The sequence below is a fragment of the Indicator indicator genome, chromosome 25, assembly GCF_027791375.1.
Source record: "Indicator indicator isolate 239-I01 chromosome 25, UM_Iind_1.1, whole genome shotgun sequence".
Taxonomy (NCBI): domain Eukaryota; kingdom Metazoa; phylum Chordata; class Aves; order Piciformes; family Indicatoridae; genus Indicator; species Indicator indicator.
In genome coordinates this window covers 8,566,510-8,638,598 of record NC_072034.1, presented here as the reverse complement: position 1 = coordinate 8,638,598, position 72,089 = coordinate 8,566,510, and the positions used below count along the sequence as shown (strand labels likewise).

The window sequence follows — 72,089 nt, the reverse complement described above, 5'->3', positions numbered from 1 at the left end:
GTAGTTTCATTCATGAGCTTCAGACAATTTAATCCTGCAATCTGTGCAGCTGCCATTACAGACCTTCTCTCAGCATCAGTAAAGAAACTGGGTACCTGTTTCCAAAAAATAATTGCATAGGATATTATGAAATATGGACTTGAAAAAAAAAGTAGCCTGACTTACCGATGAAGCAATTCCATAAATTTAAATACCACAAGGAACTGTTATAAGTTAACTTCAGATGATTAAAGCAGTCTGAATAAAACAGCTAGGTAATTTTTAGTGCATATTTGGATTAAAATTTCAAGATATGACAAAACTGAAGTGACATCTAGAGTTGTTTTAAACAGAGTTAGGTTTATGCATCAAAAGATATCTGAAAATGTTTTCTCATACAGTCATTGATCTTAGAATTGTCACCAGTTTCTGAAAACATTTGTGCAGCATGAAGTCAGCACAGTTAACATTCAGACACAGCTCCAAAATAAACAACTGCAGAAGCACTGGAGTGGTGCTGGAACTATACTTTGTGTTACAACTGAACCTGCAAATCCGTGTTTCAGTTATCACCTCTACCACAGTGCCAGCTCAGTCTGCTATATATTCAGTTGCACCAAAAAAAGCTAAAGCACAATCAGAGCCCACTTAGACACTAGCTGCAATCAGCTGGCACATCTTCAGCCTCAGTCAAGCTTAAGACACAGAACTACATTGATAGTGGATTTCATTAGCTATCACTGTGGCATATTACCAAGGATCCTTGTTTGTGTGGGAGGTATTCTCTGCAAGTGTCTTTGTATACCATAAGGAAGCAAGGGAAAAGATGAAAGGGGATTTCTAACAGCTAAAGCATACAGCTTTCCTATTTCCATGTCTGTCTGACAGAGAGAGGATAACCACAATACTTCATGCCCAGACTTCTCACCACAGCTAGAGCAGAATTGAGTAGTAAACAAAGTCTATGTGAAAAGCAGGCATTTAGAATTTTGCATCAGGAACAAAATCTCATGTTCCAAGATTTCCCCCATACTCTCTCACCATGGGGACAGACAATAGCTAAGAACACCCAACACAAGCAAAACAGCCAAATAAAAAGAACTTTCTAAAGATGCAGATAGTTTGGGCTTTTCAAATTTCTGGTATAAGCCTCAGTGCTGTAAAGCTCAGGCAACCCTCAACTACACCACAACCCAACAGTGTTCAACCATGAAGACATTTGGGAAGGTTGTTTGGAACTGAGGAAAATAACACTCACACACAGGACAGTTCCCATTTCTAACAGAAACTGCAGTAATCAGGGTTACTATACCCAGCACTTGGAGTAAGCCACTTGGGATCACCTCAAGAAGTACTTTCTTTCTGAAAACATTCTTGATTTCACCTATATCCCATCTTCTTGCACAGGATTACAGAAGTATTCTCATTTGTAAAACCCTATAATAAAGGCCCATTTTGGGGAGGTGTGATTTCTCTCTACTACTTGTTATCTCTTACCACTGCATTAAGACATAAATGGTACCAGTTTACATAGTTATCTATAGAAAACTGCAATCAATACATTTCAACTCACTGAAATCACACAGTCTGCCACTGGTTTCTTCAAAGCACTTTCTGAAGTCTCTTTAAGCTTGGCCAGTAACATTCCTGTGATCTGTTCAATTGCAAACTGTCTCTCTTCATCTAGGTATCGCACCTGGAACAGAATTACAGGGAAGAAATTTTTCTTCATCTCTTGGTAACAGCACATTTATTACAGTCAGTTGTATTGGAGGCGCATTAAACAAACTTACCCCTTTTTGAAGTGAGGGCTATTAACATTTTATAGCGTAGGAGACAATGCTTTTATACGCCATGTTATTATTAGATGATATGAGTGTGTAATGCAGAGCATGTACTCTAGATCTTGGACACTTAAAGGGATTGAATTACAAGGAGAAACAAAAAACATAGGCAACTATGCTATGGCAGGTTCTGTGAAAAATAAGGTGTTACTCTGCTGCTTATCACCTGACATGTCTTGTAAAAATGAGTAAGAATACACTTAAGAGTTTTCTTAAAGAAAGTCAGTCAGTTCAAGTAGGAATTTAGGTGACAAAGGTCCAGAGTGCCCATCTCTACCACTAATGATATTCTGCACAGAGCTTTAACTCACCTTTACTCCTACAGAGCCATTCGGCATCTTCTGAAGTTCATAGGGAAGTTTGGCCCTTTCAGCTTGTATGTAAGGATCTTCAAATGCTCTTCCATGCAGTTTTTTGAAGCCATGTAATGTATTTTTTACATTTGTGACAATCTGCAAAAAAGATTATTTTAATGTTTAATTACCCATGACATGCAGACTATAGAGGATCATCCAGAAAGGAACTCTTTGTTATTTTGGGCTTAATGCACATACTGAAGAGCCATGTCAAGCCCCACACATTTACTGGCAATCTGAGAGTAGGGTGAGAGAGGTCTCTTCCAACCAGATACACTCTGTAATTATTTCAGTTTATGGTCTCCAATAGGAAAGAAAAAAAACAACAAACGATTGAAATTTCTCTCACCTTTTACTATCCATTAGATTGCTGCCAAAATTTCACTGCATTTTTTATTTTAGAGGAGCATTCTGATACAGTATGCAATATTTGAGATAATACTGCCTACTGCTGCAATGGCCAGCTGCAGGAACAAATTAAGTTATTATCTACATCAACCTCAGCTGAAGCTTCTACAAATTAACAAATGTTACTTTAAAATTTTTCTCTAATTCCGATCCCATCTGGGCATAAAGCCTCCCCCCATCTATTCTCTTATCAGTGTTTCAACTTAATTACTTGAAGGACAGACGTTAAGTAAAGAACAAATACCAACACATACAATATTTAAGCTACCGAAGAAATGGCTCCAGAGTGATCTTTTCCAAGATAACCCGGTCTAGTTTTCTAGTCTGAACAGCAAACTTGATACATGGGAAAAGCACTGATGGGACACCCTCCCACCAGTACAGTTCAGGGGCTGACCTCACATAAAAAGTGTGAAGTTTCTGAGAAGGACAGCAATGCAGCCTTTGCATATACTGACTGCTCACAGTGCTGCTGCTGCGCCTCATGAATTGGTATCTGCCAGGCAAACTTTCAGTTAGCTAAGCTCCACACTACGGGGAAGGAAGCCCTCAGCAGCATGCCAACATGATGCATGGATGCAAAGAGATAGGGTAACACCCGGTCTATTTAGATTTTGTGGATTCACAGTGGCTATTATGAATTCTCACATATTTCCTTCCACAGGAAGGCTTTCCTACGATTCAAGTGAATTTACAGAGAATAGAGAAATCTGACTTCTCTTCACAGTTCCAAACTGAGATAGGAAATGGAGAAGACACATTTGTCTCACATTATCAGCAACAGCCAGTATCTATACTAAACTTCTACTGCTCAACTTCAGTTTTGACTCTAAAACATGAGCACAGTAGTCCTGCCCATCTCCAATGGAGATCTAACAACAAACTCTATTCTTACTGTCATGAGTAAACAAACAAAAAAAAGCTTGTATTGAATAAAGGTTTCCTTACTCTTGACAAAACAACGCAGTTTTAGCTTTAGTTTTAGCACAGAATATACTACTGAAGCAGTAACTATTATTGCAATATGTACACTTATTGTAGAAAAGTCTACTTTAAAACAGAAAAATACCCAATTTATTCATCACTTTGTTCATCAGGAGAGAAGACATGCAAGTGAGAGTCTTTGATCTGCTTACCTGGCTCTTTGCTGCATTCCCGATGGCCCGGGTCTTGGATCCTAAGGATATACATGCTCTAAGTAAAAGCAGAAAAAAAAAAGAAATTCAGCTTTAAAAGAAAACATCCTAAAATATTTCCATGGTACTTGAAAACACAAAAATTTAAGGACATTGATGTGGTATTTAACAACATTATTGCATGAAGCACCAGCCCTTCTGCTGACATTCTAGTAATTTTGGTATTTACAAGTTAGTTCAGAAAGTGCAAGCAATCACAACTCCTTTCATTATAACTGCATCTAAGAATTCTTTAAAAGGTTGCATGCTCTACAGGTCTTATCATGAAGGTAAGGCATTCAGTTGCTTATAGCCAAAGAAGTCTGTAACGTTTAACTAAAAAACCTCAACTTCACCAGTCAGGTTGTCTTGCCTCAACAACCCCAAAGCCTGATAGTATCATGTTCACACTGTGAGAACCATCAGCAACAACAATCATGAACCAACAATAAAACCCATCTAAGCTCACGGTAACTGAACAGCCCAATCCTACCAAGGGTTGAGCACTTCCTGTGACTGAGGAGTAACAGGTACATACTGCAAACAGACCAAACAGCTCCCAGACATGAAGGGCTTGGGAAGCTCTGGAGCAGTCCACGGCTCTAGCAAAAGCTGCCCCAGGTCGCCAGCCACCACCTCCCGGTCACCAGCCACCACCTCCCCACCTGACTTACTGCCTTGGAGAAGTTGTGGGGTTTTCGAAATCACTATCACCCAACCTTTACTTCAACGATTTGAAACAGAACTCTCTCCCCAGAAAGGAAACCCAGCTAAACCATTCACTAGTAAAAAACAGTTATAATGCACATTTCATACAGTTGAAGTTTAATTGTTAATGAATGTATAAAGGTCACTGCAGTAGATGGCTTCCTGCCTCCTCTCCATCATCACCATAATCAGGGCAGTGTATGGAATTTGATTGTATTATCCAGCAACCTCCTCTGTTCTACCACCAGACTGAACATGCACAACCTTCTCCACATTCCACTGCTGCAGACAGACAATGCATTGCCCTACATTTTCAAGTCTGCACTTCAGCTTCCACAAACCGCTTTGCCATTTTTAGTGGTGCTTAACACTACAGCTCCCAATTACACTTTGTAATAATTTTAAAAAGTCAGATAGAAAAGCAATTTAGAAAAGGTGCCAATAGTTTAGCAGACATTATTTTATGGATAGTAACATGCTGTTTTATCACACCTTTCCATTGTCAGAATTTAACTTTGCTGACGGACAGCACTACTTACAAATACCCCTATGCAGAACATGAAGCATTGAGTCAGAAGCTACTCAGCCCACCAGAGTTCCTGCTGTGACTTATTTCAATCACCCAGTGCCAGCACAAGGAGACAGATGGTTCCTCTCTCCCTTGGCTGGGAAGCAGAGATGTCAAAGAATAAGACATGCTCTCTTTGGCTCCCAACACTGCAGTCATATCCAAGGCAGCCCTTTAGGAAGCACAGAAGCCTAACAACAGAGCTGTCACCCACGCTATCCTCAGCCTGCTTTTGAACGGTCCTCTTCTAAAGGTAGCAACTCTCTTGACCAGAAGAATATTTCAATCCTCTCTCTATGTTGGTTCTGAAGAAGATGCCACCTCATAATTTTAATTACTGTTTGTGTTTACACTAATTACACATGGTCTGAAAAAAGCTAGTAAAAAATTAAGTATCAACAATCAACTGCATTTTCACAAAACCACAGCACCTGAAAAGGACATTTGCCATGAGTTTAACACACCCAGAACACTATTCCCTTTCTTTTGAAAACACTTGTGCTAAAACATCAAAAACTACGCACAACTTACACAAACAATCCCATGCCTTAAATTATGGGATGCAGGCTTTAGCAAACCACAGTAAAGGATCACCCGGATGTTTTAACAACAGGCACACTGGATTTATGACTTAAGATCACTATATTAAACTGTGATAAAACCCATCTTCTGCAAGTCTACACTGCTTTTGTCTGGAGCACTGAGGTATGTTTACACTAGCACTATCATGTTCACAGCAGTATCACTAAGGTAACTGAACCAGTTCCAAACCTGGAAGCTGGCTACATTAAATAGCCTTGCCCAGAAAGAGCAATTAGCCCTGTAGAGCACAGCCAGGACTGTCCTATCTTTAGGCCCTAACGCAGTATCTTTACATGGCTTAGTAACAACACATTGCACATGAAGCATACTAGCTTGGCCAGAGCTAGTCTGAATATTTTTACACTGTGCGACGCAGACAACAAGCATTAACACTTTGCATTTCTGGAAGAAAGTGCCAAATATCTGGGACATATCCAACCACTGTTATCTATTGGCAGACTCCAAGTGTCTCAGAAGTGTGCATGCACCTCCACAGAACACATGAAAAAAGAGTTCATGTACTATGTTGCTATGTGCAACAAGCAAAAAAGTTCTGATGATTTAACAGTTAGATCTGCCTACATCACTCAAAGCCTGTTTGAAGTAAGGTTTAGTTACTGCAATACACTTTCCATAACATGAATAGATGTGGTTTATTTCTCTTTACTTTTTTGGTTTGCATCAAAACAATGGCATTAGAAAGGCCATTCCTCATGTTCTCCCATGAGACATTTTGGAGACAACGCAGAAAATACCCAGGAAAATGTCACCTTAAGTGAGATTACTACTACCTTAAAGTATCTGAGCAATCCAGACATGCTTCCAACTCCTTTCATAATCACTTGAAAATAGAGTTACTCAGCTATTAACATGGAAAATATTAAATGCAGGGAAACCTACGTGAAGCCCACCTGCAAAAACACACTCCAAGAATAGCTAAGAAATGGGAATGCTCTTCGTTGTAAGGGGGAAGGAAACTGTAGCTGCCTAAGGATCTCCAGGCAACAGTTTGGAGGATTCCTTGCACAGAATTTGAATGTTTCAGTTCTCACAACATGTGCACACAAATAATTGAAAGCCTTGACAGTTAACCTGAGAAGCGTATTTTTCTAGTAGTGAAAAATTAAACAATACTGCTATTAATTCAGAACATGCATTTTAGCACTCAACTTTGCATTTCAAAACTTTTTTGAAAGCAAATCAGAACCTACATCTCCGTGGGATCAAGAAAACAGCAATACTGAAGTTACTATGGCCTCACAGCACAAAAACAACTTCTTGGTGATAGCTACAAATACCTTTTATAGAAAGAAGTACCATCCAACCCCCAGTTTTTTGCATTACACACATTTCTGAGTTCTCCTTGAAAATTATGCATAGATGGAGCTCTAAAACCCCTAAACGTATCCCATAGAAACAGAAGAATCTCCACCTACTCTTGCGTATCCCATCATCACGGACATTGCCCACTGCCCCCCCTTTCTCGCAAGACCTCGATATTCCACGGGCAGCAGATGCAGGGCGGTGCAAGTAAGAACAGGTTTAAGAAGAAAGAACTCATCGCGCCACTTCCCTGTTTCCCCGGTGAATCAACGTCCTCCTCCCCAGTCTCACCACTACTCCATCACAACCTTCTTCGTAAAAATGCATCCACCCCTGGCAACCGCTCAGGAGTTCGGGAAACACATACACTTAACCGAGATCTTTGCTACACAAAAGTAGTGTCACAAGGACAGAAAAATATTTCCATTGTGGCTCCAGCGCCGTGCGGCACATCGAGCACTACGCGGGATTTCAAGGACACGGAAGAGTCAAAAGCCGGCGCGGGGGTGCAAGTGTTTCTCGGTCAGCCTCCTGCCCCAGCATACGCCTTTCTGCGCCCACTTCAAACACTGCTCCCGTTACCGCGGAAAGGGCACTGACCCGGCAAAAGAGGTCGCCCACGGCTCCGGAACGATCGCCAGGCCACAACCGCTGACCGAGTCTCAGCGCCAGCCGGCAGCACCCCGCTCCTCTCCAGCTGAGAGCCGGGGAAGCAACCGGCGCCGAGCCGGGGCGATAGGGCCGCAGAGAGAACAAGGCCCTACGGGGACACACATGACTCCACCCGCCCGCCAGCACCCGGCCGCCTCGGGGAACCCCGTACCACCGGTGGCGGGGGAGAAAGCAAGGAGGACGGCCGACTTCGCCGGTGCAGCGATGAGGCGTGGAGAAAGTATAGGGGGCCAAGCGGACCGGGAGCGCCGGTACTTACGGGGTGCAGCGATCGCTGTACTCATTGGCGATAGTCTCGATTCCGCCACTCCGCGCCACTCCGATGTAGCAGTTGAGGAAGCCGAGGTCAATGCCAACCACGGACATGGCTGCAGCTGGTGCGTTCCGTTTCCCTCTGACCTGTGAATACAGCGGCGACCGTCTGAGCGCTGGAACCCGGCTTCTCACCCGTCTCTCCCCCACTGCGGAGCACCAGGCACCAACCGGCAGCTACACTCCTGTGCGCAGGCGCGCTGTGCCGGTCGGCGGGGAATCCGCCAGGCGCCAGCTACGGTTTCGGCACTTTCCGGAAGAGCTCGGGCTGCGCCGGCTGCGGGCAGCGCGCGTTCGAGAAGGATCTGGAAGGGGAGGGAGAAGGCGCTCGCGACAGCAACACCCCGTGCCATGACGTCACAACCCGGCGGGCCTCCCCTTAAAGGAGCCGGGGCGGTAATGGCTACCGCTCACTTGGCAGTAGGGAGGCTGTGAGTTTGGCTTTGAGTGCGGCACCTGCTCTTTTAGTGTAACATTTGCTTTGCGACACTATGTAATTTAATGTGATTATAACCATCTAGAGCAATTACCGGCGGGCGACGATTAGGCCAATTCATAAAATCATCCTCAGGAGCTGTGAGTCAGGAGCGGGTTGTGGGACCGGCCGTCCTTCCTCCGAGGGTCCCTAGCCTGCTCCCCCAGCGCCCAGCCCGCTCAACACTAAGGCAAGGAAAGGGGCAAAGAGCGCCAGTTCCCGGGAAAGATGAGTGGCCAGGGTATCCTGGAAAGCCCTCCAGAGTCTCAAAGTCTGGGGCTTGCTATGTATCAGAAATCCTAACGTTTGGCACTTGGTGTTCAAAACAGGTGCAGGGATCATGCCTGGTGCAAGGGACAGGCAGAAACTTTACACTTTAAGGTTCTTTCTCCCACCACATAAAGAAAAGCTGTCCCAAATTTGTGCCTAGGTGTTCCCAGAAGTGCCTCATGTTGGACATTTTTCTTTCCTAGAAAAAAACAAGTCCTGAAACCTGAATAGTGCAGTTATACCACTTCCTCTGGGTATCATTTTATGTATGGAGGATTGAAACTACAGAAGTTACCCACAAGCTACAAATTTCTGTAAGTATTTGCTTCTAAAAATTACATCTCAGTTTCACAGAGCAATAGGACATCTTTCTGCCACAGCACATGACTCTCAGCTGCACAATTTTGTTCCACTGGAGAGCCTAAAAATAAGCACTAAACTAGATTTGTGTCTCTGTCAAAGAGTCTTGATTATCTCCCACTGTTATTGTTTCAATGGTCTACTTCACAACTGGAATTTTCCTAGTAAAGACAACGAATTCAAGAAGCAAGAGAAGCCACTGTCATATGGGAATTATTTTGTAGAGTCATAGAATGGTTTTGGTTTGGAAGGGACCTTCAAAGGTCATCCAGTCTGACTCCTCTGCAGTGAGAAGGGACATCTTCAACTAGAGCAGGTTGCTCAGAGCCCCATTCAACCTGACCTGGCACATTTCCAGGGATGGGGCTTCTGTCAATTCTGGGGAACCTGTACCAGTATTTCATCACCCTCACAGTAAAGAATTCTTGCCTAAAAACTTATCTAAATCTCCCCTCTTTCACATGTAAAGCCATTACCCCTTGTCCTTTCACTACACTCCCTGATGAAGAGTGGCTCCCTACCTTTGCTGTAGGTCCTCTTTAAATACTGAAAGGCAACAATAACGTTTTCCTTGGCACCTTCTCCAGGCTGCAAAACGTGAACTCAGTCTTTCTTCAAAGAGGAGGTTTTATGGTCCCCACTTGTAAAACAACTACTATGTATTGGTAGAGGCAATTAACAACCTCATTTTCCTTATTAGCGTTAGGAACAGAAAGGCAAAACAGGTCCAGTTCTACCTGTAGTAGCTATGGAGACAAATCCCAACTCAGGTCTCTGCTGTTTCAATCCCTGTTACAAAACCAATTCTTTGTGATTCAAGGAATTGCAGCATCCCACTTCTGCAGTACCACCTGAGGCTAACTCCAGACTGAAAAGGAACCTTGGGCCAAGAGATTATATGCAAATACTTTTGTGTAGCTACATAACTAAGCCAGGCCCAGAAATTGTGCAACCTTGCAGCAGGGGCACAAGCTGTCACTGCAGAAGTGCTGGCGTCTCACATCTCAGCAGAATAACTTGGTCTGTGTGCAGCTTCACGCTGCCACTGCAGTCTTGTTTCTGGCAACCAAGCCAGCTGGTTTCAGGCTTCAATCAGGAACACAGATGTGTGTAGATGTTCAGGACAGTAACGAGAAAGTGCCAGTGGACTTATTTGCTTTGTCAAGAGCAAGGCTGTTATGAGATAGAGATAAGATTGTAAGCAGGATAAGCTATACTCTAAAGTATTACATAAAAGTCTTGCTTGTCTGCCTCAGTGTCATACTGACTGCCCAGTCTGCCAGTATGAACAAAATTCAGTCAAGTCAGATTAGTCACAAGCTTGCCTGAGCATATCCCACCACCATCATATGCTGCCACTGTAGCAATCTTAGAATTGGCCTTTGTCAGAGGCTTTCCAATTCTTGGCATGTGGATCCCCTCCAATGCTTTAACAGCTAAAAAAAAAATATTTATACTAACTGGAGTAACTTAGATTTTTGTGTGAAACTTAATAGTTGCGGAGAAATGTTACAAATGCTGCTAGCCTTAATTTATTTGAAAGCAAATTTCTAAATGAAAGCATCCTAAACGCTTTCAGTGGTCCCTAAATTATCAATATTCCACAAAAGTTTGTTCTTTTTTTACTTTCCCCGTTGAAAATTATGACATCAGAAATAAAAACAAGAGTCTCAATTATGTATGCATTAAACCCTCAGCCATTTAAAATTTCCTCAAGAAATAATGTGTTAAGTGTTCTAAGACTCCAGGTGCTTTTGTCTCCATGGTTTTGGGCCATGTTTTGGCTTTAAGTGCTGCCAGACACATGACAGTTCTCTTGTTGTTTGAGGGGTAGGTCAGAGAAAAAAGTGAGCTCCTGTATTTTTTAACACCAATTAAAGAAAAAAACCAAACCCATAAACTCCTTAGCTGTCTTGACTTGTGCTACCATGAAAACACTTCAATAGGCTAGGAACAGGTTATGTTTTTACTGTGCTTCATGGCTGGTATGTGCACACGCCTACAGTGGGCTCTGCTGTCAGGCCAGGGAAAATGCTGTTACTGAAAGATACTCAGATACATGCTGGAATTCAAAATGCAAGCTGGGTGACATTTAGTATAAATAAAACAGAAACACTGAGAATTTTAAACAAGAGGCAAGTATTTTCTTGGATTCATTTCCTGAATGAAATGGAAATAATACTCTCTAGTTTCCTGAAAAAAAAAAATCATTTAGTACATGCTTAGCCACAAAAATATCCAAGTAATTTCTTAAAAGTATCATTTGTATAACATCCAAACTAAAAATAGTCTATGCAAACAATGAGAATTCTATCATGAGTGAGTCCTGTACAGATTGTTCACTCACTCTTTTAATCAAATTCTCAACTCTCTGAAACACTGAGATTTAAGATGTCCTTTATTTTGTCATAAAGAAGGAGCATGAAAGCTCTCCCTGTTCCACAAAGGATGACATGCAGGATGCTTCACAGAGGAAAGCACTAAGCCCCTCTCACTCATCTGTGTTCATAAAGCAGCCAATGATGCCTTTATATTGATATTTGTCCTCCCTGCTCTGCACACAAATAAAGACAGATTATCACTGCACTGAAGATGCCCAGCCAAATTTGTCTTTCTTCAGTAAAGAACACTAGGGAACTTTTTCCTCATGTTATACTTACTGCATAGGAGTGATCTTTTAACTAATAAATATTTATCTGATGTAATGCTCTCTTAGCTGGTTCCACTAGCTAAGTTTAGACAGGCCATGATCCTTCTTCTGATGCTTCTTTTAAGCTTCACTAGGCAAGTAAAAGGCTTAGGAATTAAATCAGGTCACTCCAGTCCTAAGAGTTATCTGAATTGTTTCAATGCTATTAAAACATTCACAGCTCAGTTTTCTCTTTCTTTACTACCACTGAAATATTTTTATACCGAGTAGATTTCAGTTCAGAGTCCCTTTAAAAACGTTAAGGCCTGCCCAGCATGATCATGTATAACCATTGGAAGGCTGAGGAGCAAAGTTCAAGTTTGATCTAGCCCGTCTTGTTTCTGAGTGTTAATTTGATTAACAAACAAACCAAAAAATGAGATTTGCTGGAGACCTCAGCACCATGCTCACTAGAACTTGCTTCAGGTGCCTTTAAGTGAAGGAAATAAAGGATGAGAGGGAGTGAATGCTCACATGTGCCCACAGTACCAGTTTTGTACAAGTCAGAACTGAAGTGCTGAACTCTCCCTTCAGCTTTTTCCAAGTGCTCTATGACTGAAAATTGTGCTTCACATTTTGAGCAGGGACAGCCCAGAGGAACGTCATGTAGCTGTTCTCTGCACAGCAAAGCACTTGAGAAGTTCTCCTGCCCACTGTGGAACTTCATACAACGATGACAGCAAAGCTCTCAGATACTGCGAGTAGTACCACAGCTCTGACAAAGCAGCTCTCTGTGGATGTGCTTGGTGAGCTGTCAAGTAACTCCTGTGTTGGAATTGCAGCTGCTCCAGGATTTGGCTATAGCGTTAGGAACTGACACAGGGTTTTGTTTTCACTAACAAAGACCAGGTACACTTTTCTCTGGGTGAGATTAATCTAAAATCCCTCTCTTTATGGGAAATTCTACTGGAAAGAAGAACACTAAGTTTTTTTTAATGTTATGTTGAAGATTTGACTTAAAGCTACATCTTAAGCCAAATCCACCTGCAATATGAAGGCAGGGTTCTGGACCACAATGGCATAATCTTGCCTACTTCAGGCCTTTGAGGTACACTCTGTAGCTTAAATGAAGTGAGGTTGGAATTTTCTGATGAAGACTGTTTTAGTTACGTCTTCTGTTAGGAATCAAGGTATAAGATCACGATAGATTTCCTGAATGTAGTACATGCAGGAAATACATCTATGATTTTTTTTTTTAACATAAATCATTATAAGTAAGCACAGTAACACAGCTAAAAATGCATTTAAGATAGTTTAGCTTGAATACACACAAATGTATGCAGAAGAAGGGATATTTGGTAATGGCTATTACAGGTTAGCTGACAGAAATCAGCTTTGATGAAAGCAGTAACTGTACTGTGCTCATTATTCGAGAAAGTTATCCCACCTGGCAAATACATTTTTAACTGAAGAAATAAAAGGTGCTGTTTTTAATTGAGGGCTTCTGAATAGATAGTGTCATGATAAGAAATTGATGAAAATAACTTATTATTTGTACCTAAAGCTTCAGAACTACATGAATATGGACACCACATAAAATACTTATACATCCACAACACAGATACATCCTCTCATTCTCATTTTCTTTTGTGCTAATAAACCAAATACCTTACTTCATATGATTATAATTTATGCTCTTGATATTATTTCTCGATACTAGTGGCAAGTTAATTACCATAAATACAGGCAATTCTTTATTAAGGCTTCAAGAAGCACAGTATTTAGAAATAAAGACAGCATTAACTGTAGACCTACTGCTGATTCAGCATATGAAGTATCATTTAAGGACAGTGAGAGCACGTTTAGTGTAAAAGGAAAAAGTCAGTAGTGCTAATGATGTTTGCCCACTGTAAGCTTCAAGGATTTCTGTTATTTAGGACGGATTGCCAGAAGAATGCCAGCATTATGTAAGAATCTAAGTATCCATTGGGATTTTTTTTTTTAAATCACCTAAACAAGTTCTATGTCAACATTTATTTTCATTTTTTTTAAACTTGATGGAATACCAACACAAAAGAAGAGACACCTGAAACAAAATGTAGAGACACTTCTTTGGAACTAACAACTTTCTATTATCAGATGGCAAAACTTCCTCAGAGGATGCAGAAAACAAAGTCCTGATTTTTCAAGGGCATTTTTTTGTTTATTTCCTTCACAGCAAGATCATCTTCACAGCAAGAATTTATATTATTAAATGCACTTCAGATGCTATTGAACTACCTAGCAAGATTACCTAATAGCTAGTCACAAAATCCAGCATTAATTGCTAATAATACACTAGTGTGCTCACCGCATGCTAAGAAATAATTCTCGGCTTGTACTGACTCTGAGGATGACTGATTCCACCTCACACCTGAGGAACAGCTGTGTGCCATGAAGATTATTTTTCTAACTGCATTAGCTAGGCTAATAGAGGGTATTATTCTACCCACAAACCTTACTCTGAACGTCTGACTTCTGAGTAGGAAAAAAGAAAACAGATCTTGTCTTTCCACTCAAAGCTCTCACCCTGCTGTGAACATACTTTTACCAGGCTCTCACAATCCTGTTATTTGATTTTTCTTCTTATCTTTATGGAGTTGTTTCCTCTTGTTTTCTGAATAGAGTGACCTGCTGTAAGCCTATACAGTGCTTCAATTAGCACATCCAACTTCAAAAATCTAAGTAATTTTGAGAGAAGGATTGCAAACTAGACTGTACCTGCATCATTCATCTCCTGACAGTGTCATAAGGATAAGGCAGCATTCCTGAGCAAGCAGTCACAAACTTGAACAATGAAAAAGGAAGGCATAGAATCATAGAATCAAGGAGGTTGGAAGAGACCCCAAAGATCATCGAGTCCAACCTGTCACCCTAAACCTCTTGACTATCTAAACCATGGCATAAATGGATTTTGGCTTGGATTTGGCAATAGTCTCTGCAAAATAAAAGCAAAATGGAAGCCTGTACAAATTCTTTTAAATGCAGGTCAAATCCAGCAGCCAGCAAGTATAATTTTGACCTGTTAATCTTACTCCAAAATGACTTGGCTCCTCAGTAATACCTTCTGTTGAGCACAAATAACTGTGAAGATGAAAACTGTAACTAATACCAGTGTTAGTCCATATATACAAAAAAAATACCATGACAAAGATGTAAAATGTGCATTTTGGTTTCTAAAAGTTACCTTAATGGTGTCCAAATACCCAAAACAGAAGATAGGGCATACGGGATTTCCCTGACATCAAACACCAAAAGCTGGGTGCTGGCTGGGAAGCCCCTCTGCCTTTGTAGTACAGTCACCAAGGCCCTGAAGCTGTCATGCAGCAGCAGCTATTATAAAAGAAACTTATGCACGCTGTTTTGCTTTACAGAAGCCCTTCTCTTTAGTACAAACTGTTCTGTGTTATGGAAACATTTAATTAACATTATCAAGATTACATGAAAACCAGTATATCATTGTTTCCTTCACTTAGGAATGAAGCATAAAGAAGAACTCAGGACACAAGGATGGATCAAGACAGTTCATTCAGATAGTGCTATCCAATCCCGTTGATGAAATGCTTTCAGGTCAAGTAACTGCCATTCCAATTCTGTCCTCATTCAGCAGAACACTTAAGTCTGAGTTCTCTTACCCTCTCTCTAGAAAGATTTTTTTTCTACATGATACCATGATTTCAGTTCCTCCCCATATATTCTTACTCAAATTTATTAGATGTGTTACTCATTTCAGCCTTTCCCTATAGTAAAACACTAGCCACAAGCTGTGACAGAGTTAAAAAGTCCACATTTTATATCTGTAGATTTTGAAGCATTTTCCACGTGCCACAGGTGCCAGTCTCTGAAGGAAGCACTACAAGCTGTGCACCTTCTTATATGGAAGGTATCATGAAAATATTAATTTGGCCCTAGTGCAGGGCACAGAAAGCAGTAAGTCAAGTGAAACAGCTAAGCAAAACCTAATGCATGCAACCATGTTGTCTTCTCCATTTCCTATCCTGCACAAAACATGTAAGAAGGCAATCCTGCACTTCAACAATGGATATGCTACTTTGCTAAATACTGTGTTTCTAAAGAAAATTAATCTTGAGTGTTATTCATGGAATGTTTCTGTAATTTCAGTCACAAACCCATACAGATGTAAGGCATCTGGAAACATTTCTAGGAAATGGAAAGGAGATGTGAAGAACTATAAACACTGTGTTATTTGCATCATGCATGTCTCACCTTTTCCATTGCAAGAAAAGAAAGAAAACATCAACCTTGAACTCTTAACATACAAAGTGACTGTAATTGAAAAAGGACTGCTTAAGAATTTGCATGCAATACAAGGACATTAATCAAACTTTAATTTGACTGACAGCATTCCTCCGTGCCAGCACCACCAGAAAAAGGCTGTGGCAAGAAAAGTTTCTGGCACAGCAGTAAAAAACTGTCAACAAGAGAAAGCACAGAACACTGGATTCTTGTTTAAATTTGCAAAACTTAACTGAAGAAATCCTAAAACAGATAACCTAAGACAGACACAAATAAAGCAGATTTCCCAGCTATTTTCATATGAAACAAATTAGATCTGAAGAACTTACTTTCCATTCTGCTGATATGAATAATTTTCATGGAAATTTGTTAAACACCAATATCAGCATTTCACATGCCAAGACCAAGATTTCTTGTAATTAATTGCATGGGTGTAGACCTCTGTGTCTTTTTAGAATCAATCCAAGGTAAGAGACTTTTCCCAAGTACACAGAATGGCAAGGTAGGGCAGCAGAGGCCAGAAGTTTTATTGCCTTTCTGAGCTACAAACTAAAATGGCTCTTCTTCTGGTGTGTTGTATAAAATTCTTTAATTTAAAATGCTTTAACTATTCCTAAGTATGTTTCTAGCTTTACAGATCATACGAAATCAGTTTTCAGTGTGAAGTATTACTTATTTACAGTAGTAAAATGCATATTCCTATCTATAAATTTTTTTCTGGCAGTTGCATACTAATGGTTATGAAGAAAACAATGTGGAAAAAATTCAATTGAGAGGCTCCTGCTTGAGGGACACACGTTAGGAAAAAAAATGGCAGCTTTAATTTCACCTGAGTGAAATAAACAAACGCAAAGGGTTTTAAAATGAGATTACAGAATAATGCAGTCTTAACTGCAAGAATGTTTAGTGAGGGTTTTGACCAAGCCCAGGTGTCTAGGTCCACGATTTTTAATACCCGTCTTAATGCTTCCATCATTTATCTCTGAAATAATTACATAGCCTGAATAAAATGTTGAAAATTCTGACTGCAGTTATAAGCAGTTATTTACATGCATATCACGAACTTATTAAGGATGCAACTATGGATTTCATTACCTTCAACAAGAAGCTCCATAGTAATCCATGCTCACTGCTCCTCTTGTTATAAAATATGCTTATTACAAGATCTTATCAATATAACACTACCAATTACCAGTCACGATGAGAGAAAGAATTGCACAGCTCTTGATCAGATCTAGGTTCTTCATAAAGCAGAATAAATATGCAACAGAATATTTACCTGTTTATCCAGCTTTGAAGATGCAAATGTATTTTTGTTTGTCCTTGAAAGCAAAGTTCAGAGTGCACTGGGAAATACTTTCATAACGTGTCCCCAATGCCATGCCAAAAGCTGAAAAATCCTATAGAAAAAGAAATAGATCTTTAGAACATTTCCAAAGTGCATACCACACAATTATACAATATTTCTTCTATTGTTTTTACTTTGGTATGAGCTTTAACAAAGGCCAAAAATGTTCATTTTCAGGTCCTTTATTTTTCAGATATTTTGTGTTGGAAATCAGGATCTATCCTGACACCAATTAGCACAAGAAAAGTCTAAAACTGCAAGTGAAACAACTATACTGCTGAGAATGAGGTAAGACTGTCAACTTCATACATTTCTAAGACTAGAGATACCTATGTGAACTGCAGTCAGGAAACAGAATGGTGTTAAACAGGACTGTAGAAATTGTTTTCCTGAAGGAGCCTGCCCATGCATTTTTGTTTCAATAGGGGGTGCTCAGACTCCACATTTATTAAAGCAATGATGAAGGGCTGATACAGCTATGAGACACTTCGTAGGGCTATTGTAACTATTTTTATTCTAAATAAATCCCTATCCCTTTGGACACTAAGATAAATGCTTAAGAACCTAAATGGAGCTGAAGAGGTAGTGCAGGAGCAAGTCTTACGTGGGCCATGAGGCAAAAAGTAACTGTGAGGATGTTAACAGACATTGAGAGACTGCTAAGCAGTGACCACAAAACGATCGCTTGAATGTACGGCCATCATCTTTAGTTAAACATCTTCATTTTCTTGTGTTACCATGGATGAAGGGAAAGACTCCTTGAAGACTTGAATTTTCATTGGTTATTTTCATCATGCTTTTCCTATGCATTAACATGAGAATGACAAAGAAACATTGCTTTTGTAGAAGTAACAGAAGGAAAACATTAAGGATATTTTACTCTGTCCATAAACACCAACATTTGCTATGACCAAATAAACCTAACGAAGTACTGTGGGGATACCAGCAGGTCCCCGCCTTGCTTCTTTGCTCCTTGTCGTGCTCAGATTCACCTGCAGAAGGCCTGAACCTGGAGCAGCATTTTCACCTGTGTAGCAGGCATCAATCATCAGTTCAGGGCCACCTTGGAGAGGGCAGCCCCCACACCACCCACTACTTAGGAGAGGGAGCAGGGCAGTCATGGCACACAGCACAAACCCAGACACCCTCTTACTCTTTCCTTTTCTTCTCAAAAGCACAGGCTGGCAGGCACTGAATTAGGTTTTTTTCCTCAAAAGTTAAAAGCTGGTGGCCTCAGGGTACCAGGAGCTGAGCTGCCTCCCTCCCCTACCTCACATCCAGGCCCAGAAACTGCAGTATTTGCTTTATGTTACATAGATCCCTTCAGAGAGTGCTATCATCCCTGAGCTGGCAGCAAGTTATCAGATACATCAGGAGCTTCTCAGAGGCTTCTGTAAGCAGTGGGAACTGGTCCCTCTCCCCCAACAAGCAACTAGAGAACAGAAAACCAGGTAACAGAGTATCTGTTGGTCATATTGAGTTATGAGTGAATAAACATATGTGACAAGGAAATTAATTTTAGTTGTGTTATTTATACCCATTCCATTGCAGGTCAGAAGTACCACTTTCTTCTAGAATGCTCATAGCATTTATTTCTTTTAATTGCTTTACCTCCCCTACATCTCCTGACTTCATGACTAATGGAGGCATGAAACATCCTGTTTGTTCAGTCAAAATGGTTTAATTGTTGATGGTTTTAAATGCTAACTTTTGTTTCTTGCATTCCCTTGACATTAGTAGTTTTAACCCTAGTGCTCCACTGGTTTGTTGTACACCACATTGCTTTGCTAATAGTTTTAATAAGTAATAATTTAAAGGCAAAAGAAATCAATTTCTTGTGAGACCCCATCTTGAATACTGCATCCAATTCTGGTGTCCCCATAAGAAGGACACAGAGTTGTTGGAGTGAGACCTGAGAAGGGCCACAAAGATGATCCAAGAGCTGGAGGACCTCTGCTATAAGGATAAGCTGAGGGAGCTGGGGTTGTTCAGCCTTGAGAAGACTCATTCTGGGGGATCTTAGGGCTGCATTCCAATACCTGAAGGGACTCTACAGGAAGGCTGGAGAGGGACTTTTCACAAGGGTGTCTAGCAACAGGACAAGAGGGAATGGTTTTAAGCTGAGGGAGAGTAGGTTTAGATTGGATCTTGGGAAGAAGTTCTTCAATATAAGGGTGGTGTGACTGTGGAACAGGTTGGCCAAGGATGGATGCCTCCTCCCTGGGGGTGTTCAGGGCCAGGCTGGTTGAAGCCTTGAGCAGCCAAGTCTAGTTGAGAGGCCTCCCTGCCCATGGCAGGAAGGTTGGAGTAGATGATGTCTAGGGTCCCTTCCCATCTGAGCCATTCTGTCATTTTCCCAAAGCCTCCTCTATTAAGCCTGTTAAAAGCAGTGCAGCAGAGTCCTTGCTTTTCTGTGTTCCTTCCTCCATCTACAATAAAATCTAGTATTCAAACTCCACATACTTGTAGACTTTTAAAAGATGCTATTCAGATGTCATCCATGATATTAGAACATACTTTTTACATCTCACTTGATTTACAGATGGGGAACAAATCTAAATCACTGCTGATATAACTCAGTTTTGTCTAAGTGAAATAGTGTCTCTCGTCTTCTGGGAACCATAAATTCTAGTCCTGGCTGATTAACAAAGCCTGCAATCATATGCCTAAACTTCAGGCCTAGGACTTCTACTGCTTGGAGTTAAAGCAACTGTTGAGTGAATCAAGACAAGCTGTGAATCATTCTGTGAGAGTGGGCAGTTACAGGCATTTGACTGACTATTTTAGAACTACTCTAAACAGTATAATTTACTAGTGAAAACAAGATCTAAGACTCCATCAGGAGAGCGTATGGAACAGGATTTACTTTCCTGCATACTTAAACTTTTTGATCCCATTGTTTAAAATGCAACTTCAGTCATGCATTTTATGAAAAGCAATCATGACAAGCAAGAAGAAACAGCAGGAACGACAAAAAAAAAGAAATAAAATGCCCTTTTGACAAGGAACATGATGAAAAGCTACGCAGGTGACCAGATCTAAATGTGTTGGCTACATGTAAAAACACCCTCCAAAATTCATCTGTTTTAACCTAAACTTTAAAAAGAACAAAAAATGTAGGAGTGGCTGGTCTGTAGGTCACAAACGTTTTAATGATTTGTAGGAAAACTAAATTTTGTAGAAGAATTTTCATTTTGTAAACATCTTTTTTATTATGAAGTTACGAATATAAAATTAGCTGAGTCCATGCACAGGCCTTAAAACCATCACTCCCTTCCCCCCCTCATCTTCTTTTGTGCCTTCAAAACTGCATTTTAACAAATAGAAGTATTATTTAAAGTTGAAACTCATGAATTAAAATACCAACTATACTATATTGCTTGAGTGTGCAGGAGACCATACTGACAAAAATGGTAAGTCATTAGTTTTGTGTGGCTAAGTGCCATAAATTTGATAAAAGATTTCTTTCTGTTCTGATGGGAAAAAAAACCCTACATCATCAACTGCCAGGTTTTCAGAGAGTACTTTGAAGATACCTACTTAAAATTTTACATTGCATATTATATACTGAACAGCAGTACAAATTACGTGATGTTTTCATATAGTAAAGTTATGATCAGGATAAATAAATTGACAATATATAAAAAGAAGAACTTTGGTTGTCTTCAATTGATGAGATCATGAAGTTGATCATCACTTGTGTCATACCACAAGGTAGATCTATTTCTTTTTTGAAAGCATTTCAAAGATACACCATGGGTGGGCACCACAGTTGGGTTCATTTCTCTTCATATTAAAGTACATCAAAGAGATGACAACACCCCACAGGATGGCTGAATGTTCAGGAAGTTCATCTATGTAGTTAAGCCAAAGGAAAGTTTGAAGGCCAGTTCAACAGCAGCTTCTGTGACTGAGTCATGAAAGCAGACGTAACACTCCTGAGGTTTTGGATATTGAATGAGTCTCCTGGAGACCAAAAAAAAAAAAAAGGAAGAAATAATTAAAAAAAAAGAAAGAATTGTCATCATAGATGTTAGCTTTTTCTCCTCAACTGTTGATACATTCTAGTTGTACTTTGCAGTTTCAGCAAGAGGTTAAGAACAACTGCTGTGCAAGACAGCTAGCAAATTTCTCCTGCATTATACATCAGATTTTTAAATTTGTGCTCAGTTTTCTCAAGAGTGTGTATGGAAAAAATATTTCAGGTTTTCAGGATCTGTTTGTATGGTACTGCTATGTTTACTGTAATCCAAGTTTCTGGGCTACAAGCTGCAACCAAGGCACTTGGGATCAAGCCCAAATATTCAAAAATTTACTAATTTTTAAGCTTAGTTCATCTAGGTAGGTACATTCTCACATAACAATCGAATAAGCTCTTTTAATGTTTCTGTGATGTGCTACAGTTTGATTTATTCTTAAAGAATGCTCTAAATGGAAAGCTCTGGGAGAAACATTCATTTGTCTTTAAACTCACCCCACAACCCAGTAACTCATTGTCGGTGGTGGTTTCTTCTGATCGGTCCAGTTATCAGGAGAGCACTCAAACAAAACACCGTGTTCTGTTATCAGATCCTGGTCCTCAGCTGCCTTACTAAATTCTGAAACCCCACTGCCTGCTTTTTTCATTTTCTGTAAAAAAACAAATGAAATATTAGTATAGACTGGAAGATTTTTACATACACACTAGCAAATTGAACTCTGTGATTTCTTCAGGAATCTCTGATGAATGACACTGCTGTCTAAAAGCCAGACTTGGAAGAGAAAACTAACTTGCTTACATGATTCTCTACTTCACAGTTTTGTTACTCTGGTATCAATTGCCTTTCCCATTCTTACACAACTTGGAGGGAGACATGCTCCCTTTTTACATTTTTTTTTCCTCCTTCTATCTGAACACTGTTTCTCTAATAAGACATCTGAGATAAGACATCTTCTTAAAAACCAGTCTGTTTCAACAATTAAAGGTCTCATCTTTCTTTGTGTGCTTCTCTAATTAAGAACAGGAATGGTAAAAGTCTGTTGAATAAGCTTAGCTGGGGAGGAATTTCTTTTTGTAAATACCCAGATGAAGCACTTCGCTCACAGTGTCTCCTTGCTCTTATTCAGTATCAGTGCATAAGATATATAGAAAATAAAGACATTTTCAAGTTTGGATGAGCTTTTTGGACTATGTTTTGTGCAGAGCTTTTCAATAAGCCTCGCAAAAATCCCAGTCATTTCTTAACTGAATTTCAGGTACCTGTTTGGTGAGGAATCAAACTGCAGGCACTAAAACTATTTTTCTGTCTTTGCTGCCTTGGTGCACAACAGCCCAATGAGTCCCCTAAAACCATGGTATCTTTCACCAGAAATGCAAGAAAGGACTTGGAGATGAACACAGGAGGAATTTTGAAAGCATTTGTCACTAGTTTAACTCTTCCTTACTGAAGTCAAAGGCAGTTTATTACTTTTTTGTAAATGTCTACATAATAATGAAAACCCAAAGCTTTAAATCTTAATTTTCTCTTTGAAGTATGAGAAGTGACATGAGATTATGGAAACAGGAGTGGAAATCCCTTTGAATTAAACTGTATTTAAAAAAATAACTAAGCAAAGGGCATCCTCTGGATCTATCAAGGAAAGTTCTGTTCCAATCAGTTGTTTCAAAGGTGAAGGGCAAGTTTTTTTAAAATATAAGTAAATCAAGGAACTTCTGTCTGCCATATGCAGAAGCAGAAACCACATCTCTCAATCTGCCTACAATATTGAAGATACGGGGCTGAAGATCTAGAGCCAACATGCAAACTACCCCACATTTCTCTAAAAGAGAAACTTTGTTCTGCAGCACATGTTCATCAACTACTTCTGATTTTCAGAGCAGAGTGAACCCAGCAGCTGCCTACTACACTCCCATCTGAAGAAGGCAGAAAAGCATATGCTGAGGTAGCTGTGGCCAAACCAGAAACTCAAGTTCTGACTTTCAAGTGTCAGTTTTTCACTTTCTTTGAGCTACATCTAATGGTTGACTGGTTTCTTTATTCAGTTCTTTTGGTTTGAACTATTTAAGAGTTGTTAGCATCAGAGGCAATTTGATAAGAAATATTTGCTTGCTTTTGAGTTTCCACATCTCCCTGCAGAAGTGCCCAACATACATGACTCATAGCCAAAGTCTACTCAGCCAAAGCCCAGTGTCATACGAAGCTGAGAAAACAATCCATTAAATTAACCTATTTTTCTAACACTTAAAAATTTCTGGATGATTTACAAGGCATACCAGTCTAACCAGAAGTGACATCTTCGGTAACTTCAAGAAAACATTAAGAACAATTATACCGCTATTTGCAATCTGTGTTCGCTCAATTTGTACTGCCATTCCCCATTTGTCAGTTAATTCACTCGGACTGTCACTTTAAGAGCTAAAAAATGGAATTGATAGACAGTATTCCACTTTGGTTTATAGTTAATTATTTCTCTTCTGTTCCAAAAGGACAAACAGGTCACAAAGTTAACAGAGATGAAACATTACCCTAATTTGGTTCATGTCAATAAAAATCAGCTGTGCAATTAAGAACCCAGACTTTTAGCATAACACAGCGTGCACTGAACACAAAATGTCTGATCTGAACAGAGCATCTCATGAATCTACTCTTGTACCTGTTGTTTCTAGATCAGTGTTGTTACCACCATGTCACTCCAGATGGATTATGTGGAATAAACAGAAATTTGTAATCTAACAGAAGGCAGTACAATCGCTGATATTAAACTTAAAAATAGACAGATCTGATCTAAATACCAAGTACCCACATAAAGCTCTGGCAGCTGGGATCAGGCTTCAAGCCAAGCCTAGAAAAAGGCTTGAATTAGTATCTTTGTAAAACGCAAAAGCCTTACCTGTTCTGGCATCCCACCTAATTAAACTCCAAGAGATGTGGCAACATAATTAAAAGAAATTCATCATTATAGCCAGTCTTCTGTTAGACCAATATCCACATGAAAAAACAACTACAGACATTAGTGGACAGCAAATGTACAAGCAACCTTGGAAAGCATAGAGACCAAAGGCACTAAGAATGAAAAAACCTGCCCACTATCAGAGGCCTTCTCCAACTCATTGTTCAGACACACTGACAGCACAGTGAGGGGAGACTGCCCTGTCACTGCTCATATGAAACACTTCCTATGAAAATAAGAGGCCCTAAATTTCCTTCTGCTGTCAATCCGAAATCCCCTCCCAGCAATGAAATAGTTAAAAAAATCCCTCTTTTGCTACTTAACAGTTCTTGAACCCAGCAGATGAAACTTTTTGCTAAATGTTGCCCAGGTTGTGGATGCCTCCTCCCTGGGGGTGTTCAAGGCCAAGCTAGATGAGGCCTTGAGCAGCCAAGTTAGCTGAGGTGGGGAGGTTGGAGTAGGTGACCTCTTAAGGTCCCTTCCAGCCTAAACCCTTCTATGAAATTGCAAACAAGATTCCTAATATGAAACAGACTAAGAAAATACTCTAGTGGATACATGGAGTATGTACTGTGAGGGCATTTTTGTTGGGAAAGAGAGCCATCGCTGCATGCACACTTGGTTGGATGGTGAGAAAAAGAACCTGTCCATAATAGTAAAAATATAAGTAGCTTTAAAAATAACCACACGCATGCAAATACTCCTGCTAGTGAACTACTTAATAAAGTGAAATACTGAGAATGTAAACAGAAAAACAGAAACCAAAACTTCCATACTTCTTTCCTCATGGACTGCTGAAAAACAGAACGAATCGAGAGACAGCAACGATAGAAATTCTCAATCAGCTGTGGGTGGATGGAGCCGCCGAGCCGTGCTACTTCTTTGTGAGTTGGAGTAATAAAGATCCCTTGCATCGTTTCCAAAGATAGATAGTGGAAGAGGGTATTCTCAGGACCAGATGTCAACCTGAAAAAAAAAAAACACAGAAGAATTCACTTAAAATTATTTGGAAAGAAATGTTAAAGAACACTTCTGTTTCTTCCTCCAGAATTCTTTACCTGGTAACTACAAAACAGCACAAAAATTGATGCAGACAATCAAAAGGTGCTTATTTCTCAACCAAGAAAATCCTGCTGATTTGTACTGTTCATACATTTTTAAAAAAGAAAGAAAAGGTTTTTTTCAGAGCTCAAACAAAAGACCAGAGCAGACTGTGCTGTCACAGCAACAAATGGGAACTGAGAATATCATGGCTTCTTGGTCCTTTGTACACCTACCTAGAGATACCTGGGAGGTACAAGGGGTAGGTGTGGTCCAAAACCTCTGTTATTTGAGCTTCCAAAGTCATATATATGTGGGACATGTGCAAATACTCTACTGACATATTCCTGAGAAACAGTCATTTTATCTCATGAAGCTCTCCATCTAAGAGCTTCACTTTTGATAATCCTTGTATAACAAAGTTTTAATAAAATCACGCAGGAATTTCTGCAATCTGTGCCTTTTAAAAAGAAATCTGTGACTTAAAAATAAATACTTAATGAAAAATAATTTCTTACTTGATAGCATTTAGAAGTTCTGTATCTTTCTCTGAAAGGTTCTTTTTGAGGCTTCCTAAATGAAATGGGTTTGGTAAGGTATGTTTTTTTCTAGTGCCCTGAAAAACAAGCAGCTGGATGAGCTAACACAGAAAACACAGCTAATGAAAAACCAGACAAATCAATAAACCTACTTAGGAGAAAATAAAATAGCATTTTTAAAAGGCCCTAACAGTTTCATCAACTTATATACATGTATTTTATAGCCTATTTTAGACTAAAATGGGTTGTGAGCAGTTGTACAACTGTAGAGTAATTTGTTCTGATAACTTCTGTTTACACCATTATTATTTTGGGTATATTTTCCAGTTATTTCTGCTGATTCCACAGCAGCCATGTCCTCTTCACTGGTGTGAAAAAACCCAAACATTTACAAGCAATGATGAAATTTAACAAGTGATGGCTCTGAGGCTGACCCAAAGCTTCCCAAGGCAGCGTAATTATTTTCTACTGAATTCAGGGGCTACTAGAATTATTCTTACAAGCACCCTAAGCCCACCAGGACCTTATTGCAGAATCACAGAATGTTAGGGGTTGGAAGGGACCTCCAGAGATCATTGAGTCCAACTCTCCTGCCACAGCAGGATCACCTAGGGCAGTCTGCACAGGAACACATCCAGGCGGGCTTTGAAGGTCTTCAGAGAAAGAGACTTCCCAACCTCTCCAAACAGCCTGCTCCAGTGTACCATCACCGTCACTGTAAAGAAGTGTCTCCTCATGGTGAGATGGAACCTACTGTGTTCTAGCTTGTACCTGTTGTTCCTTGTCCTGTCACTGGGCACCACGAAAAGAGGCTGGCACCTTCGTCTTGATACCCACCCCTCAAGATATTTGTAGACACTGATAAGATCCCCTTCTCAGCCTTCTCAGGACTATCTTTTCTAAAATCAATGTATCCATTTTTATCAATTATCTTTGTTCTCACACCTGATTTACTGCAGACTGTGGATTACTGCTTTCATCTTCCACAGGACCTTCATTACCATGGTCATGTCCTCCACTGCTTCTTGTGGGGCTTGGCTTGCGTGTCGTCAAGGAAGAGTCACCAAAGAGGGTCCTTTTGCTTGCTGGAGTGGTTACTGATTTGGAAGTATTTTGTAGCTTACTTAGGATGGGTGAGGTGGTCAAGATCTCCAGTTTGTCATGTGCAGCAGGAAGGAATGAGTCAGCACAAGCTAAAGGTGGAACAGAAGGAGAATCCAGCCTTTCCTCTATGCTGGCTTCTATGCCTTCCAGTTGAAGTATAGTGGCCTTGACTTGGTCTACATATATACAGTCTGGTCCTGGATTCCCAACAGCTTTTGATGCACAGCCTCCTGCCTCCAGCAGGACACACAACATGAAGTGTCTCTGTAAAGATGGAGGTAGCAGCATTAGCCTTTGGTTTCATATACAGTACGTGCTTTTATTGCAGTTATTTATGTCTCATACCTGGGCAAATACAGCACTTGTATTTGACATAGCTTCCTCATCTCCAGAGGAAATTAGGGTTTTTTTTCTAATCAAATCATGTCCAAGGAGATCTTTCTGTTACCATGTTACTTAAGTTAATCATGCAAACATAAAAGCTACAATTTACAAGCTTATTGGTTGCTTACTTTTTAAAAAGTCCATATTAAAAAAAAAAAAGTTTCTGAAATGAGGTGTCTAAAAATACAAGATCACGAAAATTAAAACATTTTCAACTAAAGTGACAAGACAGAAAAATACGAATTTATACTTGCAAGCTTTGCAAATGTATTAAAAATGCTACTTGCTGAGGTGTTCTACCCCATGAACAGCTATAATAGGAATATTTTGTAAAAACTAGTAAATAAAATGAATGGAAAATATTCACAGATTGTATCAGATTGGAAGAGACCCTCAAAGGTCATCTTATCCCACCTGTCTTCAGTGAGCAGGGACATCAACTAGATCAGGTTGCTCGGGGCCCCATCAAGTTTGACCTTGAATGTCTTCAGGGATGGGGCATCAACCACATCCCTAGACAACCTGTTCCAGTATTTCACCACTCTCATTGTGAAGAACTTCTTCCTTATATCCAACCTAAATCAACTCTGCTATTGATCTTACTGAACAGACAACAGCAAAACAGTATGTCAGAGAATGAGCATACTGCAAACATGAACTCACCAAGCCAACTATCAGTAAGAAGTATCTTGCTTCAGGTTCCCTGTATCCTGTGAAACTTGAAATGTCACACGGTTGGATATGGTGCTGTGGAAACACTTCTCGCCATATCACTAACTGACCAATCTTCTGCTCTGCTGCCAAGGGTAACAGACAATAGTGCCGGCAATACAAACCTATATCAACAAGATCTTCCTTTGGCAAGTGAGTGCCAATCAAGTAACCCTTAATTAAACACAGAAAAGGAAGTGCATTCAGTAAGAAATACAACACCACCACTTATCACTTCAGAGTACTTTTCATACAGAGATAATCTGTGCTCTACATGCATTGAGACTGTAAAGCTTTCTGGGCAGAAGCATCTTTTTGATATAGAGCTGTGATGGTTTGAAACTGTCTTTTTAATTTTTCCTTGCAAAGTTCAGAACAGAGAAAGTGAAAGAGTGTAAATAAGTCACTATTGGGTGTAAGAAAGCAAAATACTGATTGTTCTAAACACTTCCATTGGATAGATAGAAATGTTTAAGAACTATTACCCAAAACAAAGTAGGCATTCGGCACATTCTGCGTTCGGCAGTGGGGGCAATTGCTGGGCTGTCTGGCTGCTGTTTCTTCTTCTCTTCTGGCTGAAGATAACACACTGACCTTGGCAGCTAAGTTAACAACTTTCTGCTTAACTAACTCTGCTTCTCTGTCCAAGGGGGGTCTGGGGGGAAGCTCCTGAGAGAGAGAGGCCCCTTTGGGAGGGTCCCCTTGGGGGGAAGCAAAGGGGATCGGTTGTGCTTTTCTGTTGATTGTATATATCTGTAAATGTTGTGAATTTTGTATATTTGTACATATTCATTGCATTTCATCGTAGATTGTAGATTCTGCTTTGTAAATACAGCCTTCATTTGCTTCCAGACTGGGCTAGCCTGGTTATTGTCGGTGGGGGGGGAATTTCAGCTCACACTGACACAAGAGCTGTACGACAGGTAACACCAAGCTTTTGAATCAAAGTGCTGAAATATAAACATTTACTCTTATTACTGTCTCTCTCCAGTCCGTGAATAATACATTAGTTTCAAACAAGGATTTTGATCTTCTAATCACACACTACAAATCACTTCTGAACATGAATGTTTTCTGTTACATTGTTTGAGTTTTAGGTCTGTTACTATAAATGCACATTTAAAGCAATCATACATCTTATTTGTGACATTCTGAAAAGAGTTACTCCATATCTGGGTTAGACTTCTAGATGTATTTTCCTCATCTTTAGGCCTTCATGGCTAATATTACCTTGTAGAAGAGACAAGAGCCCATAATCAAATATAATCTTCTCATGTTGTAATAATCTTCAGACTGTGGGAAAAAAAGCATGACTTAACTTTTAATTCAGATTTTTAATTTACCAAATGCAAATCTACTAATTCAAGTCAATTGTAATCAATATCTTATTTAACACTTTCAGTTCTGACTATTTCTTATTACCAGTACAGCAGCTAATATGAACAGTACCAAATTTTAGCCTCTATTACTGATTTTTGAGTTGCTAAAAATCCCCCAACAATTTTAATCACAAAATAACAGCTTCCTGTTTAGTTCTTATCTGTCCATGACAGATAACTCCCAATTGATTAAAAAAAGTTGATGAGTTTGAACTTAGTGTTTTTTTAAAGTATTGCAAATGACACCAAGGCAAAGAGATACTGTGCAGTGCAAACAACAAAAATGTTTACCAGCTCTGCAAAGTCAGCTGCTTCCAGGTCACTCAGTGCTGTGTCAATTTCCATCTGAAATATTTAAACCATACATTTTTGTAGAGATTTCCAACACATTAACTTACACTAACAGCAGAGTTCTCTCTGTCTTGCCTCTCTCAGAAGATTAGGATCCACAAAGTTAACAGATAAAAGTTTGCATGTACTTTTTAGTAGCATTATCGAATATCGGGGACACCTCAATTCAGCACATGAAAGAAAAATCCTTCTTAATTGCTGTGTATTTCCCTCTTCTTTGAAAATGTAAAATTTCTTTGCTTGTGTGCCTGCTGAACCCAGTGTTGGGTATAAAGGAGCTGTCACTCTTACTTTGTGTGCTTTAAAACACGGTGTCTAGAGACTGCCCCTTGAAGGCTAGAGGCAACTCTGAAATCTGGCAAGCTACTGTATCCAACTGAGTTGTTAGAAAAATCTTTTTCACAACGGATTTAGGTTTTGTCTCTATGGAAATTGACAAATCTTTCTCACACATTCTCTTTGTTCTACTGAACCACTTGGAGCTTGCTCATTTCTCTGTTAATCTAAGTTTTACTAAAACCACTTTCCTTTAAGCAGTGCCATATTCTTTCAATTTTTGCTTTGGTGCTCCACAAAATAATTTCTTGGGGGTACTTTTTTTATCCAAGTGGATTGTACTGTCCTCCAAGGACTGAGCTTTCTAAGAAAACAGAAAAAACAACCGAAATGAACAGAAGCAAACAAAATACCCATAAAAACAAAAAAAGAGAGATGCTTAGTCTACTCTGTGCCAGAAGGTCTGTCTGATGAGAAACTTAACAGCAATCATTTAGCAATCATTAGGTCTTGAAAGTTCAAAAGCATGTTCCCATGGGAACGACTAAGCAGTTCCAAACTTAAATAAAGGATCTTGTAAGGAAAATGAGTGGTCCGGGATGGACAGAGCCCCTTGGGTAAATTAACACAGTAACAGCAGAAGACACCTGCATCAATTTCCTGGCCTCTTATATACAAGTTTTTTTAGAGAGATCTGAAAATGACATGACCTTGATTTCCTGAGGCAAGGTCAGCCAGCGCAGGCCAGGCAGACTGTCGCAGAATAAGGCACTGCAGGTATCGTAGTGCTGAGTGCTGGGGCTGCCACTTGACCTGAGTCTGGCAGGCTGAAGCGCACGCTGGAAGAACAGGTTGAAAAAATGATCCAGGCGAGAAACATTTTCCACCTGGCAAAAGGCACTGAACAAACATGAACTCCAAGTTAGAATAACATTGAGAAACTTGTAGCTTGTTTAAATAACCCTCTGTGCTGCAGAAGTCTCTACAGCATGATACTACGGTTGGATTTTTTTTTAACATTCGTTTTAGACATGTAAACATGAAAAAAAAAAACATTAGGCTAATATCCAGGCACTACCTGCAAACAGAGGAAAAACTACAGCCATACAGTATTACAGCAGATGTCCTAGAGAGCAACTTGAGACAGTGAACATCTTCATCCTTCTGGAAATGAATATTAATTTTTTTCTTTCTCTACAGCCCTCTCAATTTAACCCTGAATTGAATGCAAGCACATGAGTAGCCTACCTAAGCAATTTTATTTAGGTTACAGTTAGACTGAGAATTTTCTGTGCAATTTCCAACTGCAAAAAAAGACTCTGCCAAGTAAAGCTGAGAAGTCTGGAGCGTTTATTAAAAATACAACACTGATTCATATGCATGTCCTATAGACTTGAGCACAAAGGGTAACATTTGCAGAGTGCTGCTGACATCCATGGTGACTTAGGTTATGGGAACCTAATCAAGGACAGAACTTTCTGAAGTAACAAAGACTGTTAAAAAATTATTACTGAAGTTAAGACAAACAAAAAAGGCATGAAAAACAGAATTCTGTTTTTTCAGTCATAGAATGGCCGAGATTGGAAAAGACCTTAGAGATGATCTACTCCAACCTCTCTGCCATGGGCAGGGACACCTCTCAACTAGATTCAGCTGCTTGAGGCCTCATCCAGCCTGGCTTTGAACACCCCCAGGGAGGAGGCATCCACAACCTCCCTGGGCAGCCTATTCCAGAGTCCTACCACTCTCGTACTGCAGAACTTCTTAAGTTCCAGTTTAAACCTGCTCTGCCTCAGCTTAAAACCACTGTCCCCTGTCCTATTGCTGGACACCCTTATGAAAAGTCCCTCTTGAGCCTTCCTGCAGGTTCCCTTTGGAAGGCATTGTAAGGTATTGGAAGGCAGCTGTAAGGTCCCCCCAGAGTATTGTCTTTTTTTGTGCAAGTATAAAGGAACATGCAAAGAAATTCCATGTCAGGATTAAAATTAATGCTACTAGCTGTCTTCTTCAGTGAGCATCAATGGAAAATTAGCAACTGAAAACACTTTTGAAAGAACTCACATGTCTAAAGAACCATACATAAATTTCAAGATCCTGACAACATCTTCAAGCATGTTTCTCAGCTGAGGAAGTGGCACACTGAAAAATGAAAACATAGAGCTGTGGTTATAGCATCTTTAACATGAATAAGCATTCGCACTTTCTAAAGAGCTCTATTTTTAACTCTTTTTAGGCCAAAGAATACAAATTGAGGATGTATAATAGGAAACAAAATAAAGGAAAATAAAGCATTTTATTTTAAACTCACTTTTCTTCAGGAAGGCCAATTACAAGCAACTTGTCAGATTCTTTCCAGTAAACAACTTGAACTAGTTTTTCACACAAGAAAAGGGAGGAACTAGAAAAAACAAACCAGAAGTACTTCTGTTAACACTATGAAGTTACAAAAGACCCCCATTATAAGCCAGAATGCTTTATATGTATTTTATATGCAAAGTCTCATGCAATCATGTATAATCATGTGCATGCAGCTGGGGGAGGTAATTATTCATTATTACAGAACTCAAAGACCGACTGATTTCAATTCCAAACAGATCACACCAGTAGTAATGTTTTCAAAGATACAAATATAAAAGATGAACAATCACTACTGAAGCACCACAGTTGTCTTCTGCATGATTCAGATGCTCTTTAAAGGTCTTCCTGCCTAGCACTTAACACAGTCAGCTTAGGAAATTAATGCCATTTCAGATCAGTGAGGAAACTGGAGGTACTAATGAAGGTTCTGAACATAGCAAAATCGTTTTAGAAGACTCCAAGGGGTACTTGAAGATATTATTGGAGTAAGAAACAAGCCTGAACTCTCAGGCTATCTCCTTGTACAGGAACTTGCTCTACGAAGCTCATCAATCCCAGAAGACACAGAACTTTCATTTGAACCATTTAGTGGAATAGAACATGAAATAGAATTAGATTCAATGTTCTAATTATCAGTAAAGCATACATTACACAGCAGATTATCAGATTACATGTACTGGTTGCTACTAAAACTGAGGCCTGTAATGGTCTCAAACACTAAATTCATAGCAACACTTTCTTACTATCATGTTCGAAATTTTAAATAATGAGGTAAGACTCCTACAAAGTGAGAAAACGGTGATGATGTTAATTTAAGCTTGAAAGATTTAAGAATTTAACTTTTAGGATATAGCTCCATGATTAATTTGCTTTACAGTATGATTCACTCATACTGTAAAATTGATAGTACTGAATAAAACAATGGTGTCATTCCATTAGTTAAGAAATATCTTAGTATGTCCAGAAAGTTTTTATCCTTCACATAAAATCATGGGAAAATCATGGAGCAGATTGTCTTGGGGGCAATCACTGCGCACCTGAAGGATGGCCAAGGAATCAGGCCCAGCCAACATGGATTTAGGAAGGGCAGGTCCTGCCTCACCAACCTGATCTCCTTCTATGATCAGGTGACCTGCCTGGAGGACGTAGGAAAGGCTGTGGATGTAGTCTACCTGGACTCCAGCAAGGGCTTTGACACTGTCCCCCACAGCAAACTCCTGGCCAAGCTGTCAGCCTGTGGCTTGGACAGCAGCACTGTGCTCTGGGTTAGGAACTGGCTGGAGGGCCGAGCCCAGAGAGTGGTGGTGAATGGTGCCACTGCCAGCTGGCAGCCAGGCACTAGTGGTGTCCCCCAGGGATCAGTGCTGGGCCCCATCCTGTTCAATATCTTTATTGATGATCTGGATGAGGGGATTGAGTCCATCATCAGTAAATTTGCAGATGACACCAAGCTGGGAGCAGGTGTTGATCTGTTAGAAGGTAGAAGGGCTCTGCAGAGGGACCTTGACAGGCTGGACAGATGGGCAGAGTCCAACATGATGGCATTCAACAAGTCCAAGTGCCGGGTGCTCCACTTTGGCCACAACAACCCCATGCAGAGCTACAGGCTGGGATCAGAGTGGCTGGAGAGCAGCCAGGCAGAAAGGGACCTGGGGGTGCTGATTGACAGCCACCTGAACATGAGCCAGCAGTGTGCCCAGGTGGCCAAGAGAGCCAATGGCATCCTGGCCTGCATCAGGCATAGTGTGGCCAGCAGGAGCAGGGAGGTCATTGTACCCCTGTACACAGCACTGGTTAGGCCACACCTTGAGTACTGTGTCCAGTTCTGGGCCCCTCAGTTTAGGAAAGATGTTGAATTGCTGGAGCATGTCCAGAGAAGGGCAACGAGGCTGGTGAGAGGCCTTGAGCACAAGCCCTATGAGGAGAGGCTGAGGGAGCTGGGACTGTTTAGCCTGGAGAAGAGGAGGCTCAGGGGAGACCTCATTGCTGTCTACAACTACCTGAAGGGAGGTTGTAGCCAGGAGGGGGTTGGTCTCTTCTCCCAGGCAACCAGCACCAGAACAAGAGGACACAGTCTCAAGCTGCGCCAGGGGAGGTTTAGGCTGGAGGTGAGGAGAAAGTTCTTCACAGAGAGAGTGGTTGGCCATTGGAACGTGCTGCCCAGGGAGGTGGTGGAGTCACCATCCCTGGAGGTGTTCAAGAGGGCATTGGACGTGTCACTTGGTGCCATGGTTTAGATAGTCATGAGGTTTAGGGTGACAGGTTGGACTTGATGATCTTTGAGGTCTCTTCCAGCCTTCTTAAAAAAAAAAAAAAAAACAAAAAAACAAACCCAAAGGTGCTTTCCAAACAAAACAAGTGATAGGTTTACAATGCAATTAAGTACAAAGACACGAACATTCCCATCCCAAAACGTGCACAATACAGGTGCAGGTACAATCATAATTTACTCTTCTGATAGGAAAAGCTTCATAGGAGACTTGGGGATTACCTATTCAATTTTTTGAAGGGATGAGACAGTTCATGAAGACCAACAGAAGTGCTTTTGTATCTTACTATTCAAAAATAGGAAATTGAGAACCTTAAAAGGGAAGGTGAATCTAAGCTATCAAGGATTTCTGTATAGATTTCTGATGATGCCACAGATATAATTCACCAAACAATGGATTGATTTGTCTGTTGGATGTTTTTAGAAGCTGGACATGTCCAAAAATGCTTCTGTATGAGGGAGTCCCCCTGGTTTTGTCTAGAATTTGATGCATGGCCCATGTATGTACTTATTTATAAAACAATAAAAGTAGTAATACATTACATTTCAAATATTTTTACCTGATAATCTGGGTACCAGTAACACTTTCCAGTATGTCAGATAGTGTGAGAAATATTCCTCTCACACTTTTCAGTTTTTGGGATGCTTCTGATATGGGGTACTGATAAAGAATTTCTTGCTGTGAAGAAAGTTAGCTGTTAGTTCAGCAAAGCAAAATCAAAAGCAAAATCACAAAACAACTCCATGGAAAACAAAACAAGATAATATCTTTCCCCCTGGCATCTATTTTTTTTAAAATACATGAAAGATTCCATCACATTTACTGCTTTTCTGCCAAATCATGATGAATCAGAAATAACGCATGGAATATTAAGCACATCCAATGCAAAGAATATAATAAATTATCTTTCTCCTCCAACACAAGAAATGCAGACATGATTAACTTTCCCATTTATGTCACTAAGCACATCCTGCCAGTGCCAGTACCAGTCAGAAAATTTTCCTTCATCATGATTAAAAGGCAGCAGACTTTCAGTACAGAAGGACCTAGCAAACTCTTTATTCTTACCCAGTTTAATTAGCTCTATTTTCAAATACTCATTAGTGACAAGGATTTTTTGCTTGAATCAATCCCTCAGCTGGAAAAAACTCTGCCGTTTTCCAATTACAGCATGACAAAGAACTAGAAAGAGCTTTTTTTCTTCCCCCCTCACTATGAACTGGAGCCTTCTCACAAAATTCATTTGAGAATTATCTGTACACTTTCCCAGGGAAAGAAAAGACAACTGTAACAAAAGGTCATAGCTGTATCACATCTATATATTAATGAGTTAGCAAGGTTCAGCACAAACCACCACACAAGTTCAGCTGTCTTCAAAGCAAGGTGAAAGTTCATAGACCAGTAACAATGGAATTAATAAATGAGAAGTAGCTCATTTCTTAAAAATGTAAACCCTCTTTCAACCCCAAAACCCCAAACCTGGACAGACTGTCTGAACTATTGGCTTACCGAACAGCTTCCCTTTTCTATTTTACTGATTTCTACAACTGAGCCTAAATTAAGTTTTGAAAAATAAATTAGTGCAGTCTTGAAACATTACGAATGGCTAAAAGAAATTCAGTCAAAATGGTGCCAACCAGCTAAAAATCTCTAATCTTCAAACACAATGCACTGACAGTAGAGGATTTTATTTGCTGCTTTCATAAGATTAAAAAAGAAACAGGAAATGAAAGACAACCATGACTTCTTAAAGATTACCATAAAACCATAAAAACAGGGAGAAATGCTACAGGATGTACAAGTCAGTGTTGGTGTGAGCCAAGCTGTGAACAGCTACTCAGCAATGCCTGCTTTGCCAGGATGCTGAACACATGCTTCCAATAACACTATCAGGTAGGAGGAATATGAACACAACTCTTTTTAAGACACAGCATCACCAAAATCAGTTCCAACACAAAGATGCTCTAGCTGTGTGCTGGTACAAATAGCAGATGTTATCATCATCATACGCACCTTGAACTAAACCATGAAACGGACAAGATCTACCTTACTCACTGAAACCATTATCACAGGGGACACTCCCCACATCCATGCAGAAATTCCAAGTGATTCCTAGTACTACTTTCCTTTAGAGCTGACAGACCTTACAAGTTTCACAGCTCATTAATTCTATTTTTGGGTGCCAAAAGCCCCTAAGTGGAAGCATTAGTTACTAGTTCTAGCTGCTGTTGTTTACATGGATGCCATCTGCACACTGCATCTCCTTTGGAGATGAGTAAAGAAGCTTTGTAAAGAATCATTACTTTTTATTGTGCAGTATGGCATAGGTGTACAATAACCTCACTGCTATTTTGAACTACAAATGTAAACTTAATCTGGAACAGTACATCTTCAGGAGAAACGTGGCTTACTGTTCACCTAATGAAACCAAATACAAATGCCTTGAAGAAGGCAACATTCTTTTGTTAGGAAATGTTATAAAAAGATTGGTTACATCAGCAAAGCATCTCTCAAAATCAGAGACTAGGGGCCACATAACTGCCAAGACTTCTCAGGAAACCATTCTTCCATGGTGTGAAGGGAGAACAAGTGCATTACAATCCCTCTTTTTACCTCTGCTCAACATTCAGGGTTAATCTTCTTTCTTGGGAGAGTGTAAAGAAATAATGGAGCAAGAAAGCAGTACTCCATTTACTCTGAAGTACAGGACTTCTAACTAGATATTTGCATATCTATTCTACCAACAGAGGAGTCACAGGCCCTTTTAATATTTCATGAAGTTTATATAAGTGATCAAGAAAACATGGGCTTTTAAGTCTGCAGCAACTGTCCATAGCTTTTGTATCCACATAACATTACAGTCTTGGACAACAGACTTAGAAGTGAAGAAATAAAGAACTATTATAAGTAAATGAACTTTGATAAAGCTTCTTGTGTTTATTTGAAAAAAAAAAGGAAAAAAAGAAGAAGAAAAAAAAAATTGCTGAAGGTATCTCCCTCCCATGAAAAAAATGTAGTCTCTTAATTAGGCCTGGCAAGAACTGAAAATCAAAGCTCAGTGTTAGTGTGCTTCATTGTGTATTATAGCAAGATACATACGTTAAAAAAATATTAAAAGAGCATGATTTATATTGCAAAGTCAAGTACTGCAGAATGATGAAGTACTGGATTTGTGGGTGCCTAATAGCCCTTCCTTATCCCCACCCATCAGCCCATCTTGTCCTCTTTCAAAGCAAATGTAACACTTCAAGATGCCAGGCTGTGCATGTACAAAAGGGCTGAATTAAAGTTGCATGACTGGCCATAAATCTGTCATTTCCTAACTTTCAAGCACTTAACTCAGCATTTTTAACATGGTGTTATGATATCATGTAAATTTTCTACAGTTCTCCTCCCAAGTCCTTTCTCTAGGCAATAACCTCCATTATGTGTGGCTGTAACATTTCACTGTATTACACGTCACCAACAGAGCCATACAGACTTTCAGCAGTTGAAAAATAGCATTGAAAAAAATAAAGACATGTCAGAGAAGGGATGGAGTATCAATTGGATCCAAGGATTAATTTCAGGGGAGAGAAAGCAAAACATTTTCTTCTGTTCCCCACTCCCTCACTGTCCTACCATCCCAGTGCCTGGGGACTGGCAAACTAGCACTGCATTTGATGTCTCTGCATCACAGATGATCTGAACTGCTGGGGCACTGTGCTGTATCTAAGGAGAATTTACAGAAGGGGAGAAGAGTCCTTTTCCAAATATCTCTTCCTAACAAGTCCGCTTTGTCCATTTGTCACTTTCAGATCAGGCAAAAGGCCAAATTCAGTTCTCCACTGTTTTGTGTCTTCCCTGTGTTCTTAGTGGGGTATTTGTAGCTATGGCTACATCATGAATAACATCTGTACAGACTTACAGGGAGTTATACATCCACTGGCAAAACAGTTTTCTGAGGAACACAGAAAGGAAAGAGATATGAAAGGAAGCTTTACAGGACAAAGCAAAAACACTGCAGTAGCCCAAAAATGTTGCTCAAGCAAGAAGGAACAGCTGACTGCGAACAGCAGACATGCAGAGTCCTCTAAGGAAAGGCACGTTAGCATTACACACCAGGAGGGGCTAGACAGATTGTGGATGGCGACTGCCAGCAGCTCCTGCTGGGGAACATTTTTTGGCTAGGCAGATTTCATAGTTCAGGTTTGAGAGACGTATTGAAAACACCACGGTGAGCATCTGAGAGAGAACAATGAACTTCTGAATTTCTCTCTGCTTTGTCTGTTAACACCTCTAGCCTGTTTTTCATGTAAAGACAGACAGCAGCATTGAATTGATTTCAAATCCAGTAAGTTTGTCAGCAGTGGTGCTAACTTTTTTTTTCCTGGAATTTCAGAGCTTATGTCTGTCAAAACGGACATTTTACAGATTACTCAAAATGACCAGGAAGGTTTTTTATTCTTTTGTTTGTTGGTTGGTTTGGGAGTTTTTGTTACATCAAAAGGCATAGCAGCTGCTGTTCTCAGTTGTTACCTTTCATCTTCAGTTGTATGCAGTTAACCACATACCTCATCCTTAGATGTTTCCGAGTCCAGCTTCATTGTGAGCAGCATAACAATGTGAGGCACATTTTGCACAGTGTGTTGAAGGTCTGTGCTATCTTCTCCCCACAAGAGCCGAACCAGGTTGTTCATGCTTGACTCTGCCCGTTTATACCTTTGCTGAGAAGTTTCTTCAGGCTCAAATATTGACGTTTCAAATGTGAGTTTAACCTATTAAGATAATGAATGATTCTGAAAATGAGACTGCATTTACAATTACATTAGATGAAATGTATGCAGTTTGAGCCCTTTAAGAGATTAAGTTTCCTTAGCTTTACTGACAAAGATGTAAGCGTTCAGAAATCCCTGCTGCTTCAACACCAATTATATATTCAGCATTACATAATCACCTATTATTAAGGACAAAGCCAGCTATTACATGCTCTGTGAACCATGTGAGCAAGGATGTGGTTTGGTGTGTTTTCAGACTGAATTCTTACCGTTTTAAGGATGGAAAAAATATACTTACTCTCCTGGGTTTGTGTGAACACAAACCCTATTACCATGCTTTTGAAACACACACAATATTCAACTTCGTTCAAAACCTCAGCACTTTCCGAAGTGTATATCCTCAAGGTTCTTCCATGAAAGCACACTGACAGGTACCTTTCCACAGAAAAATCAATTCACCTTAGAATGCAGAGGTCTGTTAATTTGTTAACACTCAGTAATTCTTTCAAGATTCCAACACTTTCACTCTGTTAACGTTTCTTAACAGTCAGCAAATAAGAGTTTTGTTGCCATATTTAACAACTGGGCAAAGCTAGCAAGAAGCATAAGAAATTTTTATATGCCTTGCTGTGCTATGTCTTCAGAAGAAAAGAAAAAAATCAAAAGCATAAGCAGAGCATTTCTCTTAAAAAGTAATTATAGTTTAGATAATCAAGCTTATTTGTCAAAAAATCACATGATATTTACTGTTCTTTATTTTCCAAGTGAAATTAAAAGGTAGGAATTTTAGAACAAATACACACACATATGCCTTACAAAAATTGTGTTTTTTAGTTGTTCCAGCAGTGAACAGCATCTTGTGAATGAACACTTCATCCTAAGTATGAAAGACGGCTATGAGAGAAATAACTAACTCATGACTGAGCATAAAGTTATAATTTCTGAGGAAAACAAATTGATTTACTTCCTTGGCTGATACCTTAGTTTTCATCATTGTTCAAGTCAGTGAAAATACAGCTATTTGAACTAAGTAGGCATGCTCTCAGTTCCATCTTTCTTGAGTATGTTTTTACTCACGATTGTTTGTCTGCCTTAAAGTATTCTTAATGTGCCTACTGACTGGGAATTTCTAAACCGAAAACATCACACCAAATCCTGCTCTTTAAAGGCAATGAGAGTTTAGCCCAATGATTGATTTTCCCAGTTACAGTAAGTTTTGAGAGCCCAAGCAGAGGTAATTTATACATTTAAATCTAGATAATTTACATATCTTTAACTGTGTATGTGTATACACATAGTCGAAGTGAGTAGTGCCATCAAGAAGTAATGATGCTTTTAAACACCCACTGCGTGTCAAACCAGATCAGACAGAGGTGCCATCATCAGCTCTTCCAACTACATTATGTCACTGGCTGTCGCCTTCCCATTCAACTCTACTCCCTCCCAACACTTCCCAGCAATCTTTTCCTCTCCTATTTTGGCTGCTATCAGCTTTTTGCTCTTTTCTCTTCCTGTTCACTGGAACAGCACTGCACTCAATCCTGCACTCCTGCCATGTGCTACCGCTTTCTCTTCTGACAGTAATTGATCCCTCACTCTCTCCTCATCATTTCAGTTTGAGATCACTACACTGCATATGAACAGGACTCGAGGAGCAGAAACACCCAGCTTAGAAGCAGTGGCTTTTTAAGACCCCGTAACTTGATCGTTCAGTTTTATAGATGCACATTTTCTTCTCCAGCACTCTGTGACCCAGTTCTCTTTCTTCATCACGCCATCTGCATAGATTTCAAAGGATTTTCCTCATACCCTCTTTAACTTTTTGCAGATTTCCTCAAGGCTCCAGTTCTTTTTCTTAACTTCTATTACATCTTGTCTGTGGACACTTACTGATGACACTTCAGCTACAGCATCTACACTAATGATGCACAGATGTAATTCTTGCTGCAGTCTACCTTCCATTCTATTTGAAAAACAAACCCCAAACTCAGTCTGTCTTGTCCTAGAGAGACAACCATGTGGTCCTCCAAGCAAGAGCTCCATACAAATTGGGCCAAACAGAACTTAAACTCTCCCTCGTCCTGCAGGCATCTGTGCTGCCTCTCACATCACTGTGGGCAATGCCACGCCACTCAGGTGTGAGTTCCCTGTATTTGGAAAAAGATGTCTCTACAAGTTCCTTTCCAAATCTTGACTCATTCTAACAGTGGTCCCCTCTGCTTTTGTCAAAGTTCCAACGTATTTCCTGCCCTAAAAAAAAATTACTATGAAAAAGACCATCTAGGCTGGAAAATACTGTAATAGAAAATGACCAAGAGACTTAAGTTCCATGTACCCTAAAAATCTACTATGCTTTTGTGTGGAGGGGAAATGAGCAGTGCACAGGATCTCATTAAATATGTGACTACTGAATCACTTTTTTGTAAACACTGACTGCATCATCTTTCACAACTCCGATTTCATTTCTCCTGAAGAAGGTCAATTGAATGCACAGCAGAAAAGAATTGTAAAAGAACATAAAATGTTTGTATTGCAAGCAGAAAAGGAAAAGAATGGGAAAACACAAAAAATGTTTGTGTTCCACTCTATAAATATATAGCATGTACACATTCTCAATACTTCAAACAGTTCTCAGAATTTAATCAAAGTGCAAGAAGGCACTGATGAAGGTGACAGTAACAGGAAACTATGAGGTACACAGATGGGGATTTTTCCACTCAGGAAAGTGGAACATTTTGTGACTTTCCATAGTCATGAATTTCATGACTTTCATACATTTCATGATTTTTCTAAGGTCTTGCAATGCTACAAATAATAAGACATGGACAATTAACTACTCATAGAACCTGGGAATAACTCAAAATACTTAATAAGATGGCACTTGGAAAGCCAACTGCAATGAATGTAACACAGAACAGTTATGTAAAACACTGCTACAGAATGCTGTGGAGGACAAAGGGATTTAAAGAACTAGATTAAAAAAGGAGAAGATACAAACCTGTAAGTAATCCAACAGGACCCCAACTACCGACCACTGGAAGTTGGAAAAGTATGACGTAAAGGTCACTCTCTACTTTTTTCTCCATGCTCTTTACTTAAACATTTGTCAGTGTAAGAAACAGACAATGTGGCTGTTAGACTGTGGGTCTGCCCCCAAAGGCAGCTTTCTGCTTATCTGCAAGAAAGCTGCATGGCTTAGAACATGGATTTTATTAGACAGAGCTGGTGGCACTGCCTGCCTTTTAAGATTGCCTGCCATTTCCTGCTTTAGGTCTTTGTTTTCCATGTGCTTATGGTTTGCACAACTGTAACTCAAAATTTCAGGCTGAGATTTCTGATTCTGAGTGCTTGCCTCACACTGATTACTTTTAGAAAGCTTTGGGTAAAATAGTTCTGCAACTTCCAGGTGTCATAGTAAGGAAAAATAATTTCTTTTAGCATATTCCATCTTATCTGTCTTGTAGTGATAGAAAACAACAGCAGCTCTTTTGATTACAGAAATGTAAAGTTGTATGGAGAGCAGAAGGTAAGTTTATCACACTATCTCAGGCATTGATTGAGGGGTATGCTTTGGACTGTCACATTCATTGCTATAGCACTTATAAAGGAGATGTCCAATGCTTTAATCAGAACTGGGACTTTCAGGAGGTGACATGCAAGCACACAGAAACAGTTCTGCCATTAAAATACCAGTAGCACTTGGACTGCTATTGCTCAGTAAATATACTGAACTACCCCTTACATCCCTAGAAGCTAGAGTCTAAACCAAGGCAAGAAGACAAATTCTGGCAATATAATAAGGTGAGATGTTATACCACATGTTGCAACAGATAGTATGTAGGTAGTTAGCTTTCAAAATGACTTCCAGTCATTTTTAGCACTGAACCCAGAAAAGCAGAAACTTTCAAATATGGTAAACCAGCATCAAACTGCACCTTTTTTTGATATTTTGCAATGTATGACGACTGACAATACATTAACAATTCTGCTGTCTAACAGCTGCCTTTATTACTAAATCTGAGAAACAACAACCCTCTGATCCTTCAGCAGTGTGAGCACAGTGTTCCACACCACACACAAAAACAAACCCCCCCCCCAAAAAAACCCCAAAACAACCCACTGAACTCTGTATTTAATTCTCCACTGGTCTATTTCAGCAATCACTCTTCTGGCTTGTCTCAAACTTCACAGTAAAAAAGGAGTAATTGCACTTTAATAAAAGGTTTTGGAAAGCCAACATGACAAACAGTTACACATTTCAAGTAATTGCTGTCTACTTGACAGATTTACTGACAATGTAAACATTAAAGTTGCATTAAAAGTAACTGCTGCATAAAGGTTTGCCATGCATTTTAGCAATGAGTAACATGTAAACTCTAATCTAGCAAGGATACAATTAAATAAACTATATAATCTCTGCTTTTTACAGAATTCTCTATTTAATAACAGTTACAGCAACTCCATATTTGGTCAAAGACAGGCAAGAGAAGGCTTTTCTACCATGGACCTCTGCCAGTACCTGACCACAACTCTGGTAGCTTAGGCAAGCTTTATACTGTCAAGTATCTTGGAAAGGTTCCTAAACTGACAGATTAATACTGAATCTTATTGCAGCTGCAGATGTAGTTCTGCAGGCATTTACACTACCTAAGTTGTGAACAGAACCATGTTTAACAAAATCCAAAATTTCCATTTCTTTTTATCTCTGGACAGTAAGAAATTTCTCTTATTATCACCTCATATATTCTACCTGAAAAAAACCAAACAAACTACCCATGGTTACAGTATGTAACACTAAGCAGTACCCAGAGGTTACATACTTTAAGAGGCACTATAATTTAACCTGCTCCATCTCATATCTATAAATTGCAAATTTTACCTCATCTTCCTGTCCACCAGCAAGTGGATTGAAGCAGAATTACTCAAAATGTTTAATTTTTAAGCTACTAATATCCTAGACCACTGACACTCTCCTAGTTTCATTCTGAAACACTTAACTAATTCTTCATTGGATATTTAATTCTTCATTGTAGCTTCAAAAATATTATTCCGCTATAAGAAAAGAGAACTGCAGTAGATTTGGGGGAAAAAACATTCAACAGGTCAGTTTTGAGGGGGCTTTTTGTATCAGTTTCTGTTACTAATTTCTGTCAATCTTCATCACTGTTGGGTTTTGAAAGATCTAAACCATTTAACCTAAAAGCTTTTAAATAGTCAATAATTTACTTTTTCTCTTTAAATATGAAAGTGGTATCAACTTTTCTATTTAAATTGCCTAAAATACCTTTAACAGCACTACTTGCTAATTCAGGCTTCTTCTTACTCTCTTGTGGTTTATGAGTCTTTTATATTGATGGAGAGATAATTATTTAAGTATTTCCATAATAATTATGCCTGGCTTAAGAACAGCAACTGACAAAAAGCCACTAGTGTTGTGTGGCAGGCACGGTCACTACCTTACTTCTTACATTGCTATTGCCAGTTTGCACAGCTCCAGCCCGATAACTCACACCGTCAGAACGTGATATATGTTGTCCTTCGTTTGCTGAGAACAGTGTTCAAAATCCCAACTCTCAGAGCAATCATACCTGCCATCTTTGCCCACAACTACAACTACTGCTGCTTAGAAGTTTGTTCAGGTCTCAGAGGAATGACTTTCCTGTATTCAACAGAAGTAATTTGTTTTGATGTGAATGTTACCTTAATAATGAACTTGCTTTCTGATCAAGAAAAGCAATAAAATAGGGGGGTTCCCCACATACGTACGTAGTAAAGAGCTCTTCCAAACTCAACAGTTCTATGAGTCTGAGTAGTTCTCATAGGGAGACCTGAATACTCAGAATGCTGCAAGCATGAATACCTTGATTCTCACACTGGGCAAAAAGATCAGGTGTTACGGTTAGTCTAAACCTACAAGTGTGCTGCTACCTCTTGCTTACCTCTTGTTGAGTGTACTTTCTGACCCTGGCTGATGACTACCCAAATATAGAATAGACAGACTGTACCTCATGTCCTTTAATGGGATACTGGCTTTTCACCAAACTTCACAGAATTAGAACTCTGAAATTTGTACTCTAAATTTGACTGACATCAGCCAAGGTGTTCAAAAAGTAGATGAGAAGATTCTGTGAAAAGATCACCTAAGTTGTTTCCTAAGGAAAAAAGGCTAGAAACAAGATGAATTTTTTCCAGAGGACATTTGAAATAAATGTTCAACTACTGTACCTGCATAGGGCCTGGAATGCAAGACAAAACCCTTTCTATGTTTTCAGAATTCACATCAACATCATTTACAGCAACTAGAGCATCTCCTGGAGATAAAACAGACAAAAGCAAGAGAAAGTTAGATGGTATTACACCACAATACAAAAGCAAAGAGTGCTTTGTTTTACAAATTAACATGACAAACAATCATAATTGTTTTTGTTACATTAAAGTAGATGGTTTCTTCTATGTTGAGAAACATAGTTGATTACCTCAGTGCTCTTAAGGCCTTATGGCTACAGTTGTATCATTTGACAAAAATACTTGTCAAAGCTACTCCCCTCCATCCAGGCATATTCTTGTTACTTGACTGGAAAAACCAACAACTTCACCAATCATGTTATACACAAGAATTAGCTTTTTTTTCCCTCCAAAACCACCTCTGTTCACTTGTCAACCCTTCTCCAATACCACCTCCACTGATGTAAACACTACTATTTCCAAAAGTACTCAAAACCTCACTCTTCCTGTAGCAGCTTACAAGACTCTAAGCCATCACTTACACCAGAAGTTTCAAGTGTTGGTTGAGCCTAACCATGGGAGAATCCGACCATCCCTGAGCCCCTCTCTTTGAACTTGCAGGGTTCAGGGAATAATATGAATTCTAGAAGCTGCAATGCTGACACCCATGCTTTTCTCCTGCATCAGGACATGAAAAGCCAAAGGCAGCATTTTCAGTATTCAACTACACCTGCAAAAGAGAAGTCCTCAGCCAGGCAGCAGCAGTAGTGACATCACTCCTTCAGGCAGTGTAAAGACATTAGAAAAAGGATATGGATTCACAGCAAATGTGCATGTTAGTGTAACTGTATTTTAGGCCTTGATTTGGCAACAATAATGTGCTCAGCTGCAGAAGAAAAGCACTGAACAACTGTAAGGTTCAGTATGTATTGCAAGCTTTCCAGGGAGAAGACTTGCTCAGCTCCAACTAACATCCCTACTCTTTCTTACAGCAAAGCCAGAAGAGGTTAAGTTTTGATTATATGCATACAGAAATGTTATTCCTTGGAATGGATTACATTGTTGTTTTGTTTGTTTGTTTTTTTTTTTCTTCTATTTCAAGTAATTGTGTCTCTCTCCCTGACTTCTGTGTTGACGAACAGCACAGAGGAGTCTTGGGCTATCAAATCTTCAGCACAATAATAATTCAAGGTTAGGAAAGCTGAAAGTGAAACAGCATTTAAAAGGAACTCAGTAAATCCATGCCAGAGCCTCAGGACTTGAAAACTAGTAATCAAAAGCAGAAAATTCACTCTACTCTAGTACCACAAGGAATTATAAACAGGATTACTACGTTCTTTGTTGCAGAACACTATAAAGGTCATCATCACAAATGGAAGACAAAGCATAAATTGCTCTTGTACTCATCTGGAGCACTGTCCAAACAACAGTTGTTTGTATTCTGTTTGTTTTTCTAGAGACTTCCCAGTTCCATTGTAAAGACAACAGCTGAGTTACCTAAATGGCAAAGCCATTCAAAGGAGCAGCACACATGTTGTGAAGATACATGCACTTCTGGGACTATTTTTGAACCCCATCTCCCATGGTGGAATATACAAAGACACTTTGAAAGGAGAAGATCCATCAGCATTTACATGTTATATACTCAAAGTGTTTTATTTATTCAGTGCCTAATGTGCGTATGTAAAACTTTCATTGCAGCAGTAAATATTTATTCCATGCAATTTGTAAAAATGTAATCATCTACCATAAATGGAACAGCTTTCCAGACGACACAGCCAAAGCAGTCCTGCAGGGCTGCCTTCACTGTGCCAGAAAATGCTCTATCACTATTAAAGAACTGCAACTTGATGTAAACTGAGAAAACGTACATTTAGCAGTACAGAATTCCCAGAACTGGGGGCAGTGGGAGTGTTTGCATTTTTTCCTTCTCTTTTTGCCAAATATAACAGCATTCAAAGCATACAGACTATGAATTAACAGGACCAAAGACATCACTAGCACAATAGGAATTGTGTAAAATGATGCACACAGAATATCTTAAAGCAGAACATGACCACGAGATTGATCCAGTGTGATAATTAATGTCAGTTGATGTATGCAAATTTTTTTTGTTAGAGTGACACAAAGAATCACAGAATGTCAGGGCTTGGAACGGACCTCAGAATATCATCTAGTCCAACCCCCCTGCTAGAGTGGGACCACCTAGAGCAAGTCACACACAGGATCACATCCAGGTGGATTTTGAGTGTCTCCAGAGGAGATTCCACAACCTCTCTGGGCAGCCTGTTCCAGTGTTCTGTGACCCTGACAGACTCCTCCAAGCTAAAGAGACCCAGCTCCCTCAGCCTTTCCTCATAAGGCAGATCACACCTACACTTCCTTTGCAAATTGTTTCTTCCATTTTAGCAGTATGAAAAACTTACAGAAAATGAGCTTGACATGAAGTTCATCCAAAAAAACAAAATAACGCCAACGTATAAAGTTTAATCTAATTTCACGTACTTAATACCTAATCAATCTAGGTTAAATGACATAAAAAGGGTAAATGCTGTTTGTAGTTGTTTAAGCTGATCTAACTTGGTGGGCTTGCAAAATCACAATTTCCCAGGACTAAAACATTGGTGAATTCCATGCAGAGAGACATTTCACTAGCAGCAGAAAAAAGTTGAACAGATGGTACTGCAAATGCTTTTTTCAGTCATTCTTGTGCTCTATGAAGCGGGTGAAAGACCCCTCAGACTGGCTTTTCTTAAGTACAGAGATCAAAGAGAAGTTCTTCCTCTTCTCTGAAGTAGCTGTATACACTTATGGAGACAAGAAACAGCCATTTTTTTCAAACCCAATATAAAATAATGTAAAATTCTGCATGCTTAAAAGGCTTTTGAAACAAAACAGTTGCATACAAAAATTTTACTGTGTAACACTAGATAGAATAACACTTAATCTTCTCTTATTGGCTGGCTTTTCTACCACCAATAAGATCATTATTGTCTGTCATTAAAGTCACCAGCATGTAAGTTAAAAGATTAGAATGTCTCACTTGGTTCCATTTTTAGTCATAGTCAGCAGCTGTAATAGAAGAAATTAATTTTCTTCAGGCAGCTCCAAGATAGCAGACCTTGAGTAAATAAATTTATCTTTAGAAAAATATGTGCTCTTCTTTTTAAGGAATAAAGTTAGCTTTTTATTTTTATTAGTTTTTTAATCTCACAATAATAATAAAGCTTTTTAATTCTCTCCCTTGTTATAAAAAGACTCTCAATCCACAAAGAAACTGTAAGATGTCCATATATGTTCTCTAAACACTGATTTTTACTGAAGCAATGAAACAGAAAGAGGAAGGAATTCCTTCATATTTTCCTTGTTCTATCTTCTCATTAGCAAAGACTTCTCACATCCAGTCAGTAGTAGCTCAGAACAGTGTATGTTGACCTCAAACACCTAGTTTGCACACCTCTGAGGAAATGATTCCTGCTTTTTAAAAGACAAAGTTTAGAAAAAGTCTTTGGGACTGCTGGCATCCCTGAAACGTTTATTTCAGAACTACCTATTGCTTTGCCAGAAGGCACAGGACTATTACTTCTGTTAAATACTCATTCCCTAAAGATAAACCTCCAAATACAATTTCTAAAAGCAGATCTTTGCATTAAACCAGGAGACACTGACTGACAAATTAATGCCACATCCATACTGTGATGGGATGAGAACATTTTTGGCTGAATTAAAATCAGAACCACGGTATTCACATGGGAGAGGACTGAGGACACTTTTTCATGTTCTTGGTAATGATTTGGTGGAAGTACTTATAAATGCTCACATATTCCTTTCCAAAAAAGGCAAAGTATGGAATACATTCTACTGAAAAAAGCCAGATCAATTACTTGCTTTATATGTTAGCAGGCTGCTTTTACCCAAACCAATGCTGTTAAGCTTCAAAAGAAGATTGAAAGAACATAAATGACTTCCCAAGCACCACAGTGAGAACACAGCGGAGCTTACACAAACTGTTTCTGTCTTGCATGCCCAACATCCTGACTTTGGAAAGCCTCCTCAACAAATACACCATATATAGTCATTCCTCATGAAAATCTCAAATTCTGACAGTATTTTGGTCCTTTCACGGACTTTTTTTTTTTCCAACAGGACTCTTAGTTCCACAGTCTGCAAAATGACAAAAGCAGCATTTATCGCAGAATGGTTTAGGTGGGAAGGGATCTTAAAGATCATCTAGTTCCAAAACTCCTGCCATAGGCAAGGACACCTTCCACTCAATGAGGTTGCTCAAGGCCCCATCCAGCCTGGCCTTGAACACCTTCTGGGACTAGGCATTCACAACCTCCCTGGGCAAACTGTCCAGCTGGAGCATCTAAAAATCCCAAACCACAAAACCCATTTCAGAAGTGGAGGAAAATCCCCAAGAAATTCAAGGTTCAAGAACCTGGTGGGGTTGGTTTGAAATCAAAAGCTCTTTACATCCTATCTGGTCCCACAAAGGTTTGCCTACTTGGTCTGTAACCGCAAACACAAAATCACCTGGAGACAACTCGGACAAGGAGATGTTTGAGTAATTTGAATGAGAGCAGGAAGATGACTGCAAGTTTTTTAATTTTGTGAATGGATAACTATTTTAAACCACTGGTCAGTGCTTTACCACTCACTTGGCTTTACAGCAGTCAGAGCCTTGTTTAGTAAAACTTCAGAATTCCAACAGCAATATCTGTGTTTTTTCTGTTAAAATTAAAACGATTGCTACTTAAACACTTCCTTATTTGGGAAACACGAATAACTCTCCTACATAAAATCAATAAATTACTGAATTAGAAACCCTTAGAAGAATATTTGTCAGTAAATGATGTTGGGATCCGGACCTTTCAACTGAAGCTTGTAACAGCAGCCTGCGTCTTTTGTATACTTGTTCAGAACTGGATTATTTACTCTCACCTTTAATATCATCCAAGATTAATCCCTGTTCCTGGGTACTTTTGACAAATTTTTGACACCTGTACCTACTGATCAGGTGATAGAATTCACACAAAACCTTCAGATATTTGGTGATGAAAGTAACAAGAAGAGAAGATAATTTCAAAGAGGGCAACAATACAATACTCTGCTACTGAAAAGAGCTTTCTAGTATTTCCACTGAAATTACTTTTTCATTTGTACTATAGTAAAGATGAGGCTCATCAGCACTTTTAAGAAGTATGCCCTGCTGTGAATTAGATAGAATTCAATGTGAAGAGGAGGCAAAAAAAAAAAAAGAAAAAAAAGAAAATATAACAAATTATTTAGCGGACCTTTTTATCTTTGCATATAGACTTAATGATGAGACTAGAAAGTTTTGTGTAACAGACCAAGTTTTGCATATTGTTAATAAAGAACTCAAGGAAGGAAAGAATTTTGCCAGAAGTACAAAAGACATTTAAAAAACGTGAGATAAAAGCAACTGTATTTCATCTTAACCAAAATGAAAGTGACAGCAAGAATTTAAAAATCAATGAGAGCTTTTAAATTTTGAAAATGTAAGATGGATACTGCATTGTTAAATATAAACCAAAAGAGCAATGAACTGATAACACAAGGATAGAGAGGCATCTTTTTACAGTTACAAAGCGGCAGGGTTTTTTTGGAGCTTGCAAAAATGTTGTATTTACTTTCATCTGGTCAGTGCCTGCGTTCTACTTGGTTAATAAAATACAGCAACAAGGCTTATGACTTCCATATGCAATCTTAAAAAAAAACACCATAAAGTGTAGTGCACAAATAATAAACAGATGTTTTAAGTGTTCAAAGCTATGAGGGAATCACATTTCAAAATAAATTGAAGAAGCCACCTGAGAAAAAGTGATTATTCAGGGAAGGAAAATAAGTTTTTTCTGCTAAAAAATGCTTAAGCAATAACCACTTCATAACGGTTTATTTGGAGTGAAAAAAAAAAATGCAGAGAGCTTAGTCTCCCTTAAACTTGAACCTGAACCACCTGAACTTGAGCCACTGAAATGGCTACAGATTCACAGATTGCATTGGACTGGAAAGGACCCTCAAAGGTCATCTTGTCCAAGCCACCTTCAGTGAGCAGGAACACTACCAGACTTAACACTGCCAAATTAACTAAGTTGCCAATGAAAAGACAAAGTAATCAGTAACTTGGTTATTATTTAGCATATTACAAATCCAAGTCTTTGGAAAAATCATCTAGGGAGCTCATAGTCTAAATAAGATGGGAGAGTTAGTAAACTCCATCAGGCATAACCAGCAGGATTTTGGTAGTGGGGTGCTGCAGGAGTGACCTGCATGGCAGGAGGTCATGAGCTGCCTTGTGCTGCTCATAGGCATTTCTGAAGCTGTGTAAGCCGCTCAACGGTGTATGAAAACATCACCACGAGATCACAGTACGTCATTTTAATGGATGTATTTGAAAAAGGAAAACACACTTAGTATTTGTTTGCCAGAAGACCACTGCAGAAAATAGTCTGCACCACTGATGGCTATTAAAATATTAAAAAGCACAAGAACAAGTTAATTCCAATGCATGTTCAGGTCGATAAAGATGGACAAAGTTATAACCAAACCAACCAGCAGGCATCACATGATACTGATCAGCTGTTCCTCATTTGTGATGGCTCAAGAAGCTGTTGAATTTTGTGCAAATACTTCAATTTTAGACTGACCACAGAAATACTTTTTACTGACTGTTTCCACAATTCACAACAAGATTTCTAAGACTGACTTTGAAAACAACAACAAGAAGCACAGTTCTACTGTATTTTTCTTGAACTTGCCGACCCACTCCAGATCCTGTAAGGATGTGGGGAGGCTATCTATAGAACTAGAGTTGCTGAATCAGGCTTTGGGTGTGCACCATAGCTATCCCATTTTCTGATGTACAATGCAGAAGCAGGAAACCTGAGTTTTTTTGACCAACACAACTTTATTTTTTTACTGTATATTCTTTACACAAAAGCACTGAAACCTGACCATCTAATTTTTGCAAAGCATCCCTAATTCTAAACACCACACAAAAAGACTGAGTACTCAGTGTTCACTACAAATATATAATTGGAAAGTATTTTTATATGAAAATTATACATCTTATGCTGTTGGTACAGAATAGAGCTGAGTAACTGCAGTGTGCTTAAAAGTCTCTGTTTCCCATGTGCAAATACTGGTTCATGACAGCCTAGGACATGTTAAACCGCTAGACTCTTTAGATGAACTTAAATGTTCATCTATCTAAAACTGAACAAAAACTCGACAGTTTTTCCCCCACTAGTTTCAGGAAGCATGAAGTGGCTGCAGATGAAGCACCATCTCTAGTTAGAAAGTTAGCTTTATCTCCTGTAATTGACTGTCCTGACTTTATACCTGCTCTCACAAACTTGCAGTTGTATGCAGATTTGTGTCCAAAAATTAACTTACAGGTTATAAATACCCACTCTCACACTAATGAGACTAAATACCAGTAAGCAGATCAAGCTGCAACTCACTCCCTCCTCCTCCTTCTCCTCAGTCTACATCCCCTACTTCTTGACTAATCAGTTCTTTCTGGTAAAATCTGAAAGTTATCCAGCTCTCCCTCTAGAGTATTCTTTAGCATCCCCACCAAAAACACATGCTAGAAGAATCAGCTAGTCAAAGCACGATTTGCCTTTTTATGCACAGAGTGCTGGAATTTGAAAAGCACTCATGCTGACTTTGTGGGATCTGCATTGCTATAGTATTAAGATTTCAATTATCTTCTAACCAGTATCACATCTTTGCTCTCTCCCCAGCTTCAAGGGTAACTGAACCACCTTCTTCCCTTTACAGATGTAGGCTAGCTGTCTCACATTTATTGTCTCTGAGGTTGGAGTCTTGCGGGTGCCAAGTCCTTATAATAGCCTCTTGATGCTGGAATTTGGAGCATTTGTGCTCCGTCACTACCAGCCACAGAAGTTTGTTCCCCTCCACTCTTCATGCTCAGGTGCTTGTCAGACCTTCTCTGATCCAAGTTTAACTTACTACACCAGCGAAAACTACAGTTTTTCTTCTGGGTCAGTTTTCTGCCAGATTATTTACTTGCATCAGCTCATGGAAGTGTTTGACAACAGCCAAGTCAACAGAAAGGAAAGATGGTCAGCTGTCTCACTGCCTCCTCAAACTGCAGCCCCTCTACTATGTATTTGGAGGCCTTCTGATCATAACTGCTAAAGAAGCAGCTGTTACACTTACTAAACAGAATAATATCCAAACAAGGCTGTACTTCAAGTTTCTAACACATGAATGTATCTTATTCGGTATTTATCTCTCATTTTAATGCCACAAAATCCATTTAAAGCATATAGATTAAAGCTTTTATCTAAAGAGGATGGTGTGGGAAAGGACGGAAATAAAATACAGTATTTGGCAGACTATAGCTTTTCCCCAGTCCCACTTATCTACTGAGCAAAATCTGCTTTAAGTTAAAAGTGGTGGCAGTGGGGCATTTGCTACTTCAGATCCAAGCTGCTCACTCCCTCTATGCTTAAAGGATTGTCATCTCCTCACTCTGTTAACACCTGCTCCATCATGTCATGTTCTTAAACCCTCTAATACAGTAAAACTGAATAGGTAACAAAACACCAGATGCAATGGCATTTATTTAAAATAATTGCTCGATTGACAAAACAGTTGCTGTAATTCCTTCTGTCTCAGGAATATTTCTCAAAGAGGAAAACAAAAATGAAGAAAAAATCTCTTCATATTAAAGGAAGACTCCAAAGGTAACTGTTCATCTGATTACTTACCTATCAAGATTTGACCTGTTTTCATTGCTGAACTACCTGGCACCAAGCCATGAACTACAAGCTTCTCTTCACTGATTCCTCTGGTGACTTTATCCTTCCTGCCTTGTTTTTCTGCCCTTCGGCTGCTCCATGAAGACTGATGGACAATCCCTACTAAGGCCTCCAGCAGCCTGTGCTGCTCATCTTCTCCAGCACTGTTCAGTTTTCTGGGATTTACATACACAGACACATCTTTGTATTTTTGCTGAACAGTCACACCCATTTTCTGAGCAGACTGGTGTTTCAGTATGGAAGTAGGGCCACTGGAGTGCACATTACAGCTTCCACTGCCTTTCTTACCAGAATGCTTTGGTAAAAGATTCTTCTTTTTTAATATTTTGGTCAATTTCTTCAGTTCATACTTTCTTTCTTTTCGTGATCCCTCTTGAATAACTTCAGCTTCATTTTCACGAAACCTGACGTGATTCACTGCTGGCAGTTCTAGAGAGCTGTTCTGCAGCAGAGCCTCTTCTTCACTTTCACTCAATTCTAAGTAAAATAATTCTCCATTTTTCTGCACATCATCCAACCATTCAGGCTCAAGGTCACTGGGAAAGAAAGAAGAATGATCAGTGAGAGCTCAGATAGGGAGATTGCTGTACAAGTGACATTTGATTACTTCAAGTATGGAGGGGATAGGAAGAGTACAACAGAAAAAAAAAAGCAAAAAAAGTAAAAGTTGCCTCCTGAATGCTGAAAGCTCAACTGTTTTAGGTTTGCCATGAGGGTGTAAGCTCTGCTAAGGCATGCAATGGATGTGCAGGGAAAGACATCCCTCCCACATGTTAAAAGAGGTTCTTCAAATGCCTCACAGGAAAATGGCTATTGCAAAAAGCAGTGTTGTCCTTTCTGAAAACAAACAAAAACTGAAACCACAAACTATTTCTTCCACATACAGGTTTTAATTCATAATTACATTGATGGCCATGACAGGGCTTTCTCTCACAGAAAAACTGACATCCTATTTGTTCACTCCTATTATTTTTTTCCTTTACATATTTATGAGGTGGATTGTAGTGCAAGACCTTAACAGAAGCAAGATGAACATTTTAAAATCACCTCAATATGAAAAAACACAAACCAAACAAACAAAACCCCACAACCAAAAAAAACCCAAGTCAAAATCTAGCTAACACTTACTAAGACAAGTTCAAAATAGCATGCTCAAGTCCACATGCAGTAAGACACCAAAAAGATGAAGAGGAAGCACTGCTATAGCTTTTCCTGTACCAACTGGAGTGGCTTACTAAGTCACTAGCAACAAGCCACTGCAAAGAAAATGCAGCTACAGGATGTATTAACAGGAGAACCCTCTGCACAGCACAAAAATTTTGTCCTAATTTGGCAACAGCAATGTGTTGCCAGCTTTGCACAGTACATTTTAAGACGTAAGAACTGGAACAAGTCCACAGCAGAGAGACAGAAAGTAAATACTTTATAAACATGTTTTAAAGGGAGACTGAAGGAAATTACACTCTTCTGGCTGAAGAAAAAAATCCCCAGATAGAAAAAACCCAAGATGAACAATACAGTATTGCTACAGAAGGATGAGAATCAATATGGTCAAAGAAGGAATACCTAGTGGTTTAATTTACCAAAGCATTTAAGCTACATATTAAGAGAGCTTTATGATCTCACACACACAAAAATAATCAGCCTTAGCAGGTGACGAACAGGTTTTCAGGAACAGACAAGGTCAGTTCATTCTTCCTGATGAGCTGACAAACAGAGCCTCCCTGAGTGAGCCTACACTGATAAAAATCAAATGAAGAAAAACTAGAATGGAGACTTGCATTATAATTATTGTCATTACTTGTTTGAAGCTCAAAGAGAAGATCTGGCTGGACTATGCATATGGAAAACACTGACATTACTCTCCTGGAACCTCAGTGACTTTAGAGGTCTACAGATGTTGCAGACAGGAGAAAAGGTCAAGCACTTTCTCAGCATTTATTAATTATTTTCCCAAGTTGATAGTTTTAAAAGAAAAGCTACCACCAGTGATAATTGGGCTATTCCTGATAGCCATGGCTAATACAGTCTTAGCTTCTTCTACAAAGTCTTACTCAAAGACCTTGAGTATCTTAGTCAAGACCTTGAGTATCTTAGTCAAGGAAGTGTTAGCATGATAACAACACCTAATGGTTGTTAGGGCAGACAATTACCTGACTCATCTCTCAAAAGGTTGTAGGTACAAGATAACATGACAAAGATTTTCCTCCTGAAATGTGGGATAAAGTTTTACCCCTGACACGTATAAATGGTATGACAGTAAATAGGCATTTTAGATTAAAAAAAATTGGAAAAGAAAGAAAGCCAAGCATGCAGGAGAGAGGGGAGGGGAAAAGCATGACCTCAGGCAGAGATGTGTTACAGTTGAGTTCTGGCTTATAAGCATAGGAACAGAATAATGCAGGTGTACATCCAACAGCTTTCACTCCACTGAGCCAGAGATATGGGAAATTACAAACTGAAGAGTACTTAAACACTTCAAACCTCACTTCAAATAAAATCTTTTTCTTCTTTGCACTACCTAACGAAAATGACAGGCAAATAAAATTCCATAGCTTAGACATAAAAATACACACTTGAGATGTCAAGCAGAGTTGCTTTAATGCAGAGAACACAGAGTAAATTTTTTGCACGAATCAAAAAATAGTAACAAGTTAACCCCCCCGTGGTTGCACGTCTGACTTTAAAACATGCTTTGGCATTGCAGAGCTGTCTCCTCACCCACCATCTCCCAAGAGCCACGCTCCCAAGAGCCAGGCAGGCTGCAGCCCCAGTGCTAAAGCATTTGTCACACGCCAGACAAGTGCCTCTCAGTGCTGGGCAGTGCCCAGCTGGGGTAGGGCATCACCCCAAGCACTGCCCGCCAGATCAACTCACGCTGCCGCCCACTGCCTGACTTTCGGAGTTCTGTCAGAGAAACGCTTTTAAGAAAGCGACCTGCAGTAGGAAAGTGCCGACATTGGGCTCCGGCGACTGCCCGTAGAACCCCGGCCGGCCGGCCAGCCCGCCCTCCCGCGCCCCGCCCTGCCCTTACTCGGAGCTCGCGGACAGCGAAGTGGCACACGAGCCGCTCTCGCTGCTGCTGCGGCCTTCGCTGCCGGCATACTCGGCGCCGGCAGGGTCAGCGTCTTCCCCCTTGGCCGGCTCCATCCCCTCAGTGGCCGCGCTGCCACCGAGCCCCCTGGACGCCATGACAGCAGCATTATAGCGCGCCGGGCGGCCACGTGACCCGACCCTGCCCTCCCCATTGGCGGGCGCCATGGACACGGGGGAAGCCTGGAGGCGCCCCCTGCTCAGGCGGGACAGTGCGGCTCCGCCGCCAGCTCGCCTCAGCAGCAGGCCTCCATCGGCGCCCGCCGCAGGACGGGTGAAACGGGTAAAAACCAGCTCTCCTGTCTCCCTGGGCTGGTAGCAAGGAACATTTCCTAGTGCCCAGCCTCCCCTCAAAACAAACAACTGAGTCTCCCCATTATCTTGAAAGTCTTTCAGTGGGTCAGTCTGCAACACATAATGGAGGACAGACGATTTATTTAGTGGTAGATAAAAAGGTGTCAGCAATGGCCCCCAAAAAGAGACTATTAATGAGACTCAGTCCTGGGGGGAGCCTCAAAGCATTGCTTATAATCAAAACCTGATTTGGAGAAAGAAACGTGAGGCAAATAATCATTTCCAAGTCAAACAGCTAACAGTGAAATACTCCTGTGCTTTATGTTATGCCTCATTATAATAATTTAAGAAATCGTGAGAAATAAGATAATTTATCTTTTACTTGATCTGGAGAGCTGTTAGGTTAGGAAGGAGACACAACGGTGTGAGACAGACACAAATAAGCTTTATTTGGCACCTTAAAGTATTCAATACAGTCTACAAATGCAAAATCATGCACAGTCGGGGGGGGACGGGGGGGGGGAAACCTACTCAGTTTCAGGATTTACATTATTCACATCCATGAAAAACAAGACCCATGGCAACCCTGCAGACAACTTGCTGTGTAGCTGTGTCAGTAAACCTATCAGGACACACATGGTAAACAAGGAAAGGGATGGAGAGTAATTGTTGGAACATTTTTAATGCATTGGATTTAATCTCTGCTCAGTGGGATATTTACACAGCTTCAGCAGCGAGATTTTACAGTGCTGGAGCACTATGTAGGAGTCCGTGATTTCTGGTATGCAACTCCTGTGGTTGAAAACTGTTTTAGGGCAGTGTTTCGTCAGTAAGTGTGATTTTGAGTGAAGTAACAGATGGGAACGTTTTGGCCTCCTATTGATATGATTAAGGCTTCAACTGGAGTAGTTAGAGATACCTATTTTGTGGGAGAGATACCTATGTTTCGTGGTCATCCTGAGGTGCCTGTACAAGACGTGATGTTACAGATAAATAATTGTTGCATAGATTTAAGACTACAGACAGGAGACAATCAATATTTGTTCTAATATGGTTTCATTCAGTTTAGGACAGGATATGGTTGATAATTTAAGGGGTTTTCTCCCTATTCTAGCTGGTAACAACCACTTCACATGAAGTATACCATCCATGCATGGTAAACAAACAAACAAACAAAAATCCCATCAGATCTTTGGTTGCTTCCACTTGTCAGAACCTTAAAATTTGAACCAACTTCCATTCTATTGCTTCCAGAAGAACAGGTGGAAAAAGTATTGTTAAAGTACCTCACCTACCAAACAATTTACTTTGTAGAAACAAAATAAGTCTTCATAAACAGTTATGGTTTTCTAAGAGAAACACTGCAGGAGTTAGAATTTTGATAGAGGTAGGTGAGATCCACTGTCCCACCCTCCCTAATTCTGTTTATATTTGCAAGCACTTTTAACACACTGAGCAACACGCTGCAACATTTCTCAAGTGATAGTCTATGCCAGATGGTCCTCTATTAGTTATGTTAAATTTCACCAAGTTGAAGAGTTGGTTCATCGTTTCCAGTTGTTTGCTCAATACATGAGAAATACAGGCTCCCTAAAAAGGAGGCAGCAGTCTTCTGCTACTTGCTATTTTATAGAGATCACTGTATCACAAAGTAGATGGAAGATTTCGCTCCATTGAGAGTAGTTGGGAGCCACCTAAGTATTTTCCTGAATGTGGAATTTTTGCTGCTGTGGGAATAATTAAAGATCGCAAGACACAATATATCTCACAGCAGGATTTTATTTTAGTGAAGACACAGATTTTCCCACACAATCCCTCTTGAGAGGAAAGCCTCTCATTTCTTGTGCATAAATATTAGGAAAAGACTTGAAATAATTTGTCTTCTGGCAGAGTCTTTACACTTAGTCCAAGTAGTTGGGCTGATAGTTCTTTCTAAGGAACCCATAAGCCTTCTAAGCTAGGTCGCTGATCCTAACAAGCACATGGTAAAAATTTGCCACAGGGCATCGCTGGCATCAATACACTACTGCTCACACTGGACAACTGGTTAATGAGCATTTAAAAGTAGATAATTAAAAAGCACTCTGTTTTGCCTTAAGGTTCTTCTGATTAGCTGTTCCTGCAAGGAACTAAATCCATGTGTGGAAATTCATTTCAGAACAAGAGTTCCTTGTTACTTTCTTGGCTTAACCTGCTTTGAAAGCGATTGTGCTTTTAAAATCTTTTTCCACGTTTATATTCAGGAGTAGATCAAGTCAAAAGAGGACAGTGTATAGGACACACATTTCCTCTAATAAAAGAGGAAATAACTAGGGCATAACTGTTTTTTGGTACTGTTTCATGGATACTTATGAACCCCTACTCCACTGTCCAGTGAAAAATGCTGACATTTTTTCCATTGTTAGACACAGCTGATTTTTTCATCCTGATGAAGAAGAAATGAGGCTGGAATTACAGTCTTTCCAGCAGCTAGATGGAAGAGCAGAGGGAAATTCAGTATTAGTGTTTATAACTTCCTTGTCGCGTTTAGTTTTGTAAAGCCAGGCCTGATCTTAGCAATTTTACCAGGACCCATGATTCACTGATGATATGGCAGATCTATTTCACTGCCTCAAATTCAGCAGGTGTGCTGGGTCTGAGTCATGGATGTAGCTGAGCTCAGCACAGGGCTGAAAATTGGGACAGTGTTACGCCTCTGGTGTATTGGGGCACTCTGCTGTAAGTGAGTTCTGCCTGATACTTAAGAGTACCATCCATGGCAAAATGGCATGACTTGAATAGTCAGAGTAGCCTGGCATTTTAATTGGGATATTTATACATAAACAGGCTAAATGGAGAATGAAGGCTACCTTTGTGACCAAAGGAATAGAATTTTTTTGAGAAAACACTACCATGCTCAATAAATAAAATAGACTGATCTTTCTGACTTTTGAAGCTTTTTGCATCAACTTTTCTCTATGCAACTGGATCACAGAAAATATTTTAGAAGGCAAACAAACATAAAAACAACAGAAGACAGCCATGAAGAGTTTGAGAAGACTAGGTCCAACCTATCTCATTCTTTTGCAAGCCATTCTTAGAGTTCCCTCCACTATAAAAGGCAGCTGTGGTTTCAAATAAGATTTTTCTTACATCTTTTACTTCACTTGACATCGACAGGCTTTTTGTAGGATCACCTGCTATGCATAGCAGGTATGTCAAGCATGAAAGTAAACAATTATTTGCAGTCAGTCAACGTGCAAATGTTTCCAGTATAAACAGCACCTTATTACACTGGGAGTGTACTAATATAAGCAGTACCAAAGCACGTTTTTAATCCAGCTTTGAAATGGAACATTTTCTCTGTTAGACCAGTGGAAAAACGCAGGCACAGGGTTCTGGGTACCAGAGGGTCCCCTGCTAGCACCTGGGCACATTTATTACTTATAAAGTGGCTTCAGAGCACTGTGCAGGAACAGGCTGCTCCAGCGCGCTCCCCTTGCCACACTCAAGTGTTTTCACCCTCAGTGTTCGCAGGAATGGATTTTAAGCTGCTATTCAGTTTGATGCTTAGGCTAGAGAGAAGCTGAGTTAATAATTAATTGTTAGTTTCCATAGCAAGAGCTGTTTGGAGTTGGCACTATGAGAAAGCTACAGCTACTTTTTTCTGCAGTTGGAAATAAATCAATGTCGTTGACAAAACATGTTAGGAAATGGGCACTTTACAAAACAACTGGAGACGAGCTTCTGTTGGGTACTGCTGAACGTGATTGTGTTTTCCTTATAAAGTTTCAGCAGCTCTCAGCCAGCACAAAGAAAATGGCTTTGAGGGTGGCTTTGAAAGTCCTGTATTGGTCTGTTGAGTAAGGTCTCATTGGCGAGATTTATTTGAAAGGTGATACTGGGGAGATTGTGAAGGCAGGGTGCCTCCTGCACATCCCCTTCAAAAGGGCTCTTCTTGGGCTTAGGTGGTTTTTTTCCCCCCTCCACTTAAAGAGGGGTTCAAAGTGCTGATAGAGTTGATGCAACAGTTAGCTTCTGTCAGCGCATCTCCTCACGCTATAGGAAACGTAGAGGTAGCAAGTGGGCTGCCGGGCACCCTGCACTGGGGGAACTCTCCTCACCCGCAGGTCTCCCGCTGCTCAAGGAGGGAGGGGAACCCGAGGGCCATCGGTGCCCCGCGGGCACCCGACCTTTTCCTTCCCGAGCGCACCGAAGGAGTCCAGGCTTCCTCCGCCCGGGGAAGGTGAGAGGAGGCAAGGACACGGCCCTTCTCGCTTCCTGCCTCCACAGCAGGCTGCCGCGGGAGCCCCTCCGCAGAGCCGGGGGCTCGCCGCTGCCGGCCCCTCGCCCGGGGCGCTGCCGACCGGCAGCTCCTCGTCGGCACTGCGGGACCTTCTGCGCGGTGGGACAGGGACGTTTCTCCCGCGGCCGCCGCTGTCCCGGGGTAAGCGGTCAGGAAGCGAGGGTGCCAGAGTCCCCCAAGCCTAGGAAGTGAACTCCCACCGCCCGCTTGCCGCGAAGCACGCAGCGGGCCGGTGCAGCAACCGCCTCCCCTGTCTGTGTCACTGACCTGTGCAGCAGGACGCTCTGCACCGAGTCCAGGTCCTCCAGGTTCCTGGTGACAGGCCGCGGGATGCTGTACCTGCCCGCCCCGAACATCGCGGGCGGCCGCGGGCCCCTCATCGCCCGCCCCAGCTCCGGGGCGTGCGGGCGGGCGCAGGCAGGTGGGAGCGCTTCAACCCGCCCGCCTCTGCCGCGGCCCGCGCGGTCCTAGCGCCCGCCGGCGCCACGCCGCGGGGCACGGGGGAAACGCGTCCCACCCACCCGGGATCCGCGGCCTGAGCCGGGGACGTGGATAGTGGGGCTGGTCCCGAAGAGACGGCCCTCTGCTGTCCCAGATCTCGTACGGGCCGCCGTTAGGCGCTTCTGTTATTTCTCTCAGGAGCTACCAAACCCTGAAAACACTAGTTTCATATAAAAGCAGTAAAATCATTCCTGACCGCAACCCTAGGGTTTTTTCTCGGAACTGCATCCGCAGCTTCTACTATTTGAGAAAGTAGTTTTTTCCCCTACATATTTTCCTGTTGCTTAAAATAATGGAATTGTCCAGTTGATTCTGTTTCCTTCAGTATTAATATGAAAAAATTATCGATCCCACAAAATCGAATCCAGTCTTTGTTTCTTATGAACACTTTCAGATGCTTACTGAGTTACAGGACTCCTTACTGGTTTCCCATCAGCAAAACGCTGGAAGCATACTGAGTAAACAGGGATGTTTACATAGAATAAAACAAAAAATAAAATATAAAATAAAATATAGAAGTGGTGTGATCCACATCTTCACCATTTTTATTTCCTACCAAAGAATTACCATCATTATTTTCTCTGCTCCTTCTTACAAAGGCACCGTTTAATATTTAGAATTTTTCAAGATGTGCTCATGTCTTCCAGATTCTCTTTTATAGGTGGATTTAAGATCAATAAATAATGAATTCTTGCCGTCAGTTACTAGAAGCATGAGTTTTAGTTTCTCTGTCATTGTGCCTGAGATAATTAGAGCAACACAACAATGAAGTAATTTCCCAGAAAGACCATCAAGAGGAGGACCATTATGATGATACAGAACAGACAGAAAATTAGACCAATGAGTATTTTAGCACCCAATTCCATGGGATGTTGGCCACTACATGGAGTAAAAGCTTCATCTTTTTTGAAGACTTTGGCTTGAGTAGACAGTGGCAATAGAGTAGACAGTAATTTGTAGAGAGTGATTCACTACAAGTCTGGCTGGAATTCTCAGCAAATGCTGTGGCTCTACTATCTGTCTTACCATTTTCTTCTCATAAAATTTTGCTTGCTTTCTTTTTCAAATACCAGATAGAAATGTTACAAGATGAACACCCTCCTCTGAATTCTGCTACTAGGGAGGAATTGGGAACCACCATTATCCATCGAGGTGAGCAGTGTGTTGAGGTGAGCAGTAGTGTATCTACGATTATCACCATACAGCCTTTATTATATCTTCAGCACCATACAGCCTTTATTATATCTTCAGCACCATACAGCCTTTATTATATCTTCAGCACCATACAGCCTTTATTATATCTTCAGCACCAGGACTATAGTACCAGGGAAGCTGAAGGTATAACAGGATTATAGGTCTAAGTTACAGTAGCTGAAGTCGTTTAGGATGTACAGTATCACAATAAACAAATGCTTCTGAGGTGGGTGCTGAGCAAAGAACTTCTTGCAATACATCTTGATTTCAGGAAGCTGATGGAAATGGCATGGTGGTCATGTCCCCATTGCTCTAGAAAAACACTTAGGCACAATCTCTGTTTCTAGGTGACTGTGCCAGAGGGCAAAGTGTGATCTGAAGCTTAGAATGTTTCATATACAAATGGTGGTGGAAGTATGGTTCAGATGGCAAGGTCAGAAGTTTTCCTCCTGTTCATAGATACAGCTGCTTTTGTGCTTTCACTATGTATCTGATATGGCAAATAAGCCCTGTGAAACTGGGGAAGAGATAGCACAGGTCATTTTAAGCTGTTCACTCTTTTCTGCATGCCAAATAGCAGGAAAAATAACAGAACACCCCCCAAACCAAACCAGCAAAGAGTAGCTGATGATGATTAAGGTAGCATTGTTTAATCCAAAAGCATTTTGTAATTCCTCTGATGTAGCTGGACTTCCACAGCTCAGCATCTGTAGTATAATTAGGAGCCAGAGCTGCTAGCACTGCGTGTATTTTCCTCAAGCAAATGAGAGGAAGTTCCTCCACGTGCATACTAAGACTATAAATTTTAGGCTAGAATTTCATGTAGATCTGGTACTTCAAAGGCTTATCCGGAATGCTAGATTTCCATCAGTCCTGTACAGTGTGCTTTTCAGAACAGCATTATGTAACACCAGCAGAGCAAAAGCTGCTGAGATTTACTTGGCTGTATCTTTTTCTTAGTACCACTTCTATTCCTCAAAGGAGCAGAGATGTTTCATTTTGTACACAACAGGGGTGTGTTTTTCCAGTCCACTTAGGACAACAGGGAAACCACTTCTAGGGCTGGTATTTGGTGGTAGAAAACAACAAAACCCCAAACCTTACCCTCAATATCACACTGCGTTGCCAGAAGGCCTTTCCAAGATGCTTGTCAGCTTTTCTTTGTCCCTGGGATCCTTCTCACAGGAGACCAGTCTTTTGAGTTTCTTACAGCTACTGACCTAATGCTGAGCTTCAAGATAGCATCTTCTGCTGCTACTAATGTTGTACTTCTACATGGCCTTAAAATCGATTGTGAAGATCTTTATTAAAATTGCTTATAAATCAGCAAAAGTAGAACACTCAAATAGAAATAAAAAGAGCCTCAAATTTAAAAAAGCAACATAAGATTTGGTATAGCTCATGCTAATTTCAAAATTTCCTAGATATCAGTTACAACTGTTACCGTATTTAGCCATCTAGACTCAATACTTATGGATGCCACAAGTGGCAAATTAAAGAGGAGCTGAAATTCAAAAGTGATACAGTGGATACTTTGGGTTAGTGTTTATCCTCCTAACACAACTTCTGCAAATCTCCCAGCCTTTGACCTTCACAAGGATTATTTTAGTTGAGTTCTACAGATTGAAGTTTCACTAAAGTACTGAGTACAATTTAATTGTGTTTTCTGCAAGGTTTTAGCATGGGTACATAAAAAGGAAGGTCCCTATTCTGTGTAGTCTGTCAGCTCTGGTATTTAACTGCACAGAGAACATGGCATTACAGCATATTTCCCAAATCCAATGAAATACGTGCAGCTGGAGAAAGATTAAAACAGTTGTGCAATGCAGAGAAACAACCATTAGAGATTGGGGAAGAAAGAAATTTAACTAGGTTAAAAACAGAGCAATCATACAAAAAAAAAAATTAACAGGCACACTGCATACAAAATAATCCTTGTATGCCTCAGCTGCCCTTCCCTTTGTGGTACTTTTACTGCCAGTTGAACTGCCTTGTGAAAACCTCTCTCTTTTGTTAAAGAACAATTCTAGTGTAAAAGATAAAAAAACCTAAAAAACCAAAAACAAGTATTATGATGCTGTGCTTATGAAAAAGATCTTTGTGAGATGGTATTGCCTTCCTTTTTCTTTTTCTATTTTTTTTTCCTCTTGAAGAAGCAGTTGTTAGGCTCTTATTCATGGAACTATTTCCTATGCTAACAGGGTCAGAAGTTTTTGACTCATAATCCTCTTTTGGAAAAGACTGAAAGAGGTAGTAAAGCTAGTTTTGCTATGTTCCAAGACCTCTGAGTTCCTTGAACTGGCTGGTTAAGCCTTAGCAGGCCTAGGGATCAAAGACTTCCCTGCTTTCACTGGCTACACAAGATAGAAATCAGGTTATCATTACTTTGTATGTATAATTTGTTATTTACACCATTAGACTCGAGAAGATAACACTTTGGGGGCACTTGAACTCTTTCCAAAGAGATTCCATTCCTTCCAGTGAATTTGGAGGGAGAAATACTACATAATTGTTAATCAGTCCCTTCCTCTTGAGGCAACACATAGTGCCTAGGCCAATATCCCGCCATAATCACCTGTGGGTTATTGTCACCTGCTGATCCAGAATGGGATTAAATCGGAGTCTTGAATGAAAGTAGGTTTGTTGTAACTCCATCTGGATAGGACAGAAGTTGTGACGAGACTGTAAGAACGTAATGGAAACGAGGAGTGCTGAGCAGGCAGGATTTGGAGGGTTTGTCTCTTTTAGATCCACTTTTACCTGTAACAATTTTTGTCCTGAGGATAAATTTGTAGAAAACTTCTTTGTCTCCTCAATTACACCTATGAGTGAGTGAGAGTAAGCCCTGCTGTACTCAGTTCCTAAACTAAGGGCTATGGCTAATTGTTGCTTGAGTGCAAGGTTACTTTCCCGATAATTCTGTTCTTCCTCATCTCTTTGCTTATGAAACTACCCCTGTAACACAGGCAGCAGAACAGCTGCAATTCATAGTACAGCATGTTAACATAAGCCTCCATCTACTATGATTTATTTTGTTATGCTAGGCTATAAACTGTGACAGCTGAGCTTTAAGTTTATATAGCTGTTGCATTAAGATATGGTGAACAAAAGGATCCAGGAACGATGAACCTGAGACCACATTTTTAACTTGTCTGAAGACAGAGATTTGATAGCCTATTTTTTTTTCCATCTGACTGGATCATGTATACTTTCGCTTCTACTTTTAAATTGGAGGTTGATTGTCTTAGAAGGTAGTAGGTCAGCAGGGGCTCTTAGCACAAGGGGTGAAAACCCGTAAAGGAATCACAAAAGATCACTTAGCACTGCATTGTTTTGTGCTGCATTATATTGCCTTTTCTGCGAAGTGGGTTCATAACAAACATGTTTTTGCTGTCTTAATACTATGAGGGAATACTATCCCTTCTGACAGGATCGATTATGGCCATCAATCTCTGGACTTTTTTTTTATTCTAATTGAGTCTAGATATATTTTGAGCAAAACCAAAAGGCTCACATTCAAAGAACAGCTCCTTCTCTTCTGTCTGTAAGGAGAACACCAGGTGCCCCAAGTTGTTATACTGTTAACTCATGTTATATGAGCACTGCACTGCAGAGAGCAAAAGGTTTAGCTCTTCTCTGCTGAGTTTACTGTCCTGTCCTTCCCCTGCACTGAACACTGTGTGTAGTTGACACACATGCCTTCAATTCAGCTTTCCAGCAGCAAGAAAAAAGAAAAAATCCAGCTTGTCAAAAAAATTTCCAGTAATTCTGGCATCTCTTCAAAACTAGCCACAAGATCAATGCTCCTGACAAACCATTAAAAACAGTAAAACAAGAACCCCTCGAAACAAGGATTAATAGTTGACAAATAAATCATTACTCCAAGGAGTAATAATGAAATTTATAAGCTGGAAATCTGATAAAATATGAATATGATTTATTAGATATCAAAAAATATTTTTCTGAGCTAATTTCATCCAGGTTTGTTTGCCCGGTCGATGGTACGTTGATTACACACGCTAGGACGCTAATGAACAATGGAATAACAGGCTAGAAAAATCAGAAAATTGGAATACAGAGGAACAAACTGGAAACTCTTATAACGTGAAAACAAACAGCTAAACCGCCTCGGGAGGCAGGACAGACCTTCCCGGCCTAGCCGTGGAGTTAAGCCAGAGAAAAACAGTCTGTGAACTTGAGAAATAACCAAGTAAATTAGCTTTAGTTACTCACGAACCGCTGAGCTTCTAGTCATCAAAACTTTTGCCAACTGGAAAGATACACGGAGCTGCAATCTGTAATCCGAAGGGCAGGGATAATCAAAAAACAAATTGGAATCCCAATTGGAATAAGCGAGAAAGAGAGCACGCTGCCGTGGTGCGGCCCGGGACACAACACGGTGCTTACTAGGACGATAGCAGCTAATCGCCCTGAAGACAGGCGCGAAGTCGGTACTTATCGCAGCCTTCAATCCCGTAAGGAAATCCTGTGGGTTTTCAAATCATCCCCTATAAATTCCCCTTTTGAAGGCTGAACGGCCCAATGGCAGGTTACCTTTTCAAATACCGCCAATCAGTTCAAAGTGCTGTATGGCAGGCAAACTGTACACGCCTTCTCGACTAGCCTCTAACACGTGCAGTTGTCTGTGTGAAACGTGAGGCACGGGGTTTAGCTTCCACCCCTCCCAGGCAGCCTCAACGGCGCCTGCTTATTGGCTCCTCGACCTCAAACCTGGAATTTGCAGCAGAGAGGGAGGAGAAAGGACAGTGGCCAAACAGGTTTAGCTGGTTCATTAATGCCTCCTCCAGGAGACACTCATAGCGTATCAGTCTTTCAGCTCTTCTTTGCAAAGACTTTTCAGCTTGAAGAACAAAGGAACTAAGGTGGTGACACCTGCCTACTTCATGCCATTTAAATAATATGCTAGATACTCATTAATTTCTATAAAACAGTGTTTTGTGTGAACGAGACGTCTAAATCTAATTGAAAAAGCTATCCTAAAAAATTATGAGATTATTGATATATGGCAAGGGCTAATATAATTAGATTTTGTTAAACTGAAGGTGATAAAGGTCTTGTAAATTTATCTATAAATATGGTTTCAGACCATCTGGTCTTCTCAGAAATAGATGAGAACCATGAAAGAGGGCAACTCATATTTTATATGAACATCTAGGCAAAGTGTATCTGGCAAATATGCTAAATAAAAAAAACCCACCCTTGAAACGTGATTTATTTTCTAGGATGGGTTTTAAAGCTCTCTCTCCCTCTTATCCCCACGTTTTGGACTTGACTGAGTTTCTGGAGGCAAAATCTTTGGTGTTCAGCTAGCTCAATCCTATCTTTTTTTCCTTTCTCCAAACAACATATAGGTTCTGTTTGCCTGTCTCATCCTGGGCAAGCAGTTTGATCTTCTTGTATTATGGTTTTGTGTGCAAAAACTTTACTTGCACATTTGTTCTTATTTTTATTTATTTTGTTGCTTTTGTTGTGTATTTACAAAAGTAAGCACTTTTTCCCAAGTCTATCTTCCAGGGACATGAAAATTTAATTTTATTTTGAAGAAAATCTTTCCTATACTGAATTCTAGTGGTTTCAAAGTAGAATATGAAAATTCAGCTTTCCTGGTACTAAATAAGAAAGCAAACCCATACTTTATTATTTTTAAGATCTCACTATTCAAAAGAATGATTTAACTTATGGTAATTAATATTTGGGGCTGGCAAGGCAGTCTGTGTGTGTGTATATATATATATATATATATATATATATGTACATGTAATCATTGACAGTAACCCATAGCAAAAAACATTGTCGTGTGTTCATGTAACAGCAATGTTGAGATTGTTTATTAATCTTATTTAAATCTAAAGGAAAGGAAAATTATGGAACACCCATTAGACTGTTTGTCTGTGATTTAAAAGCAAATACTCACCTCATAAACAGTGCTTTTGGATTGAGCTGAATTTTAATTCTTGTGTTAGACTCTCAAAAAAAGCACGTGTAGAATTTCTACAATTTACATAATTAGTTTAATGATGAGGTAAGTAGCAGTAGTTTGGTTTTTCCTATCAGCTGTTCTGAGATTTCTCAGCTTCTTAAATACATAAAATACTGAAAGTAGTCACGACTGACTTATAGTTTGAGAAAACTGATAATTTAGTTTTAATACAAAGCTATTTTAAAATGTAAATATTTTAGTGGCTCGCAAGCTTTTTTTAAAAAAAAAGCAGAATAGCACCACCTGGTGCTGAGCAAAGAATTTACTAGCAGTTCCGATCCCTTTTTGGAGATTGCTTCACAATCATCCTTTCAGGTCAAATAAGTAGGTACATAATGCTGTTTGTGCCTCCGGTAATGCTTCCTGGCCCTTCTTTCTTATAGGCATTTTCGCCCCTAAACCTTGATCCATTATTTACCAGGTTTTAGGGACTTTGAACAAAGTTGGTCTAACTTAAACGTTCTGGGCACATGTAAAAAGTTATTAAAATCTGATTTCCAGACTTTTTTTTAGCTACTGTAGGTTTAGGGATGATGAAGAACTACAGCTTAAAGTGAATTTCACCACTCTTTTTCTTTGTTTCTAACTCTTTGTGGGCTTCCTTATGACGTTCAGAATTGAAAGCATAATTGAGGCTAAGACTTGCATTCTGAAAGAACTTCAGATGCCTAAAACCTGTCAAAATCAGTGGGAAGTTAAATGTCTGAGGATGTATCCTTAAGAATTCAATTTTAAGGCATTATATGTTTATTTCTGCAAATAAAAAAAATTGAAGATAGTGTCTTGTATTTAAGTCATCTGTTTCCTGTCTGATATTTATTCATTCCTCAGCTGAAGCCCTCAGAAGTATAGGAACTCTTCTGTCTGTGACGTCCCAGCAGGAACTCTAAATTCCAGCTACATCTTGAAGCTACCTAGAATTTTAGCTTAGATTACAGTCTCCAGCTGTTCTGTCAGTCTTGAGGCTTCCTGATTCTGAAGACAACACAAACAATAAAAGGAAACCAACATCTCATCATTCAAACTGCAAAGAAAACCTTTCCCCAAAGCTTAGTTGCATTTCTCCTAACCTGCCTTGCCCTTTAGCAGTAAATAAAACTACTTGGGAAAACGACTGATACTAATTTCGTTCCTGCTAATACTATTGGATGCTGGAGCCATTGTATGACAAACTGCCATAAAACTTCATATATTGGCAAAAAGGTTAACTGGTGTTGACTCTTACTTACAGTGAAGAACCTGGAAAATCAAGAAGGTTTATTTTTTGCTGTTGTGTTTTTCTGTGTTGCAGTTTACCATTTTTTCCTCCTCAGTGACCAATACTATCATCATGATGACTTTGTCTCTTATACACCACGCTGTGTCACTGTTTTGATTGTTACTTTTTAAGATGACTTACATATGATTTCTTTTTGGTGAAATGACATTGTTTTTATAAAACAAATATGTTCATATCATAAACATCAATACATTAATAAAATAAAGAAGCCAGTAACTATGTTAACTGTCATAGAATCATTTAGTATGGAAGAGACCCTTAAGATCATCAAGTCCAACCATTAGCTCCACACTGCCAGGCCACCACTGAACCATGTCTCTCAGCACCACATATACACATCTTTCAAATACCTCCAGGGATGGTGACCCAACTTCTTCCCTGAGCAGCCTCGCTCCAGGGCTTTACAACCCTTTCAAATCACAAATATCATAAATGATTAGAGGATGGTTTGTGATTTTGTCACAAAAATTGTTTTGGAATTTGTTTGGTTTAATTTTCTGTGTTTGAAGTATTAAAGCCAACTAAAACTGGTATTTTTTAAGATTAAAGAGGCAGAACTAAGCACCTTTATGTTCAGAAATTGCTGACCAGGAGCTGATGTAGATACATAGTAGGGATATATGTGCACTACTTCGTGAGTAGTGCACACAGCAGGAGAATAGAGATCTCTCATCTAGCAAGCAAAAAAATTCTACAATAAGAGCAATATGAGATAGTTGCTTGACCTTAAAGGTATGAACAAAGCTGGTTAGCTTGAGCCTAATGCTGTAATGATACATTACTGCTGCTGTGCTATGTAGCAGGAAATCAAAACATTCACAACTCTGAAAACAATAGCTGTTTCTTAGATAGTTGCCAGCTAGATGACCAAATCCTGCTGTTAATGTGGTCTTTGATTTCTGTTGTTTGGGAGAGAACTTTGTAAATACATTGTGTCACATCTTGGCTTGACTGCCTGCTGTCTTCCAGCATTCATGCTATTTCTCACTGTGGACA

General features: G+C 39.9%; 2 protein-coding genes across 6 annotated transcripts in view; both read right to left on the bottom strand.

The window, feature by feature from the left end:
* The window catches only part of HSPA4L (heat shock protein family A (Hsp70) member 4 like), a 23,304-nt gene extending 15,221 nt beyond the window's left edge, over nucleotides 1-8,083 (bottom strand). For 4 of the 5 annotated variants that reach the window (XM_054392449.1, XM_054392450.1, XM_054392453.1 and 1 more), the window contains exons 1-5: nucleotides 7,875-8,083; nucleotides 3,724-3,781; nucleotides 2,135-2,275; nucleotides 1,553-1,675; nucleotides 1-95 (exon numbers count right to left, since the gene is read on the bottom strand). The exon at nucleotides 1-95 is cut by the window's left edge and continues 5 nt beyond it. In XM_054392449.1, coding sequence (XP_054248424.1) covers nucleotides 1-95; nucleotides 1,553-1,675; nucleotides 2,135-2,275; nucleotides 3,724-3,781; nucleotides 7,875-7,981 — 524 coding nt within the window. In that variant the 5' untranslated portion in view covers nucleotides 7,982-8,083. The remainder of the gene's footprint in view (nucleotides 96-1,552; nucleotides 1,676-2,134; nucleotides 2,276-3,723; nucleotides 3,782-7,874) is intronic. The other variant, XM_054392454.1, reaches the window with a different exon arrangement.
* Nucleotides 8,084-21,159: 13,076 nt separating this feature from the next.
* Nucleotides 21,160-57,638, bottom strand: INTU (inturned planar cell polarity protein). Its single transcript, XM_054392374.1, has 16 exons — nucleotides 57,481-57,638; nucleotides 54,396-54,982; nucleotides 45,631-45,716; nucleotides 39,202-39,405; nucleotides 35,208-35,326; nucleotides 32,329-32,418; nucleotides 32,082-32,159; nucleotides 30,731-30,920; nucleotides 29,685-29,738; nucleotides 29,245-29,307; nucleotides 27,967-28,188; nucleotides 26,761-27,183; nucleotides 25,795-25,892; nucleotides 25,012-25,201; nucleotides 21,780-21,934; nucleotides 21,160-21,271 (listed from the first exon to the last, which is right to left on the bottom strand). The coding sequence occupies exons 1-16, from the start codon at nucleotides 57,636-57,638 to the stop codon at nucleotides 21,160-21,162; spliced, it is 2,829 nt and encodes a 942-aa protein (XP_054248349.1).
* Between the last annotated feature and the right edge of the window lie 14,451 nt (nucleotides 57,639-72,089).

What these genes read in the sequence shown, in the direction of transcription:
- INTU (XM_054392374.1), bottom strand. Translation starts at nt 57,638, where the DNA reads ATGGCGTCCAGGGGGCTCGGTGGCAGCGCGGCCACTGAGGGGATGGAG. An exon ending in CCTTGCCTCAGGAAATCAAG is followed by an intron (nt 29,739 to 30,730) that starts GTCATGTCATTT and finishes TAAATATTTCAG; the next exon opens with ATGGAAATTGACACAGCACT. An exon ending in GAACTTCTAAATGCTATCAA is followed by an intron (nt 25,202 to 25,794) that starts GTAAGAAATTAT and finishes TTTTTTTTTCAG; the next exon opens with GTTGACATCTGGTCCTGAGA.